Source organism: Mauremys mutica, unplaced genomic scaffold (assembly GCF_020497125.1).
Source record: "Mauremys mutica isolate MM-2020 ecotype Southern unplaced genomic scaffold, ASM2049712v1 Super-Scaffold_100095, whole genome shotgun sequence".
Classification (NCBI taxonomy): Eukaryota; Metazoa; Chordata; order Testudines; family Geoemydidae; genus Mauremys; species Mauremys mutica.
The window spans coordinates 638,663-699,894 of record NW_025423264.1 but is presented as its reverse complement, the minus strand read 5'-3'; the positions used below and the strand labels follow the sequence as shown (position 1 = coordinate 699,894).

The 61,232-nt window shown below is 52.9% G+C and overlaps 12 non-coding genes across 12 annotated transcripts; 8 read left to right on the top strand and 4 right to left on the bottom strand.

The window, feature by feature from the left end:
• The first annotated feature begins 689 nt into the window (after nucleotides 1-689).
• TRNAC-GCA lies at nucleotides 690-761 on the top strand. Its single transcript has one exon. It is a non-coding gene; the product is annotated as a tRNA-Cys (tRNA).
• A 4,464-nt stretch (nucleotides 762-5,225) lies between these two features.
• TRNAV-AAC lies at nucleotides 5,226-5,298 on the bottom strand. Its single transcript has one exon. It is a non-coding gene; the product is annotated as a tRNA-Val (tRNA).
• A 2,712-nt stretch (nucleotides 5,299-8,010) lies between these two features.
• TRNAS-UGA lies at nucleotides 8,011-8,092 on the top strand. Its single transcript has one exon. It is a non-coding gene; the product is annotated as a tRNA-Ser (tRNA).
• A 3,576-nt stretch (nucleotides 8,093-11,668) lies between these two features.
• TRNAR-UCU lies at nucleotides 11,669-11,741 on the top strand. The gene has a single exon. It is a non-coding gene; the product is annotated as a tRNA-Arg (tRNA).
• A 4,712-nt stretch (nucleotides 11,742-16,453) lies between these two features.
• TRNAK-CUU lies at nucleotides 16,454-16,526 on the top strand. The gene has a single exon. It is a non-coding gene; the product is annotated as a tRNA-Lys (tRNA).
• A 6,963-nt stretch (nucleotides 16,527-23,489) lies between these two features.
• On the top strand, nucleotides 23,490-23,678 carry LOC123358694. The gene has a single exon (XR_006575766.1). It is a non-coding gene; the product is annotated as a U2 spliceosomal RNA (small nuclear RNA).
• A 2,572-nt stretch (nucleotides 23,679-26,250) lies between these two features.
• Nucleotides 26,251-26,414, bottom strand: LOC123358692. The gene has a single exon (XR_006575765.1). It is a non-coding gene; the product is annotated as a U1 spliceosomal RNA (small nuclear RNA).
• A 12,116-nt stretch (nucleotides 26,415-38,530) lies between these two features.
• On the bottom strand, nucleotides 38,531-38,604 carry TRNAI-AAU. The gene has a single exon. It is a non-coding gene; the product is annotated as a tRNA-Ile (tRNA).
• Nucleotides 38,605-38,716: 112 nt separating this feature from the next.
• On the top strand, nucleotides 38,717-38,789 carry TRNAA-CGC. The gene has a single exon. It is a non-coding gene; the product is annotated as a tRNA-Ala (tRNA).
• Nucleotides 38,790-44,878: 6,089 nt separating this feature from the next.
• Nucleotides 44,879-44,960, bottom strand: TRNAS-GCU. Its single transcript has one exon. It is a non-coding gene; the product is annotated as a tRNA-Ser (tRNA).
• A 2,279-nt stretch (nucleotides 44,961-47,239) lies between these two features.
• TRNAS-UGA lies at nucleotides 47,240-47,321 on the top strand. The gene has a single exon. It is a non-coding gene; the product is annotated as a tRNA-Ser (tRNA).
• A 7,978-nt stretch (nucleotides 47,322-55,299) lies between these two features.
• On the top strand, nucleotides 55,300-55,439 carry LOC123358701. Its single transcript, XR_006575770.1, has one exon. It is a non-coding gene; the product is annotated as a U4 spliceosomal RNA (small nuclear RNA).
• The last annotated feature ends 5,793 nt before the right edge of the window (nucleotides 55,440-61,232 follow it).

The following is a 61,232-nucleotide window of genomic DNA, read 5'->3' as shown; positions in this document are numbered from 1 at the left end:
AGGCTGGGGCAAAACAATTTCAGGGGCCCCTTCCATAAAAAAAAGTTGCAATACTATAGAATCCTGTATTCTCCTGGGGGCCCTGCAGGGCCTGGGGCAAATTGCCCCACCTGCCCCCCTCTGGGCGGCCCTGCCCTCAGCCTGTCCTCGTAAGTCCCCTGCCCCCTGATCATTTTTGTTGCCCTCCCCTAGACTCTCTCCAATTTGTTTCTGTAGTCGGGGGGGGGTAGGGGGGGGAACTGGACGCAATGCTCCAGATGTGGCCTCACCAGTGCCGACTAGAGGGGAATAATCACTTCCCTCGATCTGCTGGCAACGCTCCTACTAATCCAGCCCAATATGACCAGTTACCCATATTGAATGCAGACACAGCAATATCTGATACATTGGTTCCTGTCCATTCAGGAGGTTATTTCCTACCTATTCATAAATAATGAAGCTGCTCTAAGCGGAGGGGAGAGAGCTGTCCCATCCGTGTAGTTAACCCATCTCCCCGAGAGGTGGTAGCTATGTCAGTGGGGGAAGCTATGTTGGTGGGTGTGCAAGCTGTGGTGTCTACATGTGTATATAAAGTTTAATCAAACCCCATTTTTTAAACCCCTGTGGTCTGGGAATAGAAAAGGAGCTCTCTGAGGCAGAGCCCGTCCTTCAAAATCCTTAAGATCATGGACTTCCATATGCAAATGTCAGGGGGTATAGCTCAGTGGTAGAGTGTTTGACTGCAGATCAAGTGGTCCTTGGTTCAAATCCAAGTGCTCCCTTACAAGCCTGTTTCTTTAATAAAAATAATTTAATTTCCAGTATGCTCAGGAGCTCCACTAAATAGGGATCCCTGAAATGAATGGACACACTCAATGTTTTCCTGTGCAAATGCATAAAAACCTAGCAAACATGTCCCCCCGCTGAAATCAGTTCCAATCCTCTAAGGGCTTGGCTACGCTTGAGAGTTGCAGCGCTGGTGGAGGCTTTCCAGCGCTGCAACTTAGTAACTGTCCACACCTGCAAGGCACATCCAGTTCTGCAACCCCCTGGCTGCAGCACTGGCTGTACACTAGGGGCTTGGCTACACTTACAAATTTGCAGCGCTGCAGCAGGGTGTGAAAACACACCCTCTCCAGCGCTGCAAATTGCGGCGCTGCAAAGCGCCAGTGTGGTCAAAGCCCCAGCGCTGGGAGCGCGGCTCCCAGCTCTGTCCGTTATTCCCCACAGGGAGGTGGAGTACGGACAGCACTGGGAGAGTTTTCTCCCAGCGCTGGCGCTTTGACTACACTTAGCGCTTCAAAGCGCTGCTGCGGCAGTGCTGCCGCGGCAGCGCTTTGAAGTGCAAGTGTAGCCAAAGCCTTGGGGTGTAGCGAGTGCAGCACTGGTGATGCAGTGCTGCTCGTCAGGTGTGGCCACACACCAGCGCTGTTATTGGCCTCCAGGGTATTAGGAGATATCCCAGAATTCCTGTTCAGCCACTCTGCTCATCAGTTTGCACTCTACTGCCCTGGCCTCACGTGACCCGCCCTTTAAATGCCCCGGGAATTTTAAAAATCCCCTTCCTGTTTGCTCAGCCAGGTGTGGAGTGCAATCAGTGAATCTTTCCAGGTGACCGTGCCTCCACGCGGCAAACAAGCCCCAGCATGGGGCAATGGCGAGTTGCTGGACCTCATTAGTGTTTGGGGGGAGGAAGCTGTGCAGTCCCAGTTGCGCTCCAGCCGTAGGAATTACGATACCTTTGGGCAGGTATCAAAGGCCATCCTGGAAAGTGGCCATGACTGGGATGCGCTGCAGTGCAGGGTTAAAGTAAAGGAGCTGCAGAGTGCCTATTACAAAGCCCGCGAGGGAAACCGCTGCTCCGGTGCTGCCCCCACGACCTGCCGTTTTTACAGGGAGATGGATGCGATACTTCGGGGTGACCCCACTGCCAATCCGACAACCACGATGGACACTTCTGAGCGGGATGGGGGACAGGAGGAGGAGGGGGGGAGGAAACCGAGAGTGAGGGTTTCTCCTTTCACTTCTGCTGGGGAGTGCCGGGGTCCCAGGGGCGTTTCTAGCAGAGCATTCGGAACTGAACTGGGGGAACCAGCTTCTCATTACAGGACGCTCACGTTCAGACCACATCTTTATTTACAGTTTTTTATAATACGATATCATCCTTCAATCCTAGTGTCACCATCGATAGCATGGCATGTTCAGCCTGGTGGGATACCCAGGGGAAAACTAACCAGCTCTTCAAATCCAAGAGAGTGGAGATAAATCACCTCTCAGAGTCAATGTGGGGTAATCAATAGGCAGACAGTGGGCCAAATCGCTCTTGAATGGACCCCAAAATATTTTTATTATTGTTATTTTTTATTATTATTTACACTGCAGTCTGGACCTTGAGTAGACCCTGAGCAAAAATTTTGGCTCTTTACAAAAAATAACGGATTACCCCTAAGAACGGGGTTGTGTTACATTCCTTATGTCCTCACTCCATCTTGTGGCCATTTCCTTTCCCTCCTTTCAGTGAAAGGCTTTGGGATTGTGTGTAGAAACTTTATTTCCTCGGGAGAGACCCCGGAGCGGGGGCTGCCTGCATGTACCAAGCACCCACTAGATTAGAAGGTGACAGACCAACACTCATAAGACGAGGCAGCCGTCCCTGTCAAAAAAATCATCTCCCTTCTTCACTTGAGTGACAGCCTGAATGGTTCCTTCTCTGGGCAGAGCCCCAAGGATTGGCACCATCCGCAACAAAGCCATGTGTCCGTAGCAGGAACCAACCCAAAATGTGCTTTCAAAGGAGCTGTCTCCTTCCTTCTGGGGTAAAATCTGCCATTATGGTCATTGATTTTAATTTCCCTTCTCTGAGGGCAGAGATGGGGTTGGAGCTACCTCAGGCTGGGATGTAGAGTCCATGTCCCCGTCTGTCAGTCACTCTGGGGACCTGCCTTTGCTCCCAGCTGACAGGCTGCCTCCAGCTTCTCCGGTCAGCTCCTTAGTGTGGGGTGGGGTGGGTGAGTCACTTGACAAGCATAAGTGGCACATAAGAGAGCTACTCTCACCAGCTGCATTGGTGGTATAGTGGTGAGCATAGCTGCTTTCCAAGCCATTGACCTGCGTTCGATTCCCAGCCAATGCAGGGATGTGATGTTTTCCCCCCTGGGAATTGGTTTAATTTCACTCACAATGTATCACTTTAGCAATGGAATGAGAGAATCAATGTCCCAAATCCCAGCAGGTCATTAAACACCCAGTGGAGGAAGAAAGGGGCAGGACTATACAGTGAGCTGTTGGGGAGTCATCCTGGTATTACAATGTCTTATTGATTTTTAATTTTTTTCCCTTTACTTCCCTTTTAGACTCAGAGCCTTTAAGGTCAGAAGGGACCAGTGTGATCATCTAGTCCGACCTGCTGCACCTTGCAGGCTAAAACACCCCACCCACCCACTCCTGTAATAGACCCGGGAGGGGATCCTGGCTGCGGGCAGAGGCTGCCCTGCTGCAGCAGGAGGCGGCAGCATCAAGCTTCTGCCCCCACAGAAGAGAGCAGGGGGCGGAGAAGAGCAGGCTGGGCACCCTCTGGACCGTGGGCCCAGCGCCATAGCACCACTTGCGCCATGGTAAATCCAGTACTGGTTGGAGGGGAGGCAGCTCTGTGCACTGCCCCTAACCCAGGCAGCACATGGAGGCCCTCTGCTCCCCTCCCCCCATGGGTGTGCAGAGTTGTGCCAGCAGCACTGATGTGACTCCATGTCCACTCTGCCTCCATCCGTCCATGCCGCTCCCAGAAATGGCCGGCATGTCCCAGCATCCCCTGGGGTGGGGGAGAGGTGTCTCCATGCACTGCCCCTGCCCCATGTACCAACTCCGCGGCTCCCATTGGCCAGGAACTGCAGCCAATGGGAGCTCTGGGGGCAGCGCCTGCAGGCAGCGGCACACAGAGACCCCTTGGCCCTGCTCACCTAGGAGCTGCTGCCAGAGGGTTGTGTGTACCGGTCACTTTGGGAGCTGCAGTGCCTGGGGTAAGCGCCACCCCTCCTGCACCTCAACCCCCTCCCCCAGCACAGAGCCAGCACCGCGCACCTAAATTTCCTCCCAGAGCTTTGCTTGTCTTCCTTTCACCTAGAACCGTCCTTCTTCTCCTGGGCTGCAAGTAGCCATCCCTGGGAAGCCAAGAGGCAGGCACAGGATTCTACCTCCCAGCAGCCAATTGCACCTCCCCAGGCTTTGCAGAACGACTGGTGGTGCTCTACTAACCCCACTTAGCCGCACTGAGGCGCTGAGCTTCTGCCCTGCCTTCCTCAGCTCAACTTTCCTCTTTTGCCCCATTCCCGCCTCACTCCCTCCATTGGCAAGTCACACAGAGGAGGCAGCAGGAAGAGCCGGCCTCCATAGGCCAACCTCCCAGGGCAGAGGAGACCAAACCACAAGGCTTCAAAAGGTGACTGGCCAAGGTCCTCTAGCTTTCCCCTGTTGATGCCAAGGCTTTTTCCCAGCTCATTTCACCACCCTCTATCCTGCAGGGGTTGGGGTTATCACAGGTGTTACCCAAAATTGGGCCAGCTAGTCAGCGTAGGGAGAACTAATGACCCAACAGAGTTTGGCAGAAAGCAGCACATTTATTATACTGACAGCTAAGCTCAAAAGAAGAAGCTTTGGGGGGGGGGGGTCACACTCACACTTGCATACTCACGCTCCCAGGACAGGCACAGCACTGGAGATGTCTGGATTCTGCAAGGTAAGTGTCCCACAGCACAGCTATGGACGGTGCGATGAAGGTAAGTCTCCCTGAGGCACAATGAAATACAACGCAGAGAACCACTGGCCAGGCGGTCCGGGCAAAGGGCATTCACTGGAGGTACAAGCTTGTGAGTGCTCTCCTGAGCACAGGGCCCCTTCCCCTTTTAAGGGCCTGCACCTCATGCCCTGCGACTAGAGATGACTTGGCTGCATCTGGTTGGTCACACTCCACCTTGGGCAGTGTCCATGCTCTGGGTGTGTGATCGCTGCCTAATTAGAGTCCCAGACACCTTGTCTACCTGGGAGCTCTTCTGCTCTTCAACCAGCCCATTCATCCCACCAGCATTCCAGGGGGGCGCAGGAGGGGATAACCACTTCACAGGCATTCAGAGAGGGAGAGGAGACAAAAGTGGGAGCGGGGGAAGTATAACAGACCTTTTGAGCATAGAAATCACTGCTGCTCCTACAACAGCAGGGACAGGCCAGTAGGAGCTGGGAAAAGTAAGCCATTGTGTTTCTGCCTGGTTTCGAACCAGGGACCTTTTGTGTGTTAGGCAAACGTGATAACCACTACACTACAGAAACTCTGCCACAGGACTGTGCCCCTCCCTTCATAAGACCATAAGAATGGCCATACTGGGTCAGACCAAAGGTCCATCCAACCCCACATCCTATCTGCCAACAGTGGCCAATGCCAGGTGCCCCAGAGGGACTGAACCTAACAGATAATGCTCAAGTGATCTCTCTCCTGCCGTCCATCTCCACCCTCTGACAAACAGAGGTTAGGGACACCATTCCTTACCCAGCCTGCCTAATAGCCATTCATGGACTTAACCACCATTAATTTATCTGCAAAAAGAAAGAGGAGTACTTGTGGCACCTTAGAAACTAACAAATTTATTTGAGCATAAGCTTTCGTGGGCTAAAATCCACTTTATCGAATGCATGCAGTGGAAAATACAGTAGGAAGATATATAGATATACACAGAGAACATGAAAAAATGGGTGTTGCCATACACACTATAACGAGAGTGAGCAGTTAAGGTGAGTTATTATCAGCAGGAGAAAAAAACCTTTTGCAGGCATAATCGGGATGGCCCATTTCCAACAGTTGACAGGAAGGTGTGAGTAACAGTAGGGGGACAAATAAACATGGGGAAATAGCTTTAATTGTGTAATGACCCATCCACTCCCAGTCTTTATTCAAGCCTAATTTAATGGTGTCCAGTTTGCAAAATAATTCCAATTCAGCAGTCTCTCTTCCCCAGGAGCGGAGCGGCCCCTCCATCCCCGCTGGCGGGGAAGGAGCTCCCGGCCGGGCCAGGAGGTGGAGGTGCCCAGCCTTCTGGAAGAGGAAACCTGCTCCCGGTGCAGGCGCCGAGGTGGGAGAGGCACCGGCCAGGCCAAAATGGAGCTGGGCCAGGATGCGGCTGGGCAGGCAGGACCCAGCCCAGGAGCAGAACCGGGTAGGGTGGCTCCGGGGCTTGTGTGGGCAGCAGCGGCCCCAGGAGTCCAGCCCCGATTTCCAGCAGGAGGCATCGCCCTGCCCAGTCAGTGGGGACCTTCCAGCCTTCCCAGGGCAGGAGGTGGAGGATCCCTCTCCCATCCCCAGAAGCTCGGCCCGCTCCCCATGGGACAGCAGCAGCGCCTGGGACTCAGACAGCAGCGAGGCCGACAGACGCTTCTGCTTTGTTCCAGGTGAGGAGCCAGGCTCGGCTCGGAGGGGCGAGGAGGGGGCTGTGAACACCCCAGGCCCAGGCCCTCGAGCAGTGCTATGGGGGCAGGTCCCCAGCTCAGGTGTCTGGCCTGAGCCACTGAACCCCACTGACACTAGATGCTGCCACTTTAATCCTTGGTGCTCCATTGGGCGGGGGGTGGGAGGCACCCCCCAGGGAGTCCAGGACAGTGGAGGGGGGGTCTCTTTGCTATGGACTCCTGAAGGAGTTGGGGGCTGACGACACTGAGGCTACTTGGAATCAAATACATTTGAGATACAAGTACATTGCCCATATTCATAACTTCAACTACAAAAATGGTGCACACATACAGCCAGCATCATTATAACCAGCAAATCACAACCTTGTCCTAGACACCTCACACGCCAACCTTTGCACAATATTTGCTGCACATATATAACAGTGGTGACAGCAATGATCTCTGCGGTCCCAGTTCATATTAATAACGTCACAGCAGGCTATAGAGAAGTGGGAGGGAGGCGTCTTCCAGCCGGCGTGTCTCATCCGTTTCTCCCTTGCCACTTGGGCCGAGGAGGGAAGGGAGCGAAACGTGCCCGGCTGAAGGTTTTGAGCTCGGCCTTGAAGATTAAGCCCGACCCCCCGGCATGGCTAGGTCGGGGTTGTCCTGGGCTCTGTGGGGGGAGGGCTCAGCTGGGAGAAGGGGCAGACGAGGGGATTTTGTCTCTGATAGATAAGGGATTTGTCAGTGGGAAGCTGTAGGTCACAGGCTGGGGGTGACAGTGGGGTTTGAACTGGGGCAGCAGCAGCAGCAGGGGAGCAACGTGTGTGTGTGTATGGGGGGGGTCACTTGGTAAAAATGAACCTGCCAAGCCGCTCCTTCTGCTGGAGCAAAAGCCTCTCATTTATCTCCTCAACTCCCCTCCATGAAAATCTCCACCCCTCCCCCGGCGCTGAGAGACCCCCTCACGCCCATGGAGATTTGTAATTGTTCTAACTCTTCCTTGGCCTTGTCCAAATAGTTTTTCCAGAAAAATGATCAAGGACATTTCAAATGAGAAAAAAACCAAACCAGAGAAACCCCCACCACACCCAGTTTGGGTCTGAATTTTTCTACTGAAATTTGGAGACAATAAAACTCATCCCTCTGTTGGCCAGAAACCAAAGCCAGACCTCCCCCGCCGTAGCTGTGACTTCTGCGACCGAACCACCAATGCGCTGACTCCTCTTGTGAGACATTTCTCTGCACAATACTGCTGCTAATCCAGTTACTGACTCCAGAAAACATTTTCCTTAGCCTGGTTCCGTGTGTCACTGGTTTCTCTAGCAAAGATCAGTCCCTGACCCTGTGGCCCAGACATCCTCATTCACATCAAGCTTCCAGTTCAGAATAATTTCCCCTTCCCGCTCTGTGGGAGGGGAGACTTTTAAACGCGCTCTCTGTGCGACTGCACATGGCTAAGCAAAGAGAACAAACCCCCAATCCCCCCTGTGCTTTGGGAGCCAGGTTTGCGATGGGAATTCTGTAGTTCAGATGACTTCACACCTGGGCATTGGGATTCTTTACCAGTTTCTCTGGCATTGGGAAAGTTTTGCACTCGCAGCTGTGATGGCCGAGTGGTTAAGGCATTGGAGTTGAAATCTAATAGGGTTCCCCTGCGCAGGTTCAAATCCTAATCACAGCGAAGCCTGTGTTTTAGCCAGTCTCTCACCTGGGCAATACCTCTGTACAACCCCCTGAGACACTCTCAATTCTCTCCCCACCCCAAGTAAATCCTGTTCTGCTCCTTTCATAGAGATCCCTTGGACACCACCTCACACTGTATCCCTGAGGGGTCAGGCAAACTCTCAGCACTTGTATCCTCTGCCACTCACCTGGAGCCCCATAGATCAGCCATAGCCCTGGTTCTGCGCCTCTCTCTAGAGTATAAAAGGAGCCAAGTCAGTGACTCCATGGGAGCTATGGGGCTGCAGAACCAACAGAGAAAAAATAGGTGCTCAGCGCCCACTGGCAGCCAGCTCCCCCACCACCCCCCCACCCCACTACAGGCCTTGCTGACAAGCTCCTCCTCTTCCCCTTCAGCACCTCCCACCTGCCAGTGATCAGCTGTTCAGTGGGGTGCAGGAGGCACTGGGTGGGGAGGGGGAGGAGCAGAGACAGGAAGAGGTGGGGGAGGGAGAGGAATGGGCAGGAAGGTGCAGGGTGGGAAGAGATGGGACAGGGGTGGGGGCTTGGGGGAAAGGGTGGAGTGGGGGCAGGGCCTGGGCAGGAAAGGGGGGATTTGTCCCAGACCCTGGATCCCTCTAGGGCCGGTCCTGAAGGGAAGCACCGACTATCACAGTGACAATAAAACTGACCAGCCTTGCGGGGGAGGCTGAGGGAGATCCGCACTCACCAGCTCTCTTCTCTCCCCCACGGTGAGCCAGACACTGCTCTCTCCTGGCTCTCACTCTAGCAGCTGGACGCCAAGGAGCCATTTCCCCACAGGAAGTGCATTGAGTGCCCCTGTGGTGCTGGGGGGCTGGCGCTGCTGCTGCCTGTGGGGCTGGCAGGGGGGCTGATGTTTGCACAGACTCTCAGCTGCCAGGCCGGAGGGGGCACTTGGGACCTTACCTGACTGGCTCAGTGAATACGGGGGGTTGACAGAGCAATACAGACGCTCTCCAGAGCACGGAGCAGCATCCGCCCATGCAGCCAGGCAATGAGCATTTCCCACAGCCTGGAGCCGAGGGGGAGGTGGCAGCTGCTGTTCCAGCTGCTCGGGGACAGGCCCTGTCAGCCAACAGCCACTTCTTACTCCCCACAGCTAAGGGCGCCGGGTTCCTCCGGTGGGGGTGTGGAGCAGCCGTTCGTTTTCCTGTTCGCACTCCTCTGCGGTATGAAAATCGGGGAGGGGAGGCAGAAGCCCCACTTCCCTCCCGAAATGACGCCCAGTGGGGGAAGCCAGGACAGCAGGGTGGGGGGGGCGGCAAGTGGTGGCCAGACTCTCACCGGCAGGGTCTAGTCTAGCTCAGGGTCCAGGTCAACTTCCTCCCCGTGCCACTGGCCCCCAGTCCCCTTCCACCACCAGGTCAACCCAGGCACTAGGGCAGGAACGGGGTGAGGCAACAAGTCAAGCTGAGCAAGGCAGGCAAAAGCGAGTCTTGTCTTCATGGGCTGTTCACAATGACGTCCTTTTTGTGTGCAACTGCTGCAAAAACATCCCAGACAGAGAAGCAACAGGCCAAAATACTCCTACATAGCTCCTGAAGTAGCTCAGTAGGGAGAGCATCAGACTGAAGACCTAAAGGTCTCTGTTTCAATCCCAGGCTTTGGCAGGTCCTTTCATCTCTCTTTGTGCAGTGGTGGCTTGTTCTCTGGGAGCACAGTGGTGTCTGCACCCAAGATGAGCAGGGCTGCCCTAGAGGATTTAGGGGTCTGAAACAAAGCAATTTTGGGGGCCCCTTCTATTAAAAAAAAAGTTGCAATACTGTAGTCTCATGGGGCCCCTGTGCGGCCTGGGGCAAATTGCCCTGCTTGCCTCCCCTCTGGGTGGCACTGACGGTGAGTCTCTGATCTTGGGCTCTGCAGTAGGAAAACATAGAATGGGCTTCTGCCCCTAGTTGGCCCACCTGACCTTTACCAAGGAGAGATGGGAGCTGCCTTTCCCAACATGGCAGGAAGAGAGCAAGGCAGGGTGACCCTCAGGAATGGTGCCAGAGGGCTGCTGGGCAGTGAGAGGCAGAGATTGGGGGCGAAAACTCCTCTGTGCAGCTGAGCAAGGGCAGTACCAGGGAAGGGGCATCTGTAAAAGTGGCTGTGTGGAAGGTGGAAGGGATTTGGGGGCCCAAGAGGAGGCGCTTGATGTTCAGTGCCTTGGAGCAGCTGGACTTGGCCATGGTGAGTGTTCAGGAAATGCACATTCATGACTTTAGGATAGATCAATGGGCAGAGGGTGATTGGAGGAAGGGTCTCCTGGCCAGAGAAGAATGATGGGGCTGGAGTCTTGTTCTTCACATTGGCGGTGCGAGTACAGAAGGGGCTGGAGCTCCGACCAGGGAGGGCATTACTGGTGGGCTTTGTGCTCTGTGGCACTGGTTACTGCTATATTAGTGTGTATGGTCCCCAGTTAAGGCATGAGAGGAAAGATCAAAGGTTCCCTTCCTCTGGACTGCATGATGTTTGTTGTTGGGGGTGGGGGGTTTAATTGTGTCAGCCGGCCTGAGCACCGCTGGTCCCGTTTTCCCAACTGTCAGAGGAAACATTTTTACAATGAGCACTACCTGGCGCAGGTCTGTAGTGAGGTCAGCTTAGAGGAGCTCACTCCAGCCACAGAGGGGGTTCACCTTTCTGCGGGGACAGACCAGGACTCGCATTGACCGGATTTATACTTAGCTTTTGTGTCTTTAGCATGTTGCTTCTCAGATTCTTTCTTGGCCTGACTTGTTACACTTTGCCACTTAACAGGCCAGAGTTTGTGCACCTTCCTATTATCCTCACTGGGATCTGATTTCCAAATTTTGAGGAATGACTTTTTGCCTCTAACAGCCTCCATTACTCTGCCATGTACCTAGAGTGGCTTTCTGCTGGTCGTCCTGTTGTCGTTTCTGATTTAGGGCAAACGTTTCCGCTGAGCCTCTAATTGCAGCGGTTTTAAACGGTCTGCATGCTGCTTGCAGGCACCTAACAGTTGTGACAGCAGCTCCTTTTAATTCCCATCTAACCATCTGTACTTATGCCGATAGGTCGACTTTAGGTCTTTAAATTTGAGCGGTAGCTGAGAAGATGGTAAATCGGGCAGAAACCCATTCGACAAATCTCTTCATTTCCTTGTTATTTCCTGACTTCTTCATTCATCCCCTTTTCCTTATTTCCTGGCTGAGGCGGTGGCCTGCCAGGGAGCTTCCTGGCACCTCTGGCTGCCTGGGCTGAAGGCAAGAGGCAGGCCTGGGCGTGGCGAGGGCCTCCTGTCCTGGCCTGAGGCCGCACTGCTTCCTCATCCCCTTTTCCCATCCACACCGGCAGGCGGCTGCTGCAGGAGAACACGAGGGAGGCTCTCGGGACGCCAGGCAGCGCTGTGTGTGTGGCTGTCAGGGGAAAAGCCTTCTTCTCTAAAGATGGCTGGCAGAAAGGTGGGGCTCAGCTCTGTCAGCGACCTCCCCAGTAGCCTCGCTGCCAGGGGGTGCAGACATTTCTGTAAGGTGCAGAAAGAGGGTATTTGGCTTCCAAGTTAATATGAGAAATATGCATTTAGCAGATGGAATTTCCATTCTTTCACAGGGCCCCAGTGGCCTAATGGACAAGGCAATGGCTTTCTAAGTCAGAGATTGTGGGTTCAAGTCCCATCTGGGGTGAAAAACTGCCTTTTTCCTGTATACTGCAAGGAAACCTTGGCCTTATTTTCACCAAGGAAGCTGGGAGATGTTTGAACACAAAATACTGGATCTTAGGAAAAATCCCCCAGAAATGGCATCTTGACAAATGCTTTCTAAACCCATCAGTAGCAAACAGTTAATACTAGTGTTTGTCTGAGACTAGAGAGAAGGGGAGTGTTTACTCCAACACCTCAGTGAGTGAAACAGAGGGAAAGAGCAAGGCTGTTCTGAAAGAGAATGGATCTGTCTGGAGACAAAGCAGCCCCTGAGAATGAGCAACGGTGTGAGAAGAAGAGGTTCAAATGTGTGTTAGATGTTAGTTAGTGTTAGAGATCCCTTCACCCTCCCATTACCAGGTCCTTCTTGCATACACACAGAGCAGCAATACCCAAAGTCCGAAGGTACAAACAATGAGATGTTTATTGGGTTGAACTTCCAGCAAGCAATGATTCCAGTTTCCTTCCTCGGTGTCCCCATCCCAGCCCTGCTGCCACAGAGCCTTGCCTGTGTCCCTGTTCCCATTCTCCCCCTTAGCAAGACATAGGACATATGGTGACACATTTCCTGATCGGGCCAGGCATCAAGGTGGAAGGTGCTGATATTCCATTTGTCCCACTGCCCCTTGCGTAGTGCAGTGCCCTGCACCTTCTCTCGTACGGGCCTGCCACACCTGTTCCAATTAGTGTTTCAGACTTCCCACTATAGTGGGCCCGGGAAGGTTGGGTCCAGGTTGTCTAGTACACAGGGGAGGGGCTTACTCCATTACTTCTAGGTTATTTCCATAGGCTACGTATCACAAGTATACTTAGCAATCATAGGCGGCAGGTTTGTATAATTTTTGGTGGGGCCCAAAATGGTGGTGCCCCCCGCTCCCGCCCTGTAAGCCGATATAAAATGAAGCTACAACGCGTCAGTGCCACAAGATTACAAGGGTCAATTAAAAGTGGAAAGTCAGAAGCAGCACTTGCCTACTTCAATATACAGTATTATATTTTGTTGCACCTGTTGTGATGAAGTGGGAATGTTCTTAATATTTTCTCTGAATACTGTGTGGGTGCCTCAGTTTCCCCTGCAAGATGCCAACTGAAGGTGTTGGGGACAAAGAGATCAGGTGGCCTCCTTGTCCGGAAGAGACACAGAGGCCAGAGGAGGGAGTGTCATTTTGGAGCTGGCTGGGGAAATGGGGAGAGACCCAGAACTTGGTTCTGGGCTCCCCACCCCCCAAGATGGACCTGACAGAGGGGTTCTGTTTTCTGTACCAACAAGCTCTGTTTAAACTCTGTTCCCATCATCTAATAAACCTTCTGTTTTACTGTCTGGCTGAGAGTCACATCTGACTGCAGAGTTGGGGTGCAGGGACCTCTGGTTGCCCCAGGACCTGCCTGGGCAGACTCACTGCGGAAAGCGCACGGTGTGGAAGGGCTGAATGCTCTGAGGTCAGACCCAGGAAGGTGTAAGCTTCTTGCCCTGGAGACAGTACGCTCCAAGAGAGGAGGCTCCCCCAGAGTCCTGACTGGCTTTGTATGGAGTTGTTCGAAAGCATCCCAGCATCCCCTTCCACCCCATGCACTTCCCAGAAGTCCACACAGGCACTGACACTCCCTCCTCTGGCCTTTGTCTCTTTTCCAGGCATTAGGAGGCCACCTGATCTCTTTGTTCTCCAACACCTTCAGTTGGCACCTTGCAGGAGAGTGGCCCAGGCCATCAGTTACCAGGAGTCAGGGTTGCAGCCATTCTCTGTGCAGACAGCTCACACTGTCCCTCTAGGGCTCTGCAACAATCACACCCCCTTATTCCACCATCTAGATCCTTGAGAAATGCACAGGGGAAACTGAGGCACCCACACAGTATTCAGAGAAGAACATTCCCACTTTGTAACACCTGTATACGACTAGTTATATACTTTAAAGGGGTGTAAAATAGTCAAGTATCATGTTAAACAAAATGATACTCTAAACTGACCACCAAATTTAAGTTGCATGTTTTTCCCCTAAGGTGAGGGCTCTGGGGTTGGGCTGTGGATGAGGGGTTCACAGTGCAGGAGGGTGCTCAGGGCTGGGGTGCTGGGGGTGCAGGGACTGGGGTGGGGCAGGGCTGGGGATAAGGAACTTGGGATGCAGACAGGCTGCCCCAGGGCTATGGCCAGAGAGGACTCCCGCCCCGCCCCCGTTACCGGCAGCCACAAGCTCCAGGGGAGGGACCCCTCCTCCCCCCGCTCCCCGCAGCACACTCACTCTGCACCACAGTCACTGCACATGCTCCTAGGGACTCTCTCAGGTCCAGAAAGCCCACTCGCCTCCCCTGTGGTGGGTACCGGGTGTCACGGAGTCCCTGGGCGCTGCTCTGGAACTGCTCCCCACCAAGCCAGGCAGGACTTTGGGGAGCCTCCTCTCCCTCGGAGCAGACTGTCTGCAGGGCAAACACTCACAGAAGCCCCAGCAGCTGCTAAGGTGAGTGATGTCCATCTCCTGGCCGGAAGTCCCCTTCGTGTCTCCTCCAGGTAGCGGGAGGGGAGGGCTGCCAAAAACGGCAGGGTCCCCTCCCCTCCTGAGGTGCTACAGCAGCTAGCACTGCTCTTATGCTGTAGCCCTTAGGCGGCGGCGGCAGCAGCAGCAGCAAGGGAGAGAGACGCGCGCTGCGCACTCTTTATGTTCAAGCAGGGAAGCTCCGGGATGGAGGGGGGGAAGCTCCAGCCCTGGCGGCGGCAGTGGGGGGGGGGGTGAGAGGCGGGGGCGGGGCGCTCCAAGCAGGGGAGAAACCTAGCTCCAAATATTGGTGGAGCAGAGCCCCTGACTGTGAATATTCCTGGGGCTAAAGATCCCAGGAGCCCATATAAGTTGGCGCCCATGTGGAGGTCCTCACCTAACCATCTCTCTCTCTCTCTCCCCCACTCCTAGTTGGTGGAGGACAGGGCCCAACAGCTCGGCTTCCTCCATGCTGTCCCACGTCTGTGCTTCTTGGCACAGCAGCAGGGGCTGGACACTCTGGAGCCCCAGGTCTCCAAAGCAGCCCTCGTGGAGAGCATTGTGGTGAGTAGGACCCCGTGTCTGGCCCCTGGGGCGAGGGACCCAGAAATGGGAGGAAAAGTTGGTGGGGCCAGAGGGGGAAGCAGAGGACAGTGGTTCCTGGGGCTGAGGGCTGGGGAGCAGGGAAGGGAGAGCTTCTGACACCGATGGGGAGCTGGCAGTGGGGGAGTTGTCAGGCTGTGTCTGCATCAGTCTATGAGCATTGGTATTTTCTTGAAATTTGTCAGACCAACCTAACTAACACCTAACCCCCATTTGAATCTCTTCACACTCTTGCTCATTCTCAAGGTCTGTTTGCCTCCAGACAGATCCGTTGTCTTTCAGAACAGCCTTGCTCTTTCTGTCTGTTTCACTCACTGAGGTGTCGGAGTAAACACTCCCCTTCCCTCTATTCTCAGACAAACACTAATATTAACTGTTTGCTACTGATTTGTGGAGTGGAAGATGCCATTTCTGGGGGATTGTTCCCAAGCTGCAATACTTTGTGTTCAAACATCTCCCAGCTTCCTTGGTGAAAAATAACACCAGGTTTCTTTGCAATATACAAGAAAGAAGGAGTTCTTCTTCGAGTGATTGCTCATATGCATTCCAGTTAGGTGTGCGCACGCCGTGTGCACGTTCGTCGGAAAATTTTTACCCTAGCAACACTTGGTGGGTCGGCTGGGCGCCCCCTGGAGTGGCGCCGCTATAGCGCCAGATATATACCCCTGCTGACCCACCCGCCCCTCAGTTCCTTCTTACTGCCCGTGTCGGTCGTTGGAACAGTGGAGCGCGGCTTAGCTGACCTCCACTTCCCTAGCTACTCGTAGTTTCTCTCGTTCATTCTTGTATATATAGTTCAGATTTATATAGTTGTAGTAAACTTTATTCGTTTGTAGTATAGTTAGTGTATATAGTTCATACTATATATATGAATGGGTCACAACCTTAACCCAACCGAAGGCACTGAAACAAACTCAAATGATGCTTCAGCTTCCTCCCTCAGCATCACAAGACCAACACAAAGAAAACTCCCGAGGAACGGGGCTCTGAGCATTGCCAAGTTGTGAGTTCCGTGCCCTCAGGAAGCAGCCAAAATACTCAAACCCCCACCCGCTTCTCTTGGACCGCTGGCAACATGGTGTTTGCACAGGAGCTGCAAGCCCCTCTTTCCTGTTTTTGTCTATCCTGGCCCCTTCCCCCCAAATGCTTTCATCGGACGCTGGAGGGACCTAAGGACCTGCAGGTTCCCGCACCCACCTCCTAAAGCAAACAGTCCTTCCCTTCTCTGACATTCCTGGAGCCGCACATCCTTGGAGGAGTTTTACCACAGGGGGTTCTGATTCCCTGTGAAAAGATGTGTCTGGCGGCCGGCGGGGAACTGTCTTCTCTGCCCCCTCTTTGGGCGCTGAGAAGCATTTTCTGAGAAACAGCACCTCCTCCTGGTGGGAGAATCCTAAATTCCACCCTTCCACCCAGGTTTCTCTGAGCAGCTGCTAGATGAACCCCACTTCTCTGGTCTAGACACCAGCATCTAACAAGCCTTGGAACGGGCCCTGTTTGCTAGCTGGAGAGCGAAGGAACCTGGAAAGAAGGCAAATGTCAGGAAACGAATCTCAGCACGAAAAGAAACTTCGTTCGCTCTTCTTTTGCACTGTCTGTGCCTTTGCAACCCCTTGAGGCCTAGCCCGACTAGCTCAGTCGGTAGAGCATGAGACTCTTAATCTCAGGGTCGTGGGTTCGAGCCCCATGTTGGGCGTTTGATCTTGCACTCTTCGACATCACTCTCTCCCTTAGAGTCTCAGAGCATAATAGAATCCACTCTTTGTCCTCTCAACCAGCTGAGGTGGTCTCGGACCTTTAGTACATCATGAAGACAAGACACATTGACAATTCCATGGTCCTAAGAGAGTTGAGTCTCTTCTAGCCCAGGCAAGAGAGGGAAAAAATAACCTTTCAGAAGCTGATTGCCCCCCACCCCCTGAGCAGCCATCTAGAGCTTCTCTACTTATTTCTATATCTTCGCCAGCGCTCAGTAGTTGAGATAACTGCTTCTTTCTCAAATCCTCCACCAGCCCTTTTCATTGGGATGGAGATTGCTTAAGACTGACGATTCCACCACATCTTATTCATCCCTCGTACATTTCTGTAAGCCCATGGAGAGTAAAACAAGATAGCAATAAAACTGTTTTAAAAAAAAAAAAAGACGTGGCCTCAATGTATAACAATACTGGAAATTGTTTTAATATGTTTTCTGTTTCTTTTTCATATCAGTGCTAAAAATAGGAAGGGAACCATAAGGAAACGAAGAGCTCAGAGCTTGTGTTAACCTCCTTTGAAGACGAACGAATGGCCTCAGTTGGACAGAAAGTAGGCCTAGAAAGTTATGCCCAACCCCCCAAATGTCATCTCCTTGGTGGTCTCGTGGTTAGGATTTGGCGCTTTCACCGGGTTCGATTCCCGGTCAGGGAGTTATCCTCTTCAACAAAAGTCTACCTTGCCTTTCTCCCTTGGAGTTCAAGCAGAAGAATGCAACTTCCTGGCCTCCTTCAGAATGTTTGGAAACTCTTTGGAGGCCATGGGGAAAGCAAAGCTTCCAACTACTACAATATGGCTATCTGCCCCTTAAAGCCCAGCCTCTGCACCCTTTTACACAAATACACTTACTTGTGCAAACAATTTAGTTTTTCCTTCTTACCGAGCCTAACCTAAATTAGAACAACATTGCACTTTGACCCAAGATCTTTTTCTTTTCTTTTCACTTTTCTTGGTGAAACCAAACCAAACCAAACAATCATTTTGGGTCCACCAAAATATTTCACTAAATATAATATTCATCCAAAAACCTTTCACCCAGCGCTATATACAAGTCTTTGGAAGTAACACCCCGGAGAAAGATCATTAAGCTTTTCCATTCCTAAGATCTAGCCGCTGAAGGCTTCTGAGCATGGGCTATGGGCCTTTCACCTCTAGGCCAGTGGTTACCCTCTTGCTCAGGTGGTTACTGATGAAAGGCAACGTGGTTTAGTGGCAGATCCATTTCAGCCTCCCTCTTCCAATGTCTACAGGAGGATGTTTGTTTCGCATTGCATCTAAGAATCAAATCAATTCTCTTGAAACCTCAACCTGGAATCAAGGTGATTGTAGGTCAAGGAAGGAAAGTTTTGTTCATCCTGTTCTAGTAAATGCTCAAAGTTGCGATGCTTCTTGGAGCTTCCAGACACATTGGCCAGAATTTTCAGAAGGTCTCACACCCACCGCTAGGGCCAGATTTGCAGAAGAACTAGGCTCCCAGTTAGGCACTAAAATCTTTAGCCAGATTGTCAAAAAGGCTCAACCTATTTTTCCAAAAGATGAGTTATTTTGGAAAAAAGCTTGTAAAGATTGTAGGTGCTGGTTACTTGTCTATGTGGCCCACACTGCTGGAGTTGGAGGTTCACCAGTGTTTTCTCAGAATGCGGTGTCCGTAGTCTGCCTCAGTTCTGGTGTCCATCTTTTATTCTCCTAATAAATCAGCAGGGAGACTAAAACAACATCGGACTCACAGGGCTCCCGGAAATCTGCCAATTTGGCTCATGGTGAAGGTGTATACAAATCATCTGTGCTGTAGAAGGGCTCTGGGAGTTGAAAGAGTTGTGAATTTAACCCTCTAGGTTTCGGGCCTAATCTGAAACTGTTTCAAAACCAATTCCTTAAATAGACCATAGTTCGACGCATCAGCAATAGGCATCTTACTGAATATATCCAGAGCTTTCCCAGCCAATTTGGCAACCAAAGTTGTCATCTTCCCTTTCCCGAATAAGCACTTTGTCTGTCCTCCGGGCAACACGCTTAAAAATCACTACCAGTGTCTCAAAGCAATCAGCTGTGCACATATCCTGCTCGACTACGCCACTGTGATGGGTTCGGTCACAGAGATCCCCTTGGGACTGAAATTACTTCCGAGCCCGTTTTCCCTGCCAGCTTGGGACTCCAGAACCCTGCCTTGTTGAGCCAGACACCCTAGCCTGCTGCAACACAGACCCAGGCTCTGGGCCACACCCCCAAAGCTGCAGACTTTAACTCAAAACAGCTAAGCGCCTGTCTCCAGCACCCAGCTCCAAGTGGGATCCAAAACCCCAAATAAATCCCTTGTACTCTCTATAAAGCTTATACAGGGTAAATTCCTAAATTCTTCACCCTCTAGATCACTGATAGAGAGAGATGCACAGCTGTTTGCTCCCCCAGGGATTAATCACTTCCTCTGGGTTTATTAATAAACAAAAGTCATTTTTATTAAGGTTAAAAAGTAGGAGTTAAGTGATTTCAAGTAATAACAGACAGAACAAAGGAAGTCACCAAGCAAACTAAAACAAAACACGCAAGCCTAAGCCTAATACATTAAGAAACTGATTCCAGGGAATAGCTCACCCTCAGAGGTGTTCCAATCAGCTTCTTTCACAGACTAGACTCCTGCCTAGTCTGGGCCCAATCCTTTCCCCTGCTTCGGTCTTTGTTACTTCCAGCAGACAGCTTAGGTTTTCTCATGACTGGCAGGGGTTTTCTCATGACTGGCAGCCCCTTTGTCCTGCTTCACCCCCTTTTATAGCTTTGGCATAAGGCGGGAATCTTTTGTCTCTCCGGGTCCTCACCCTTCCTTCTAAACGGAAAAATACCAGATTTAAGATGGATTCCACTATCGTGGTCTCTGTAAGACCCCTAGTTTCCATTCTTCCTGGGTTGGCCCACACGTACACAGGAAGGTTTGCAGGTCAATAAACCATTTACAACCAATTGTCAATGGGAGCCGTCAAGGTTTTAAACCGCCATTAGTGGCCCACGCTTTGCACAACTACAATAGGACCTCAGAGTTAGACTTCATATTTCCAGCTTCAGAGACAAGAATGAGACATGCATACAAATAGGAGGCATATATTCAGTAGGTTAGAACCTTTGTTATGATACCTTACAAGAGACTTTTGCATCAAGCATATTCCACTTACATCATACTCACACTTATAAGCATCTTTTCATAAAACGTATGGAGTGCAACGTCACCGGGTGCCCTACCTACCCTGCTTTCGCTGCTTCCTGATGGCACAGAATTGACAACAAAAGAGCCAGGCTAGGAGGCTTCTAAAACCGAGAGAGCTGTTCTATCACGTCCACATCCTCTCAGGAGGTGTCAAACCCCCTCTCTCCGTTTCCATCCCCCAAATCCTATCAGCTCAATGAGTTTTGTCCCTGGAAGAGCCTCGAGGGAGGCAGAAGAAGCGGAGAGGATTGCGTTGGGGGTAAATAAAACAGAGACGAGTTGTTCCTCTTGGGATTTTGGTGTGTTTCCCTGGTGATCCTGACGGAGGAACGGGAAGCATAATTCCATTTTTTTCAATGCCTCGGATTGGGTTCAGCTGGTGAACTCTCTGCTCTTGTACTCACAGGGGAATGGAGACTGGACCGGTTTCCCAATTTGGACAGAAAGTGGCTTGCCAAAGCCGAGGAGAGCCTGCTTCCTGCCTGCACCGAGTTGACAAACTGGGGAAGCCAAAGCTGAGAGACCCCGTAGACGAAGTCAGAGTGCTATCCGCTCACATGGAGGGGGAGCACAAGCCCTCCCTGGGTTTCTCTGCCCAAATTATAATCAGTTGAGTGATTTTCCTGGACGAGCCTCTAGGTAGGCAGAAGAAGAAGTGAAGAGGGTTGCGATGGGGTAAATGAAAGCCGAGGACTCTTCCTCTTGAGATGTCTTTGTCTTGCTCTTGTGATTCTGATGGATGAACCTAAAGCGTCATTTGAGCGTGTTTCAGTGCTTTTCCTCGGGCTCAGGTTGTGATGCTGAGCACAGGGGTTCCTTCACTCTCTCTGCTTGGACCCTCTGTAATGGGGAACGGACCAGCTTTCGAAACAGCCTAGTGGAGCTGAACGAAAACAGCAATAAACATCCAGGTTCACCCTAGATTAATCTTTTGTCCCCAATTTTCTTGGGGAAACAAAACAAAAACATGGTTTTCTTAAGAACTCAACACCCATTCAGGCTCCAAACTCTTTTGTAAGATTTCCAGAAGGGCTCAACACCCTGAGTGCTGAGCTAGTTTGGGGAAAAAAACCCAAACAAGGCCGGTACCGATTGTGAGTGCTGTCTGCTTGACTCTGTGGCCCACCGTGCGGGAGTTTGAGGTTCTCATTAAGCTAAGTGTCTCTATTCTGCCTCTGTCCTAGTGTCCATCTAATAAGTGAGGGGGGAGATTAGAACACCTCAGAAGGCACAGGGTTGTAGGAAACCAGAAACTTTAGATGAGGGTGATGGTGTCTAAAAACCAGATGTGATGTAGGTGTTGAAAGCGAGATGTCCTTCTTCTGCTTCCCAAAGGCTTTGGCTGCAGCAACAGCCCTGGGAAAAGCTCTGGCCCTCCTCACCTGCCCTTGCCCAGCAGGACGCCTTTTCGGGCCTACATAGCTCCTCACACAACACCCGCCTGGGACCTTGCCCTCACCTACCAGCTCAGCAGCACCTTTTTTCCTCTCAAAACCTCCTCTTGCCACCCTCCCCCTTCCACACTTCACACTCATTTCATCACAAACTCACCCATGGCCCCTTTGGCTTCTCAAGCGCCTCTGGAGGGACGCAGCTTCCCAGGCACGCCGATCCTTCCCTTCAACGCGCACTGGACGGACATTCGAAACACAGCCCTTTCCAGGAGGTAATGCGCTGCTTTTGGACCCTGGCACCCAGCAAGAAGTCCTGGGACTCTTTTTCTGACCGATGGACCCCACTGACTTGCCTTTACCAAGCTGAAACTAAGGACCGGCCGATGGCTCTCTTTGCAAACAGACGCCATCAGACTGAGCCACGAGGCGTGCTGCAGGATAGCCCCTCCCCACCAAAAAGCAATGCCGTGACCCGGCTTCAAACCGAGGCTGCTGCAGCCAGAGCGCAGAGTACTTACCACTATACGATCATGGCCAGGTGCTGGGGGCGTAGGCAGCAACCCAGTGGAAAATGCTCAGCTCTGCGCTCTCGGGGCGGCCACCTACCTCGCCGGCATCACAGGTATTTCTCAAGTCTCCCCATTACAGTCACAGGTAAAATGCTGAACAAAGGAAAAAATAGAGGAAGCCAATCCCATGCCTGTCCCTTTTTCTGTCTTCCTCCACCCCTGCACCAAGTCCCTCCCCGTTTGTCTGGGCCATTGTCCTCATGCCCCTGGCCAGCCTATTTCCCTTTGCATTTTTCCGTGGAGATGAATGTTTATGAGTTTGTACCCAATTTTTTAAGGCTTTGCTTTGGCAAGGCTGTTGCCTGCTGTGAGCAAAATAGAAGGGGGCTACCTGAACTAGTGTCACTGGCTGAAGCTTTTCTATTTACATGAAAAAAGCTCAGAGCTCTGAAAATGGTTTTTTTTCTTTAAGATTCTCATGTTAGTGAGATGGTTTCTTAGCTAGCAGGGGACTGTTTTGTGATGTGCATTCTACTGGCTCTTTGGTTTTGTATGTTTTTCCGAGGAACGGTGGAGGAGAGTATCACAGTTGAAGAGCAGCAAAGAAATACGTTGTTGTTTGTGTTAACGTTTGGTTTTTCCTAAAAGTGTATGGTTTGGAGTCATTTGTAACTCTTCAGTTAGTTATTGGTAACGGCTTCTTATTGGGCCCCTGAGTTGAAAAGCTGCTCTTGCAGATTTTAGTTTGTCATTGTTGGAAGGTCAGTTCAAGAGCTGCTTTCTTAGTCTAGTCCGTGAGGGTTCTTCCGCCGTCCTCCTTAATATACCTTCCAGAAGGTGATTGCATGGTTTCCCTCGTCTTCCCACAGAAGAGAAATTGTCCATCCCTTTCCTGTTGGGAAAACACCAGTGTTTTAACTTAAGAAACGGTCAACGTTTTGCCCAGATGAGGGCTAGTTCATAGGAGCAGAAGAAGAGGAAGGTTGTGGCCCTTTGAGTCAGATTTCTAGCGTTTCAGGCCAGAAGGAACCAGCCGATCACCTCAGAGGGACTAAGGGGCACCAATGCCCCAAATGGCAAGGAATTGCTTTGATGCAATTGACTGTCTGTTTGAGCTAGTTCTGTGGGAAGGAGCAGAAAAGAGTCTCGGGGCTGCGGAATAGCGCCTGCATAGGCTTTCTTTGCCCTGTTTTGCTGTAAGAGTTAACCGTGAGAGATTGGTAGTCCAGGTCAGTGGGTGGGTTTATGGAAATTAGGAGTATAGAGGGGAAACTAGGGAGAGGAAGGCATCTGCAAGACTTGTCTGTCTTTGAACAGAATTGTGTGTTAAGGGTTCTTGCTTCGAAGTCTTCCACTGGAGTCATTTCGGGGAAGTGATTCTCAGGTAGAGTTCCCGAATTGTGGTGTTTGTTGCGTGTCTGGGAGCTTGTCCTGGTGAGGTCGAAATGGGTGGGCGCAGGGGTGTGCGTGCGTGGCAGAGTGTGAGCATTGTTTCTTGGCTCCTTGGCTCCCAGATCAAAGTGTAGAGGAGGATCACTTTATTGCCGTTATCCAGTCCGCTCATTTATTCGTGCCCACGATTACCTATAACCTGTTTGTATGAATGATGTACCCTCACTGTTTGCTGCCTGTACCTTGAACTCACCCACGGTATAGCCCGCATTGGGGACATGACAGACTGTTTATATGTATATGCCATCCAATACCCAAACGCTAATATTCCCCTACAACCTGTATGTTACCCCCAATGACACAATAACTGACGCTTCAAACACTATGTATTGTTTATTTTTAAATATTCTCTAATAAATTTTCAAATATTCTCTAATAAACTTTAAATCTGTTCTTATCAGTTTAATCTCTGATATGTCCTTGATGTGAGGGCTGTATATTAGCTTAATTTTTGAAGCAGGGGGGGTTAGAACAGAAGCTTGCTTTGTCTGCCCCATGCATCGACCTGGTATTGCAGTGCTTCCAGGAACGGTGTATCTCCTTTAGGAGCGAACCTTCTGGTTAGAAAAGCAGAAAGAGATCTGGGAGTCGTCGTGGATAGTTCTTTGAAAACATCCACTCAATGTGCAGCGGAGCGTTGGGACTCATTAAGAAAGGGACAGGTAATAAGACAGAAACTATCATATCGCCTCAATATCAATCCATGGTACGCCCACATCTTGAATACTGCGTGCTGATGCGGTCGCCCCAATCTCAAAAAAAATATATGGGAATGGAAAAGATTCAGAAACGGACAACAAAGATGATGAGGGGATATGGACCAGCTTCCATCTAAGAAGAGATTCATAAGATTGGGACTTTTCATTTGGAAAAGAGATGACTAAAGGGGGATACGAGGGAGATCTATAAAACCATGACCGGCGTGGAGAAAGTAAATAAGGAAGAGTTATTTACTCCTTGTCATAACACACGAACTAGGGGTCACCAAATCAAATTAATAGGCAGCAGCTTTAAAACAAACAAAAGGAAGTCTTTCTTCACGCACCACACAGTCAACCTGTGGAACTCTTTGCCAGAGGATGTCGTGAAGGCCAAGACTATAACAGGGTTCAAAAAAGCACTAGATAAATTCATGGAGGATAGGTCCATCTATGGCGCTTTGCCAGCGGTATCCCTAGCTAGGTATCCCTGTTTGCCAGAAGCGGGGCATGGACAACAGGGGATGGAGCACTTGATGATTCCCTCTTCTGTTCATTCCCTCTGGGGCACCTAGCATTGGCCGCTGTCAGAAGACAGGATACTGGGCTAGGTCTTTAACTTGGACGGGTAGCTGGGAAGACGGTCAATCAGACAGAACCCGTTCAACAAACCTTTTCATTTCCTTGTTATTGCCTGACTCCTTTAATTCTTTTCCTTTTCCTTATTTCCCAGCAGACCGACTAGCCACCAGATTTGGGTGCTAGCAGAGGGACCTGACGAGCTCCTTCTTTTCGGCAGCGTTGAACATGCCAGGGCACAGTCAGATTCTGGATGCTCATCTGAATGTAACGCCTAGCTCTCACCTTTATTTCTGTTTCTTAGCTCTTTTGGGCCATCCAACTTTGGTCTGACCCGTAGGATCCCTGCATTAGGAGAGATGGCTAATTAATGAGCCCATAAACCTTGGAAATCAAATGAAACCTGAAGTCCGTAGAAGACCTCGAAAGGCCCTTGGGGGGTGGAGTGCGAGCTGAGGAAGAGTTCCCTGCACAGCTTACCTCTCCATTCTCGTTTTCCTGTCCTGAGCGGAAAAGCCAGGAAGCAGCTCCGGGTAGGGAGGGGATACCATATGTGTGCAGTGGTTAGACAGGAAACAGCAAGGAACTGGACTCGTATGGAGTGAAACTGTAAGCATCTTCTGTATGCCTGATGACTGCAGGTTTGAGAGAGTTATGTGGGAAGTGGAGGCTTTCGGTGGGCTTTCAGAGGAAATGTAATGGAAAGGCAGCCGAAAGTGGAATCCCAGGTTTTTAAACAATCCTCCACTAACACACCAAACAGCTCAGGTCTAGTTACTCATTGAAAATTAGAATAAAGTTACAGCAAGATTTCATCATAAATGAAGTCAAACCCTAAAGATTTCAGAACACAACTGCTATAAGGAGCCACGAGGGAAGCAATACAAAGTCAACCTTGCCTCAGAGAAAGGCAGTTAAACAATTTCTCTTTTTTTAAAGCAGCATAATCTCCCCAAACGGAAGGGCACTGTTCCCGGAGAAGGGTCCTGGAGAGGGTTTTCCTCGTTGGTGCCGGCCATCCACCTGCCCGAAAGGCGGGAGCTAGGTCGACGGAAGAATTCTTCCGACCAAGGCGCGGACTGATGTAGCCGCGCCGATTTACGTTCCCCGTGCAGATCAGGCCCGAGGGTCGGTTCATGCTGAACAGTTAAGTCAAAACAGCTCGGTCCGTCAGAGGTGTGCAAAAGGGAAAACCCGCTCCTGGGCGACACGGCCACGCCGCCCTAACCCGCAGCATAGCTAAAGGGCATTCGGGGAGGCGGTGGGTGGGCCTCAAGCGACGGAAAGCCCTCCTCCAGCATGGGGTTGTGACAGCCTAGTCTCCGTAGCACAGACAGGGTGGCCACCAAGAGACAGGAACAGACAGCGAAAGCCAAAGCGGCCCCAGGGCAGGGGGCGAGGCTGCCTGTTGGACGAGGAGACCTGGTGGGACAGGCGTTTTGGACAAGCCGTCCTCCCGTCAAAGGAGGAAGAGCCTGAGAAGAAGGGCCGGGCAAGAAGCTACAAGCAGGGAAAGAAGCAGAGCAGGCAGGCAGGCAGGCAGGTCCCCTTAGAGCCAAGGAAGGCACCCGTCCAAGCCCCCAAAAAGCAGACTAGAGAGCAGATCAGCTGCAAAAGACCAGGGAAAGCCAAGAACACAGAGAGACCCAAGTAAAGTTTCAGAGCTGAGCTTTGCTTACAAGGAGGAACTTGTGACAAAGATACCTAGAAGTACAGGGCCTGTGGAAAAGAGCACTCCCAAAGGGCCAGAATAACAACTGCTTTCCTGAGAATCTGCTTTGCAGTGCACTAAGCCTAAACAGGCCACTGTCAGTTGTCTGTTGTTCAAACCAATCACCAGGGGAGAGCGCAAACGCAGTCCCCCACTACCACAAATTATGCAGTTGAGTTTCCCGCATTTGGGGAAATCGCAGGGGTCAGCACGCCCGCAGTGCAATGGATGAGCCTCACCCTGGGAAAACCACCTTCGTGATCATGGTATCTCCCCTGCCAGGTAAGTATGAGTTCCTGCTGCCCAGCCGCCGCCCGCCCTCGCTCGCCCCGCACTTATAACACACGGGGCGGACCACCGCGCCCCCCACCGCCGGCCTCGCCCACACCGGCCCCCACTGCCGACAGCTGCCCCGACGCGGCCCCCGGAGACCGTCCCTTCCCCACCCCGAGCTCCCGGTGCCAAAGTCGGGCCCTGCCTGGCAGCCTGCGTCCGCTCCCACGATGCTCTGCTCGCACACAGATCTGCATACCTGCTCACGCGGCTCCGCCCCTCCGCTCGGGCCCCTCCCCCTGCCCGCCCGGGCCGCCGCTCTTGCGTGCTCAGCTCTTTGAGCTCAGATGGGGTGTAGTGCTCAGATCGAGTGCGACAGACCTTAACTTTGCCATGTGAGGGTCATTCTATCCCCATTACCTGGCTTGCTTATTTATACCTATGAATGTCTTTAACTGTTGTATGGGTGATGTACCCTCACTGCTTGCTGACTGTATCTTGAACTCACCCACAGTATACCCCACATTGGGGACATTGCACACTTCTGGCTAAGATCATGTGCTGTCCAATACCGAAGTACTAGCATCCCCCTATACTCTGTATGTCACCCCTGATGACTCTGGCTGGGAAAGCATTATCTAAATTGTATCTATTCTTAAACATTTTCTAATAAACATTTAAACCTAAAATCGCCCTATACTCTGTATGTCACCCCCGATGACCAATATCTGACGTTTCAACTCTCTGTATCGTTCATTTTCAAATATTTTCTAATAAACTTTTAAATCTTGGCCTATCCAAGGCCGTGATCAAGTGTCTTGATGTTTTTGGTCTTTTGGCCTCAAGATGAAAACCTTGTCTGTGTCTTGGGAACCTCGAGGTAAAAAATTATCTAAGTTGTAGCGGGTCCCGTCCCGGGCAACCAGGCCATCAGAGAGACGACGTGGCCCACCTGCTGCTGGGGAAAGAGTGCAGCTTGCATTTCGCTTCTCTCTCGCTCTCTCTCTCTCTCTCCCCACCGGAAGTTGGTCCCATACAAGAATGACCTCCCCTGCCTTGTCTCACGTCAGTTTCTCCTCAGGGCAGAAGGTCAGGTGTTGTCAGCCACTCTCCAGAAACTGGATGGCCACTCGATCCCTTTTGTGACCTGCCAAGTGAGGCTGAGTGCACTGTCAAGCAGGGCTGTCCAGAGGTGGGGGCAAGAGGGGCAATTTGCCCCAGGCCCTGAGCCCCACAGAGGCCCCCACCAGAGTTTTTCGGGGCCCCTGGAGCAGGGTCCTTCACTCGCTCTCGGGGGCCTGGAAAACTCTTGCGGGGCTGGGTGCAGCAGCTTCTTCCGCTCCCGGTCTTCGCTGGCGGCTGGGGTCCTTCCGCCCCCCACTGGCGAAATACCGCCGAAGACGGAGCGGGACCAGCCGCTGAAGTTCAGCTCGGTCTTCGACAGTAATTCGGCGGTGGAGGGCCCTTCCGTTCCAGGACCCGCCGCCGAAGTGCCCTGCAGAATTACCGCCGAAGACCGGGCTGCACTTCGGCGGCGGGTCCCACTTCGGGGGAAATTCGGCAGCGGGGGGGCCCCCACCGCGGGTCTTCGGGGCACTTCGGCGGCAGGTCCCGGAACGGAAGGGCCCCCCGCTGCCGAAGACCCCGGGCGCCTGGAATCCTCTGGGCGGCCCTGCTGGCAGGCAGCTCCACATGGAGCTTCCCACCTAGACATCCCTGGATGAGGTGAGGTGGTGCATTGGCAAAGGGGGCGGTTTGAGCAGGGTTGTGTGTGTGTGTGTGTGTATATCTAATTTTGGAAGTGAAGTCACAAACTGCTGGGGCTGGTTTCCTATTGGTGTGACCGATTTTTGCAAAGCTTCCCCCCACCCATCTTCTTTTGGCACTAGGGCTTTCTGCGCTGCCATTGACAGGGGCAGTGGCACAAGGGGCTCAGGGTGGAGAATCAGGGAGCCGGTGGGGGCGGGGGGAGAAAGGGTGCACAGGGGTGTGTGTGTCACAAGGATAAGAATCACATTTAGCCCTTGCACGGCAATGGTGGTGCACTCACGCACTGCCACAGCTTCTAGTACCATGATTATTTATCTGTACAACAGCAGCACCTACAGAGACCGGGGCAGAATCAAGGCCCCCATTGGGCCAGGCGCTGCCCAGACACAGCAAGATACATGCCATGCCCCAGAGAGTTTACAGGCTCCATACCCAAAAAGTGGGAGAAGAAACAGAGGCCCAGTGTCACACAGCAGCAGTGAGAGTAAAACCCAGGACTCCTGGCTCCTCCTGCTCTAACCACTAGACCCCACTCTGCTCCCAGAGTTGGGGACAGAACCCAGGAATCCTGGATCCCCAAAAGGGCAGGAGTGGGGTCTAGTGGTTAGAGGAAAGGAAAATGGGTGTCAGGACTCCTAGGTTCCAGTCCCACCGCTGGGGTTAGAGTGGAGTCTCGTACCTTAGCATAGGGCGGGCTGGGAGCCAGGACTCCTGGGTTCTTCCCATCCCCCCCTGAGCCACCTTGCACAGCAGGAGGGGGCTGGGCAGGAAGCGATGATGGGGTGAAAACTACCAAGAAATGCAAATCATGGAAGGAGCCTGTGCCAGGAACTGGTTGGTGCAGAAACCAGGGTCCCATCCCCACCTCTGATCCCCCCTTGGCTGAGACTGGATCGTGCCCCCTATGTCCCCAATCTGCCCCCTGCGAGCCCTGGGGGGCAGGGAACAGCCATGGTGCTGGGCCCCCCATCCAATTGAAGTATTCAGTGTCGCAGTGACCCAAGGTGTGTGCACAGAATTGGGGTGGAGTGTGTGTGTGTGGGTGGATGGATGGATGGATTTCTGCATGTGTTTGTGTGGTTTTCTGTGAGGGGGGGGCTGTTATTACAGCTGTGGGGGTTGTGTTTGTGGCTGTGCAAGTGTGTGTGTTCATGTGGCTGGATTTGTGCATGTGTTTGCATCTGTTAGCAGTTGTGTTGATGTTGGCTGGATTTGTGTGGGTGTTTGTGTATATTAGCGAGTGTGTGTGGCTGCATTCATGCATGTGTTTGTGTATGTTTGCAATTGTGTGTGTGTGTGTGTGTGTGTGTGTGTGCATGCTCTGCTGCCCTCTTTCAGCAGAACAACTGTTTCTCTGTATGTCACAGCCCCCATACCGTTAACCCCGGTGGTGATTTCCCATCTTACAAGGGCTGGCTGGCCTGACCCTTCTCCCCTCTGCGGAGTGTGGCGGGGGCTGCAGCTCACCCCCTGTGGGGCAGGAGTGCCCAGGTGCAGGCACTGGGCTCTGATGTACCTGGAGAGCAGCTCAGGTGCGGTGGGGCAGGGCATGTGGTGTCCGTTCTGCGTTGCCTGGTGCTGGGCCATTGCACAATCCCCAGCCACACCGCACAGCGCATCCCGAGAGGGGGCAGGGGGCCAAGCCGATGATCCAGCACGAGGGGGGAGAGGATGTGTGGTTGGGGGGAGGAAAAGCCTTGGGCTGCACTGGGGGAGTGCAGAGCAGGGGTGACACCCCAGAAACCTGCAGCAAAGGGATGGACAGGTGGGGTGGGTGGATAGAAGAGGCAGCGAGACTAAAATCTAAAAGGGGAGTGTGGAGTCTAGTGGTCAGAATGGGGGAGGGGGGTTGGTGGTCAGAATTCCTGGGTTCTATCTCCAGCCCTGGGAGGGGAGTGGGGTCCAGTGGTTAGCGTGTGTGTCGGGGGGGAGGAGCCAGGACTCCTGGGTTCTCTCCCTGGCTCTGACTCTCTCTTGTGCAATCCCTCGGCAGTTACCCAACTCACCAGCGTGTGGGAGCGAGGGGCTGGGGCTGGGTTGCGACATGGCCCAGAGTCCTGTGCTGCCCCTTTGTTACCCAACCCGGGGCAGGGTGGGGGATGGCCTGGGAGACCTGCTAAGAAAGGCGCTTCTGGTGGGTTTGTGTGTGGGTCACGCTGCCCCTGGCTGGATAGACCCCTCTAGGTCAGAACCAGTCTCAGCCCGGGTCAGACCCTGGGAGCCCAGCCCCCTCTGTCCCCATGGCCATGTCTATTGGTCTCCTGGAAAGGTCCATTCTCATGGGTAGCTGTCCAGTGGCAGTGAGTTCCACAGGCCTCAGCACACACTGTGTGGGGCAGGAGGTCCTTGTGTTGGGAGCAGTGGGAGTGAACTGTGTGCGGTTGTGTCTCTGAGCACAATTGTGAATATTCTGGTGTGTGGGTGATTGTGAGTGTGGCTGGGGGTGTGATTGTTTCTCTCTTTGGGGGTTGGGCTAGCATGCCCCTCTGGGTGTGTTGTGTGTGAGTGTTCTTGGGATTGTGTGAGTCCCTTTGTGCATCAATGTGTGTGTGTGTGTGTGTGTGTGTGTGTGTGTGTCACTTGCTGCAGGATACAAAATCCTGCAAAGCCACCACACACACACACACACACACACACGCACACACACACACACAAACACTCACACACAGAGTGGGGCTCAGCCCCACCAGCAGGGGGCAGCAGGGACACACACGTCTCTCCTGGGCCAGCTTGGACAATTTCCCATCACGACCCGGCACAGTGCTGGTGCCCCCACATGGGGGTGGGCAGTGACTGGGCAGGGGGGGGCAGATGTGCTGGATTCAGAAGGAAGCACTTTGAGAAAATCAGTCACGGCCCTTAGCAGAGCTGGGACACAGACCCAGTGACCCCTGCACCACCCTGGGAGGGGAGTGGGGTCGAGTGGTCAGAGCAGGGGGCTGGGCACCAGGACCCCTGGGTTCTATCCCTGGCTCTGAGAGTGGAGAGGGTCTAGAGCAGGGGGACTGGGAGCCAGGACTCCTGGGTTCCATAGGGGAGACTTTTTTCCTGTGCTCCTCTCCCTAGAGATCCCAGCCCAGCCCCCTAGTGGAGAGTGAGTGGGAGCAGGGGAAGTTGCTCTCCCACTTCAGAAACATGATTCAAACCCCTCCCCCCTGGGCTGTGACATCATGGAACCTTCCCGTCCCCCCAGGCAGACAGTAGAAGCCCCGCCCACCAGAGAAGGGGGATTGGCAGAGACCCAGCCTGGGGTGCAGGGGAAATGGGGTGGGGTGGAGGGAGACATGGGGGGTGGGGGTGGGGGTGTGTGAAATGTTGGTCCAGGGAAACTGAGTCACTCCCAGGACATGCTGTGCAGGGGGGAGCACAGGGGCAGGGAGAGAAACCCAGCCCCACAGAGCCCCAGAGGGATATTGGGGGCAGGGGAGGGGATGGAGGGGGGAGAGACCCAGCCTCATACACCCCTAGAGGCAGCAGGATATGGGGGGGCAGGAGAGGGGATGGCAGAGAAGACACCCATCTCCATAGACCCCCAGAGGCAGGACATGAGGGGAGGGAGGGAGGGATCCAGCCCTATAGACCTGTAGGGGCAGGGAGATATTGGGGGCAGGAGGGGAGAAGGGGGGTTGGCAGAGACCCAGCCCGGGGTGCAGGGAAATGGGGGGGTTTGGAAGGAACTGGGGAGGAGAAGAGACACAGGGCAGGACACATGTTGGGACAGGGAAACTGACTCACTCCGAATACATGTGGAGCAGGGCAGGGCGGAGGCAGATCATGCTGGTCCCAGGGTAATTTCGGGGGGTTCTGATTCCCCACTCAGCCGGGGGGCTCCCCTCTGGGCTGAGGAGCCCTGGGGTGGGCGGGTGCAGGGGCTGGGTGTGTGTGTCAGGCTGGGGGAGCTGCCTGGGCAGAGGGGCTGGAACTGGGGGGGCTGCAGCAGCCCCTGGCTTGACGTGGTTTCCATCACACCCAGGGGTTACAGTTGGTTCAGTGGCTCAGCCCCGCCCCCCACTATACAGATTGTTCTGGCACCACTGGCCTAGGGTCACCGTCTAGTGCTCAGGGCCTGCCTGGCTCTCCTAGAGCAGGGCGAGCGCCCAGCTCTCCTGGGGCAGGGCTGGCGAGAGCTCTGGACAGATACTAACAGCGCCGGGGAGCCTGGACGAATATTAGTTGGACAGAGGAGCCTGGGGCAGTTTTGTCAGAGAGCAGAAATGAATCCTGAACACAGCGCTGGAGCTGCAGTGCTTGGGGTGTGGGCCTGGGTCTCCTGCACAGTCTCCCTGCACCCCCTCGTGGCATAACAAGTTCCCTGCAGAGAAGCAGAGGTGCGGGACCGAGGGCTGCGGCGGGGGCTGCAGCACCCCCATGTCTCACTGTGCAAAGCTCCAGGTGCTGTGGGAACAAATCCAGCATTATTGTGTGATTCCAGAGAACCCCTGAGCTATGCTGCCCCTGTGCAGTGTGAGCGGGAATTGCACGTTTTCACATTGCTTGTGAACACACCTGGGTACAGTTCACAGGCTTTCAGCACCCCTGACAGGCTGATTACAACACCTGCAGCCAATCAAGGCAGAGCTAATCAGGATAAAAAGGAGCTCATTCCAGTTTGTAGTGTGCGTGTGAGGAGCTGGGAGCAAGAGGTGCAAGGAGCTGAGAGTGAGAGGGTGTAGCTGCTGGAGGACTGAGGAGTACAAGCGTTATCAGACACCAGGAGGAAGGTCCTGTGGTGAGGATAAAGAAGGTGTTTGGAGGAGGCCATGGGGAAGTAGCCCAGGGAGTTGTAGCTGTCATGCAGCTGTTACAGGAGGCACTATAGACAGCTGGCCCTGGCCCTGCTTCCTTTAAATGCCATGTGGGCAAGAGGAAGAGCTGCAGCTACAGGGACCAAAGTTGAGGACATCAGGTGAAGCAGCGAGAAACAACCATCAGGTCAACCCTCAGGAATCTCTAGCCAGACTGTTAAGTTCTAGGACCCCACCCTATGGCGGCCAGCTGGACCAGAGACCCATCTCCAATGGGCACCAGTGACCCAGGAGGAGGAGAAAGAAAACATCACTCTAGCTCAGCCAGGAAGAGGGTAACCAAGCACATTGAGCTCCAAGGCTTTGCAGCAAATCACCCTACCTGGCAGAGGCCCCACTAAGATTTGAACTCAGATTCCAGGACTCAAAGTCCTGAGTGCTGCCCATTACACCATGGGACCTGCTTTTGTTCTGTGTTTATTGCTTCCCACCATCAGCTTCCTCTCGCGGGACTCTCTCTCCTCCTCCAGCGACTGTGGTCCTGCATTATCAGATCTGTGGGTCCTGCCCTGAGTCCCCGCATGCCCCTGCTTTGTCTCCATTCCCTGCAGGCTGCAAAAATGTCAGGGGAGGCTGCCCCTCCCTTCCCTCAGTGCTCCCACTCATATCGGCCAGATGCAGCCTCATCTCCTGGAACTCGGACAGTTGTCGCTTGATCCGGTCGTACAGTCACACACTGACTGGCTCCCCTGCCTGGATGCTCTTGTTGAAATCCCACAGACAACGCTGCAGGACTTGGCACTGTTGGTTTCTTTAATGTTGTGGTGTTTCCCCAGCCACCGGAACAAAGCAGCCAACTCCTCCCTCACCGACTCCCACCAATCCCCCTGGTTGCCATAGAACCCTCTGATGCTTTCCTGTTCTGCCAACACCGCCAGGCCTCGCCCCCCTGCTCCTTTATCTTGCAAGCTCTGGCTGTTCAGCTTCCAATATCCTCTGCCCTGGGTCAGGGACAGGGGTGGCTCCAGGCACCAGCGCAGCAAGCTGCGGGGGGCGGCCTGCCGGTCGCTGTGAGGGTGGCAGGCTGCCTTCGGCAGCCTGCCTGCAGGAGGTCCCCTGGTAATGCGGATTAGGTGGCATGCCTGCGGGAGCTCTGCCAGTCCCGCGGCTGCAGCAGCAATTCGGTGGTGGTTACGCCGAAGGCGCGGGACCGGCAGACCTCCCGCAGGCATGCCGCCGAATCCACCTTACCAGAGGACCTCCAGCAGGTGTTGGGATAGATCTGTATTACATTATACACTAATGTTAGATGTGTAGAAAGTGTGACTAGAAAGGAGCAGTGTGACTGTATTGCCCGTGGGAGCCAGCTGAGGTCACTCAATCAGGGTGAACTGTAAACAAAACAGGGCAGACAAACCCCAAACACTGGTGGTTATTCTAATACTTAGATTTACCAACCAGCACAAAACAGCTTCTGTAGCACCTCACTGGTTACTCAGAAGTCCAAACCACGCAGTTCCCTTAAAGTGCCCAGCCTCAGGCCTCCGTCCAGACACACACGTCAGATATGATGATGATTCCTGAAAATCTCATCTCATCATATAAAAGAAAAGGTTCTTCCAATCCCAAAGGATCAGCCACATACCCAGGTCCAATTATAACTTAGATCTTACCCAAAATACACGCCATAGCCAATTGTTATTAACTCAGCTAGAATTTATTAAAAAAGAAAAGAGAGAGAGTGTTGGTTAAAAGATCAATATACAGACAGACTTGAATTCAATTCTTGAGGTTCAAATGCATAGATGAGGTGAGCTTGTAGTTGCCAAAAGTCCTTTTAGAAATGGTCGAGAGGTTATAGTCCAATGTCCATATTCAGGGTGACCCCAGTCACTGACTCGGGATCTCAATCCTTATGGCTTAAGGTTTCCCCCTCTTGAAACCCAAAGCAGATCTGAGATGAAGCAGGATCATGTCCCAGGGTTCTTATACATTTCCAGCAGCCTTTCAGCCAGAGAAAACAATAGGCTTAACTCTTTCTCTCAAACATCCTGACAATTAGCACAGGGTAATTTACCCATTAAACAGTTCAGATCCAGGTTAGCACAACCTACACAGAGACAATAATACTATTTCACTCAAGTATCATCATAAATGTTAATATTCCTTTTTTGATCTTTGAATTAAAACTACAGCAATAAACAAGACTTGTTTGCTGACATCACAAGCCCTGAGCAAACATCTCCCCTTCTACCTCTAACAATGCCGACTTGCATTTCAAAGCTCTGTTCATTTACAGATCTTCCTAACCAGTCCTTAAGGTTCACCCATGGGTCAGGTCAGTGGGTGAGGTGAGTTAATTAACTCTTTCTGGCCCTGTCACCTTTCAATGAAATATTATATTACACTCATAATGTCACAGGAGGTCAGGAATGGGATAGCAGGGGATGCGGGTCAGGAGTGAGGGGCACCAGCAGAACTGTGAGTCTGGAGGTCAGGGCTGGGATAGCAGGGGCTGCAGGTCAGGAGTGAGGGGCACCAGCAGAGCTGTGAGTCTGGAGGTCAGGACTGGAATGGCAGGGGCTGCGGGTCGGGAGTGAGGGGCACCATCAGAGCTGGAGGGAGCGCACCAACACCTTCAGCTGGCACCTTTGCAGGGGAGGTCCCAGGCCATCTGTTGCCTGGAGACAGGGTGTCGGCCATTCTCTGTGCAGACGGCATCACACTGTCCCTCTCGGGCTCTACAACAATCACACCCCCTTATCCCATCATCTAGAGCCTTGAGAAATGCATAGGGGAAACTGAGGCACACAGACAGTATTCAGAGAAAACATTAAGCACATTCCCACTTCGTAACACCTGTATACGACCAGTTACATACTTTGAAGGGTGTAAAATAATCAAATATTGTGCTAAATACAATGATTCTCCAAACTGACCACCAAATTTAAGTTGCACGTTTTTCCCCTCAGGTGAGGGTTCTGGGGTGGGGCTGGGGATGAGGGGTTCACAGTGCAGGAGCGTGCTCGGTGCTGGGGGGTGCAGGCTTTGGGGTGGGGCAGGGCTGAGGATGAGGAACTTGGGGTGCAGACAGGCTGCCCCAGGGCTAGGGCCAGAGAGGACTCCCCATCACCACCACTGGCAGCAGCAAGCTCCAGGGGAGGGACCCCTCCTCTGCCCCCCTGCCCCCCGCAGCACACTCACTCTGCACCACAGTCACTGCACATGCTCCTAGGGCCTCTCTCAGGTCCAGAAAGCTCACTCACCTCCCCTGTGATGGGTACTGAGGGGGGGGGGGGTTGCCATCACAGGTGGCCTTCTGTGTTGCTGCCCCTCACCATAACTTCACTGTGGATGGGGGATGGGGCTGCCCCTTGCCCAGCATGGGGCAGAAGTGGGGTCTGCAGGGTGGTGGCTATGGTGGGGGGTGGGGGAGCAGGGTGTCACAAAATTCACCCAAGCCCCAGCTGCTCAGGTCTAGGAAGCCTCCCTCTCCCATCCCTCCTGTGGCGGGTGGGTTGGTGGGTGCTGGGGAAGGGGGCATTGCCTTCACATGTGGCTTCCTGCCTCCCCTGTGCAGCCTGCTGTGCCTCACTGGGGGTAGGGGATGGAGCTTTCCTGTCCCCAGCGTGGGGCAGGAGTGGGGGGGGGGGGGCTGCAGGGTGGTGGCTGGGCTGGGGGAACAGGGAGGGCAAGTTGGCACAAAATACACCCAAGCCCCAGCTGCTCAGGTAGGCCTATGAACCCCCTCCCCCATCTGCCCTGTGGTGGGGAGGGGCACTGCCTTCACATGTGGCTTCCTGCCTCCCTGACCCCTGCTGCAGCCTGCTGCCCCTCACCACAGCCTCACTGGGGGACGGTGGGAGGGGATGGGGCTGCCCCCCCTTCCCCAGCGTTGGGCAGGAGTGGGGGCTGGGGCTGGGGTGGGGGCAGGGGGGGAATCATAGGGTCAAACACTCACGGAAGCCCCAGCAGCTGCTAAGGTGAGTGATGTCTGTCTCCTGGCCGGAAGTCCCCTTCGCGTCTCCTCCAGGTAGGGGCAGGGGAGGGGAGGGCTGCCAAGCATGGCACGGCCCCCTCCACTCCCCTCCCGCTCCTGAGGTGCTACAGCACCAGCAGCTTGCACTGCTGTTATGCTGTAGCCCTTAGGCGGCGGCAGCAGCAGCAGCAAGGGAGAGAGACGCGCGCTGCGCACTCTTTACATTCAGGCAGGGAAGCTCCAGGGCGGGGAGTGGGGGGAAGCTCCAGCCCTGGCGGCGGCGGCGGCGGGGGGGGGAATGAGAGGCGGGGGGGGGGGCGCTCCAAGCAGGGGAGAAACCTAGCTTCAAATATTGGTGGAGCAGAGCCCCTGACTGTGAATATTCCTGGGGCTTTAGCTCCAGGAGCCCATATAAGTTGGTGCCCCTGGCTTCCACGAGTGCCGCACTCTGACCAGCTGAACCAGGCAAGCCACGGGAAGCTTCTCAAGGTCTTCCCCTGGTGTGGGCTTGGATGCGAAAAGCACCTGGCCGTTCATCAGCTGTTGCAAGAAGTGTGCAGAGTAGGAGTAGCGATGGGGCTGTAGCTTTCCACAGCATCTCAATTTGGGCAGCTTTCCATTCCCCTTTTCTGTGTAATGTCCCTCCCACGGGTTTCACTTGCGGAGCTGTACGACTCTGGCAGGGTGGCCATTTAGAAATCTTTTCCTTGCTTTTCTTTTTCGCCTGGCCCCAGCGTTAGGACCGTTTGGGTGTTTCAGTGGGTGTGTTTTCCCATTGGGAGGCATTTGGAAGTTTGGAAGGGGAGCCGAAAGAGGAGTCTTTTTCACAAGCAAGTTGGCTTTCTGCACAGGTAGGGCCCTTGGCCGTAAAGCTTAGCTCCGTCAGTGCGTCTGCATGGGGTTCCTCCAGTGCCTCCAGAGCCCGTGCTAAACTCTCGGTGTGGGCGTTTGGCTTGCGCCAGTCAGAGTGCGGAGCCTGCATCTTCCCAGGGCCGGCTCCCGTGAGGCGCGCATAACTTGGGAGGAAAGGGGTAGAAGAGGAAGCAAGTGAAGCTGACTTCGAGTGGTGGTGCCCCTGGGCGGAGTGGTTCTCCTGCTCCTTCCTGTCGGAGGGGTGGGCTTGGGGGGTCTGGCTGTGGGCGGTGGGAGGATGGTGTCCAGGGAAGTCCCAAAGGTCACCCTGCACCGGCGGAGTGTGAAACCTCTCCCCTAGGTTGGGGTGCCGAGGATTAAGCCTTCCTCTGTGGCTTGGGCTGGGGAGCGTGATCCGGCGTCGGGTACATTTGGGTGGAGCTGGCGGCCGGCAAGAATTCGGGCCATCAGGTCAACCCTCTGTGGACAATGGGGGCGAGCCGGCAGGCCTGCAATTTTGGCTTCACGGGCGGGCAGCTCAAGCCTGGCCTCCTATGAGCCTGGAAGGCAGCCAGCCGGGCTCACCTGTCTCCTCCCCGGGCCCAAGTTCCTTTCAGGCAGCAGGTGGAGCGAGGAGCCCAGGGAGGGGAGACCAAGGAGGTGTCCGGAGCCTCGTCCTGCCCGGCACCCTGCAGTGCTCTTGCCCGCTCCCGGCCCACCTGGTTTTGGCCTCTGCCACCCCTAGCAGTCAGCCAAAAGAGCAGAAGTCACCCTCTCCCTCCCGCAGTGGCCAGCATGGGGCTTGAACCCATGACCTTGGCATTATTAGCACCATGCTCTAACCAGCTGAGCTAGCTGGCCTACGGGAAACCCTCCCTTACCTGACCCTTTTGGAAGGAGTCACCGGCTGGCGCGGGGAATGATGTGGCCTCAGTTATCGAATGGATGGATCAAGACACCCCCTGCCAAGGTAGGGGAATTAGCTCAAGTGGTAGAGCGCTCGCTTCGCATGCGAGAGGCAGCGGGATCGATGCCCGCATTCTCCAGCGGCAAGGCAGCTGCGGGACTGTCTCTTGCCCTTCTTTTAGAAGCCATGGACAGTCAGCCGGCTCAGCTCCTCCAGTGGCCTCCATCCATCTCCCCGCTTGGCCTCCCAAAAAGCCAGCCCTTGCAGAGCACAAAGCTCTTCCTCCCCGGCCCTTCTCCCCCTTGCGCTGACTGGGAGGCTGGAGACAGCTGGGGGAAGTTAGCTCAAATGGAAGAGCATGGGAGAAGTAGTCAGACCCATACACACATTCTCCAGCCTGCTGTGCTCTGCTGGGCTGGGCTCTAGTGGGGGACCTGCACCTTTCTTTCTGAGCTCTCACTGGAGCACAATCCCTTTCCTCCTCCCTCCCTGCTAGTCTACGCCAAGCTCAATGGCCGGGAGGGAGAGCCACTCAAATACAGAATTACTCACATCCCAGGGGTCCATGAAGGGAATGAGGAGATGGGCGGGGTGGCACGCGATACCAGCTCAGCTGAGACCGTGAGACCTCGCAGCCTCCTGATCTCAGGCAGCATGGCAGCCCTGGAGCAGAGCAGAGCACGCAGACAGCTTGGAGACAGCCAAAGCGGGGAAGGGCTGCGTTGGTCTGGAAGAGGGAGTCGGTGGCTGTCTATCCTGGCGGAGGCAGGGTTGTTTTGCTGTATGCTGGGCCAGGGCCCAGGGAGTCTGCTAGAGTTGCTGAGCTGGGCCTGCTCCTGGCTTTCCTTGGCTTAGAGGAAAGTGGTGAAGATAAGAACGGCCCTCCTGGGTGAGACCGATGGTCCATCTAGGCCACTATCACTTCTTCTGACAGTAACCGATGCCAGGCACTTCAGAGGCAATGGCCAGAGCAGGCAATCGTCAAGTGATCTATCCCTGCGTTGTCTTCTGAAGTTTGGTGCTTGTTTCAGGGACTAACTCTCAGCCCAGACACACTCCAGGGAGGGAGCGTTGGTGTTTGTGCCGAGGAGCGTGGCTGGGACTCGGACCCCCTTCCCCAGCTCTGGGTAGCGCCCCCCCTCCCCATTTCAGGCTGTGTTCTGCTTAAGGCCACAGAGCCCTTGCCTTTTTTTGCCCGGTGCCTGAGAGTCAGGCCAGCTGCGGGGAATTAGCTCAAGCGGCAGAGCGCTCGCTTTGCATGCGAGAGGTAGTGGGGGACGCTGCCTGCATTCTCCGAGCCTGTCGACTAAGGGCTCCTGATGAGCGTGGTGGACGGGAGAGTCGGCCATCTGACTTTTGGCCTTGCTGCCCGTAGCGGTCAAGCCGAAAAATCAAAAGCCATCCTCCCCAGGCCCACAGCCACCCAGGGGCTCCTCTGCACCATCTTGCCTGAGCCGGTGGAAGTGGAGCCTGGAACTGAGCTGATGCGCTGAGGGTTATTTGCACTGTGCCCTTCACATGGAGGTTAAAACACGGGGCACAGATCTTTGAGCACAACCCTTGTCCTGAGGAATGGGGAGGGGGCTGCATAAAGAGAGACCGGCTCCCCCTGGTGGGGCTGCAGCGCTCTTCACAGGGGCAGTCCCACTGGCAAATCGTACCAGAGTTTTGAAAGCCTCCTTTTCTGGCCGCACTGCCCTCTCTCTAGGGGGAACTGGGGGCCCCAAACTTCCCAGATACCATCATAGGGAGGCCAACCTGAGCACACACACCTGCTCAGCACCCCGGGGTGCAGCCCTGAACTCCGGCAATCAGCTACAGTCAGCTGCCCACCCAACAAGCGTTATACGCAGGAGCCTTCGTGCCCCATGTGTTTAGGTCCTTCCCAGCGCCATTTTTAAACTCCACTGCTCAGGTCTAAGCTTTGGCCACACGGGGGCAGCCTGGACCTCAGCCAACGCCTCCCATTGCTGGTTGCGTTTCCCGCTCCTCGTGGCAGGTTCACACCCCGCAGGCAGATCTCTGAATCGGAGCCGAACAGTTCCCCAAATCCAGCGCTTTAGCAGCAGCTTTGCTAGGAAAGCGCTGACGTCCCCAAGTAACGTAAGAGCCAGAGCGCTGTGTCCAGGACCTTCTATTGGGCCCCTCACCGTGGTGTCTGTGTAGGCGCTAGGAGAAACCAGGAAAATGTTTTCATGGCGTTTAAGGGCAGAAGGGGCCATTAACTCAGCTAGTCTGACCCCCGAATAACACAGAATTACACCATGACACATATTGATCCCACAGACCTTAGATAGATCAAAGCGTTTCAGCCCTCAGGAAGGAGGCTAAACTGGGTGCCAGAGACAGCGAACAAGGGGCCCCCAAGGCAATGGCAGGGAGCTGACAAGGTGAAAAATGCCCAGATGAGCCCAGCAGGCGATCCACCCCCATGCTACAGAGGTGGGAGTCCCTGTTCCTCCTGCCCTTAAGAATCTCTGGTGGTAAGTGGGTCCCCCCAGTTCCCCAGATAAGAATCCTCCATGTGGTTTCCCTGGCTTCACCTCCAGATAAGAACATTGTGTGGAGGGGGTGGGAGGAAGGTTGTCTGGCAGATCTGTCAAGGGGGACTGTGTCTCCCTGTCTGGCCCAGGCTCCTTGGAGGAAGTGATCTCAGTGTGTCTGGCTGTCTCCATTCCTCCCACCCATAAGAATCCCTGGTGTGTGGGTGCACCCTAGACCATTAAGGATCTCTGGTGGGTGGGTGTCTCTCTCCCCCTAGTCAGGATCTCTGGGGTGTGGCTGTATAAAAAGAGGCTTTGACTCACCCAGGCTGGGCTGCCATCACGGAAGAGACCAGGTCCTTCTGTAGAGGGTTTGCGTTCCTCCAAGGCCGTGATCTCAGTGTGTGTGGGTGTCCCTGTCCCTTCAACCCTTAACAATCCCTGGTGCGTGGGTGCGCTGGGCCCCATTACAATCCCCTCTGTCTTACCCCCATGAGGGATCCGGTGGATGTGGGTGTTCTCCACGCTACTGGGGTTGTCTGGTGCTCCTGACCCTCCTGGTTAATAGTGGAGTGTGTGGGTGTCCCCCTGCCCATTAAGGATTCGTGTTGTGCGGATGCCCCCGTTCTTCTCATTAAAAATGGTGCAATGGAGCATATGGGTGTGTCCCCCACCCCATGAACTAGCTCCCGTGTTCCCCTGCCCCCATCCAGGCTCTGTGGTGTGTGGGTGTCACTGTTCCTCTTTTCAAGATCCGTGTGGCAGGGGGGCATCCCTCCCCCCAAGTCACAATCCCCAGCGTGTGGGTGCTCCCATCCCCCAAGCCAGGCTCTGCGGGGTGGGGGTGGGGTGTATAAAAAGAGACCGTGTCTCACTGTCTTGCCCAGGCTACGCTGCAGGGGCTATTCACAGGCGCGACCCCACTACTGATCGGCACGGGAGTTTTGGCCTGCTCCGTTTCCGACCTGGTCTGGTTCACCCCTCCTTAGGCAACCTGGGGACCCCAAGCTTCCCCGGGATCCCCATATTGATGCCGAACTTTGTGCGGACACCCGATCGGCACAACCCCCTCGGAGGCAGGGCTCAAGCCCAAGTGTCTACTCTGTAATTTGTACAGAGGCACCTCTGGGCTTGCACTGACTAAGGACAACAGCTGTGAGTGGGGTGCAGAGTGGGGATGGCTCATGTTAAAGGACTTTTGGTTGCCGGACTTACGAACCGTAGGGAGAAGGACACTGCCCAGCTTATTTGGGGGGTGGGTCTTTCCCTCATTGTTTATGTTTATGTGTTGGGGCTGCTGACATGACTTCTGCTAACCCTGGGCTTACATTGCAGTGTAGACATACCCTGAGAGGGCATCTATACTGTGACAAAATCCCGCTGGCCGGCTGGCCTGGATGATCTATTTTGGGCTCCTGAGGCTCAGACTGGAGCCCAAGCTTGGAGACCCTCACTCCTCATGGGGTCTTGGAGGCTGGGCTGAAGCCCAAGTGTCTACACTGTAATTTTATACCCCTGCAGCACAAGCCCCACAAGCCTGAATCAACTGACCCAGGGTTTGAGAATAGTGACTTGGGTGTGTTAATGGCAGTGTAGACATAATGCTAGGCTATGTCCACACTGCAATGGAACACCCAGCGCTGTCCTATGCCAGCTCAGGCTCCCAGGGCTTGGGGCATGGGGTGGTAAATTTGCAGTATAGACATCTTGGTTCAGGTTCAATACCAGGCTCTGGACCCCACAAGGTTGGTAGGGAGTTTAGCAAGCGAAAAAGTTAAAATGGCAGCGGAATATTACCATGGACTCAATGGCATTTCTCCATTGGTCTGTCTGCTTTGGGGCAGGGACAATAACACGGCCTGCTGCATTTGTTGTTTCAAAGGGTGGTTTAGGATTTTTATTCTCGTGCACGAAGCAGGACTCAACCCTCCGTGCAAACTAAATGAGCTGCCTACAGGTTCTGGCAGCCACAATGAGCCATTTGGTGTGAGAGCCCAGTCCTGCCCGTGTCCCAGAGGGAGGGTGTCATGTGTGACAGGTTGGACCACTGACCTATCAGCTCTTAACTCCCAAACTTTCAGTAATTCTGTTATCAGTGTAATTTAAACAGCCAGACTGGGCTGGACCAAAGGCCCATCTAGCTCTGTGTTTTGTCCTCCAACAGTAGCCAATACCAGGTGCCCCAAAAGTCAATCAACAAGGCACCACTAGGAGGTGAACCCAGGATCTCCTCTTTACAGGACAGGCGCTTTAGCCAGCTAAGCCATGGTACCTGCCTATGGCTAAAACACTCTGTCTCCCCACACCTGACTCCCTGCCATCCCCACTGTGGCCTGCAAAGCTTTGCTTGTGTTTGGATTCTGCAAAGCAGAGGATCAGGTGACGTTTTCCTTGCAAGCTGTGTGTGTGTGTGAATCTTTGGCCAGGTCTGCACTACAAAGTTATTTCAGTATCATTATATTGCTCAGGTGTGTGAAAAATACACAATTGTCCCTCGGTCATCAGCTTTTGGCTGGTGCACACACTGCAATACCACGTCTGGCGACAAAATTGCCCTGTTTTGGTGACAAAATAAAACCACCTCGACGAGAGGCCTAGAGCTTTGTGCAGCAAACTTAAAGTGACAAATTGTCAGTGTAGACGCTGCTGTTCATTATATCACCATAACTGGCCTCCACCAGTATCCCACCATGCCTGCCATAAACTCACCTGCCCTGCATTCCTGCTACAGAGGCTGGGCCCCTCCCCTTTCATAACTCCAGAAAGTTCTGACAGCTGAGCCACTATCTACACCGGGATTAGGTTGATAGAACTGCGTTGCCAGCCTAAGTAATGTAATTACACCAACCTAATTTCATAGTGTAGACGTGTCCAAAGAATCACACCCACACCTTGGGAGCAAAACTTCACCTGCTCCTCTGCTTTACAGAAGCCAAACACAAGCAATACTTGTCAGGGCCCAGTGGGGACTGGCAGAGAGTCAGGTGTGGGCAGACACACTGCTTTAAATAACAGCAGGTACTGTGGTTTGGCTGGTTAAAGCACCTGCTTTGTAAGCAAGAAATCCTGGATTCAACTCCCAGTGGTACCTTGGTGAGTGGCTTTTGGGGCACCTGGTATTGGCTACTGTCAGAAAACAAGAGTCAGAGCTAGATGGACCTATGGTTTAAATTACACTCGCAGGCACTGATAATAGAGTTACTGAAAGTTTGGGTGTTAAGAGCTGATAGGTCAGTGGTCCAGTCCCCTCAATGTGGTTTTAGCTGGAAACACACCTGGAGAACAAAGACTAAACTGAACTGATTCAGAAATGAGAAGAGAATAATAACAATAATACTTTCAAACTCTCCCCAAACAGATTAGTATTGGTTTTTCAGTTTGGGGAATTTTGTTTTCTCAGTCAGACCTTGCCAAGGGAAGCAGGGAGAAAATGTTTGAGTTGCCTCCTTCAGAACAGCTTGGCCTAGACACTAGCTCTGGTTCACTGCTCTGGCCTTGCTCGGGTTGAGGGTATTTTAATAATTTGGGCAGGTCCCAGGGTGTTTGGAGGAGATGACGAGGATGTTCCCTTTTGAGATAAAAATTAAGAAATACAGGACTAGAAAATTTTTCTTTTTTTAAGAAATCTGGAATTTAGACATTTTATTTAAAGCAAGAGAGTTCTGAGTTGCTGTTTGCAAGAAGCAACATTGTACCAAAGGGGGACATGGTTGTCTAGAAAGGAGGAGTAATGACTAAATGCATCCGATGAGGATGGGATTTGAACCCATGCGTGCAGAGCACAATGGATTAGCAGTCCATCACCTTAACCACTCGGCCACCTCATCTAAGTTGTCAAGAAAAAGACAGGAGGCAAAATCTAAGGCCAGCAGAGATAGGGACGAAAATGAGTTTCTAAACACTAAGCGGAAGCAGAGGCTGAATGAGCTCCCCCCTCACATCTAGTGAGGAGCTCGGGGAAAGACTTCAGGAACAGACCGTGTTTGCACAGACACACCTACTTTGCCTAGCTATGCAGCATGATGGGGCCGCTTTCCCAAAATGACCAGAAGAACAAGAGCCACATCCAGCTGCAGTTCAGGAATCTGATGACCAAAGAGCCAATAAATGTTCTGAGGGCTGGTATAAAATGCCTTCTAGTGAGCTATTGAACAAGCTCAACCTGTTTAGCTTATCAAAAGAAGATTGAAAGGTGACTTCACTGAAGTGTTGAAGTGCCATATTGGAGAGAAAAGATTGGATATTAAAGGGCTCTTTAATCCAGCAGAGAAAGGCATAACAAGACCCAGTGGCTGGAAGGTGAAAAGAGACAAATTCATATTACAACTAAGGCACAAATAGTCAACACCGAGGATGATTCACCACAGGAACAATCTCCCAAGGAAAGTGGTGGATTCGCCATGTCCTGATGTGATTTCATGAAGACTAGCTGCCTTTCTGGAATGTGTTTGCCCCAAAAGTAGATATTGTGTCATACAGGAGACCTGTGTTATGCAGGGGGTCAGATTAGATGCTCTAATGGTCTCTCCTGGCAATAAAGTCGACTAATTTCTGAAAAACTGAGTGTAGCATTGGGAGCAGCGTCTGATGTTTTCCTGTCTAGCCGGCTTGCTGCCTAGAACGAACGCTCCTTGAGTGGGGTGATCCAAGGGAGTAGCTCAAACCTCCAAAGTGTCTGGGCAGGGGCAGGACATTAGCACAGCAAGGGAGGGGTGTGGCAGTGACATCACAAAGGCTTTTTGCAGGACCTCAGACTATTGGTCAAAGGTGGTGGGGAGGTGGTGACCTCACAGAGAGATGCTGACATCAGCGAGGCAGGACAGGGGTGAGCGGCCAGGGAAACCTCAGAGACCCCTGTGGCTTTGCTTCAGCAAGTGTCCTTCTCGAGGTCTCTCTTTCAGGACTGAGAGAGTATTCGGGTTCACGTACGTGAGCTCCAGGAGGAACCTCTTTCGAGTTTTCTCCTTCCCTTTTCCTGATTTTACTAGAAAACAGCCATCCCTGTTTAGAAGGTAAGAGCCTCCTCGAGATTTGACACCTGTTCAGTCTGATCCATCTGGTGACAGTTGAATTCTAGGCATGGAAAACATGAACTTAAGGAGGCAGAATTTTATTCCGCACCTGGGATTTTGTCCCTTAGAATCACTGGGGTCATTAGGGTTTGTCCTTTTTGTTTCACCTTTTCCTCCATCCATCCCTTCCTCCTTTCTCTTTGTCTCTTGCTTGTTTTGTTCTTTCACCAGTTCCCCTCCGAACACCAGGAGCAGTGAGTGTGTGTGTGTGTGTGTGTGCGTGTGTTGCGGGGGAGTGCTTGGCAGCTCCCACTGTGGGAGGTCCACCCAAAAATGTGGGGCTGAAATAGTGCTCGGGCAGTGATCCCCACCGATGACCTGGGCCTCCCTTTGGGCTCTCTGGTGAGAACCCTCAGCCTACCGTCCTGTCTCTACCCTGATTGGCTGTGCAGGGGGTTATTGACAGGGAGGAGAGTCAGGTCCTTGTTGTTCTCTTTTAAGACCAAGGAAATAAGTCATAACCTGTTATATGTCGACAAATTTTGCTGCATTAATTGTCCCTGAGCAGTTCATGATTCTCTCTAACATTGCAGTTCTCCTCAAATACTTGCTGAATAATTACTGTGCACTGTTGTTGGTCTGGAGCTCATCTGAGAGCACTTTACTCAAGTCATTCAATGTCTGAAATTCAAGATCTGATGGTTAGTTTGAAAATCAGGGCTCTTGGGTCCTATTCCCAACTCTGCCACTGACTGGCTGTGTGACCTAAGACAAGTCAATTCTCCTTTCTCAGCCTTGGCTTCTCCCTCTTTCAAGTAGGGATAATAATGATCTGCTGCTACCTACCTCACGGTGGGTGGGGATCCATTGGAGAGTGTCACTAGGAGTATCAGAGGGGTAGCCGTGTTAGTCTGGATTTGTAAAAGCAGCAAAGACTCCTGTGGCACCTGGCTAAGCAAACAGAACAAACCCCAAATCCCCCCTGTGCTTTGGGGCCAGGTTTGCGGTGGGAATTCTGTAGTTCAGATGACTTCACACCTGGCCATTGTGATTCTTTACCAGTTTCTCTGGCATTGGGGCAATTTTGTGCTGCAGCTGTGATGGCCGAGTGGTTAAGGCGTTGGAGTTGAAATCCAATAGGGTTCCCCTGCGCAGGTTCGAATCCTGTTCACAGCGAGGCCTGTGTTTTAGCCAGTCCCTCACCCGGGCAACACCTCTGTACAACCCCCTGAGACGCTCTCAATTCTCTCCCCACCCCAAGTAAATCCTGTTCTGCTCCTTTCATAGAGATCCCTGGGACACCCCCTCACACTGTGTCCCTGAGGGGTCAGGCAAACTCTCAGCACCTGAAGCCTCTGCCACTCACCTGGTGCCCCATAGATCAGCCATAGCCCTGGTGCTGCTCCTCTCTCTAGAGTGCGAAAGGAGCCAAGTCAGTGACTCCATGGGAGCTATGGGGCTGCAGAACCAACAGAGGAAAAATAAGTGCTCAGCGCCCACTGGCAGCCAGCTCCCCCCCCGCCCCCCCGCACTACAGGCCTTGCTGACAAGCTCCTCCTCTTCCCCTTCAGCACCTCCCACCTGCCAGTGATCAGCTGTTCAGTGGGGTGCAGGAGGGGCTGGGCGGGGAGGGGGAGGAGCAGGGAGAGGAATGGGGCAGGAAGGTGCAGGGTGGGAAGAGATGGGACAGGGGAGGGGGATTGGAGGAAGGGGTGGGGTGGGGTGGGGTGGGGGCAGGGCCTGGGCAGGAAAGGGGGGGCTTTGTCACAGACCCTGGATCCCTCTAGGGCCGGCCCTGAAGGGAAGCACCGACTCTCACAGTGACAATAGAAGTGACCAGCCTTGCGGGGGAGGCTGAGGGAGATCCGCACTCACCAGGTCTCTTCTCTCCCCCATGGTGAGCCAGACACTGCTCTCTCCTGGTTCTCACTCTAGCAGCTGGACACCAAGGAGCCATTTCCCCACAGGAAGTGCATTGAGTGCCCCTGTGGTGCTGGGGGGCTGGCGCTGCTGCTGCCTGTGGGGCTGGCAGGGGGGCCGATGTCTGCACAGACTCTCAGCTGCCAGGCCGGAGGGGGCACTTGGGACCTTACCAGACTGGCTCAGTGAAGACGGGGGGTTGACAGAGCAATACAGACGCTCTCCAGAGCACGGAGCAGCAGCCGCCCATGCAGCCAGGCAATGAGCATTTCCCACAGCCTGGAGCCCAGGGGGAGGCGGCAGCTGCTGTTCCAGCTCCTCGGGGACAGGCCCTGTCAGCCAACAACCACTTCTTACTCCCCACAGCTAAGGGCGTCGGGTTCCTCCGGTGGGGGTGTGGAGCAGCCGTTCATTTTCCTGTCCTTTTTGTGTGCAACTGCTGACAAAAACATCCCAGACAAAGAAGCAACAGGCCAAAACACTACACTGCATCTGCCAAAGTAGCTCAGTTGGGAGAGCATTATACTGAAGATCTAAAGGTTCCTGGTTCAATCCTGGGCTTTGGCAGGTCCTGTCATCCTTTTTGTACAGGGATGGCTTGTTTTCTGGGAGCACAGCAGTGCCTGCACCCAAGGTGAGTCCCTGAGCTTGGGCTCTGCAGTAGGAAAACATATAATGGGCTTCTGCCCTTAGTTGGCCCACCTGACCTTTAAGAAGGAGAGATGGGAGCTGTCTTTCCCAACATGGCAGGAAGACAGTAAGGCAGAGCAGTCCTCAGAAATTGTGCCAGAGGGCTGCTGGGCAGTGACAGGCAGGGATTGGGGATGGAAGCTCCTCTGTGCAGCTGAGCAATGGCAGTACCAGGGAAGGGGCATCTGTAAAAGTGACCCAGCAACACCTCTCCTCCTCTGGGCACCTAGAGCAGAGGCAGCTGGTGCTGACAGCTCCAAGGGAAGGCTTAAAAGCCACAGAGCAACTGAGGTCAGGGCCAGAGAAGGGCAGGACCATGCCTATGTGTGGCTTTCAGACAGGCACAAAAACACCCAGCCAGGCTGCTCCCTGCCATGCCAAACACCCACTGAAGATCACCAGCATGCAGGGCGGCTGCTGATGCTCTGTGGCCAAGGTAACAAGATGGTAGCAAAGCAGGTCCAGCCCCTGTGGTGGGGCCTCTGACTGGTCCCACTCTCCATGCTCACTTTTGCAATGGGGCAGGAGATTTTACCCCAAGAGGCTTTTCCCCAGCTGGTGAGAAGCAGAGAAACACCCAGGCTCCGAAGACGCTGTGTAGCAAGTACCCTCCAGCACAGGGACAGGCGCACACTTGGAAGAGGGAAACTGCTCCACACTCTAGCCCGGGCAGCCGCCCATTTTCTTTGGCAAGTCAGGAAGGGCAAAGGCGAGACTGGAAGCACCTGGGGCTCATGCCCCAGCCCTTGTGACACCCAACCCCCAACTCCTTCCCGGGGCTCTAGCTGAAGCCAGAGCATTGACCTGAGCGGCCAAAAAGAGGTTCCAGCCCTGAAGGGAGCAGGACTTTCAGCCCAAAGGTAAAATTGCAGAAACACAACCACCAAGGGACTTGAACCCTCAGTCCTCTGATCCATACTCAGACACCTTATCCATTAGGCCACATGGTAACATGAGAAAAACCCCTCCAAGCACTTCTTTGGAAAAGGCGACATTGTATGTCTCAGGTCATCTGCTGAGGGGAGCCGAGACTCTCTGGGCACAAGAAGTCGAGTTCCCAGCAACACGTGAGACTTAATTATCTGGAGCCAGGTGCAGGGCTTTGGCAGGGAGGCTCAGGCATGGAGGATTGGGGTGCAGCGGATGGACCGGCTGTCTAGGTGCGGAGATTTAGTCGCACGGAGGCACAGGAGGGAGGAGGAGGAGGAATCCTGCTGACAGGCAGTGGCTGTGCAGAAAAAGAGGAGGGGTTCCTGGGACTTTTTTTGCCTCTCTTTTGCCTGCCTGCTCGCTCTTGTGCTGAATGGTGAAGCTGTTCTCAACGAACACAGGTAGTTCAGTGGGTAGAACATCAGGCTCTTAATCTGAGAGTCCAGGGTTCCAGCCCCTGTTTGGCTATCAGCTTTTAAGTTGCCTTGTGTGCCAGAAGCCAAATGATTCCTGGTGCTGTTCACAGCCACATGCGGATTCCCAGAAGCTGTGGCCATTTCCTGGAAAGGTTCCTTTCCTCAGGAATCAGGAGAGAGGCCACAGCCACAGGAGCAGGCCTGGAACACGCAGTCTCTGGCTGCCAGGAAGGGCTGTGGGGCCAGGTGCTGAGAAAGCTCAGAGGGGGAGCAGCAAAGATGAGGGGAAGAGAGACAGAGAAGCAATGAGGACAGAGCACAAGTGTACAGGGGGTTCAGGTCTGGCTATTGTGGAGAACTTCCCTGGTTTATACACGACCCTGGTACAATTGGCTGGAGAAAGGATCTGAGTCCCCACCCCCTTACGCTGAGGCTGCCTAACCCCAAGGACGCTCTTTCTACTCTCCTGTGTGGCAGAGACCTCGTAACCCCGACAAGGCTGGGCCCAGGAATCCTGGGGGGCTTTGATGACCCCCAATCTTGTCATGATCACTTGAACAGGGGCTACAGTGTCCCCACTCTGGGAACTTCCCTGACCCACTCCTCACTGCATGTGCTTCAAGCAAACACCATCTATTACCCAGCAATCAATGTAAAACACAAGGAAAGATGGGAAAGGAAAACACGTCACCCTGTTCTGTGGTGCAGGGAGATCACAACCAGCGTCTCTGGAGGGTCAGGGCAGGTCACAGTCTCTCCCTCACATGTCCCAGGCCTCCTCCCCAGGCCCTGGCTGTGCTGCAGGGACACCACGGGCTGGACACTTGCTCTGGCAGTGGCCACATGCTGTAGGTGACAGGCCCTTGTTCCCAGTGTCAGCCCCCATGTAGGGGATATGATCCCCCCACCCCCAAAAGTCTGGCCTGCAAGATCTCTTGACGGGTGGCATCTCCTTGCTCTGGGCCTTCTGCCCAGGGTCCCCCTCGCTCTCCCACGCTGCTCACTGCACCCACCTCCAGCCCCAGTGCTGCTGCGGCTCTGCCTCCAGCTCCCTGGGCTGCTCCTCTGGCTCCGCTTGCTGCAGCTCTTCTCCCAGCACAGATCTGCTCCCTGGGCAGCTTCTACGGCTCGTGCTGCTGCGGCTCGGCTCCCAGCACAGATCTGCTCTGGTTCTCCCCGGCTGGTGCAGCTCTGCTCCCCGGCTCTTCTCGGGCTCCTGCTTTCTCCTTAGCTCCGCCCCACTCTGGCCCGGGCAGTTCCAGCTCCCACGGAGGATGGGACCCCCTGGCCTGGTGACTCCCTCATTACACTGCCTGGCCTGTCAGTGCGGCTAACTTGGAGCTTTGGCCTCTCCCCATTGCCCCTGGGGACTGTCAGTCTCAGGGTCCTGATTTCCCATTGGTCCTTCCCCCTTCTACTGGGACTGGGAAGTAGCCAACCAAAAACCCCACTAAGTTTTAAGGGGCCAACAGTCCCTTACACAAGCCAGCCCCGTGAGGGTCACCAATGTGCAGAGAAGACAGCATGAGCTGGTCCCATGGTGTAACAGGCAGCACTCAGGACTCTGAGTTCAAATCTCAGTGGGACCTTGTGTTGGCTTGTGGTAAAGCCCTGGAGCTCCCAGTGCTCAACTTCCCTGTCTCCAGCTGTGCAAGAGCAAATCTTTCCCCTCCTGCTGGGTGACTCACACCTCCTAGAGCCAGGGCTTTGGCTGGGGTGGCCACAATGGGTTAGGGCTCTAGAACTTGCTAACCTGATGGTTGGGATTCTCGCTGCTTCACCTGATGCCCACAAGTTTGGCCCTGGTGCTTCCTGCCACACTTTTCCTGGGGCCCACATGGCGCTTGAAGAAAGGAGGGTCAGGGCTGGGATTGATAGTCGGGGCTGGGCAGGAGGGAGGAAGAGCCCCAGGCTGGAGCCCCACACACCTTCCCTCCTCCTCTGGGCACCTAGAGCAGAGGAGGCCCAGCTCTGTCTGCTGGACACCTCGGCAGAGTAGGTGAGTTCATGTGAATACAGTCTGGTCCCAAAGCCTCCCCCAACCCTGGCTCGTCACTAGCTGTCAGGGCAGAGCTCATTCACACCTTGCTTCCAAATTATCACTTGAAATTCTGAGGTTGGCCAACATTGCCGAAGCCAATGCACCGACATTGTCAGCAAACACAACAGCTGGGTGAGGAAACCCGGCTTTGTCCAGACTTTTCAAACCTATTTTACTTTCTCAGGTACAAGTATTTTTCATACGTTGGATCTGCTTTTAAAGTGTGTGTTAACGTTTCAATTTCCATTCAGATTTGCAACCAGTGACAACACTGGCAGCGCTGCATGTAACTACCTGACCACTGGGGGGTGTTGGGGAAATTCGGGGGAGGGGTGCACAGCCCCCTTGCTGGGGGGCGTATAGGGAATGCCGGTTTCACTGAACTGAGTCTCCTACTGCAGCACCTCAGTAGGTCACATCAGAGAGGAGCTGCAGTGTCTAGGCAGTGGGATGCCTGTGCCTTTAAGAGCCCAGCTCTGGGAAGCCCATGCTGAGAGGTGCTGCCTGTGGGAGGGGAAATAGAAAAGCCCCTCTGCTCCCCCCACCCTGTTTTTGCAAACACTGGAGTCTCAGCCCCCCCCCGGGGTAACTGTTACCCCTCTGCCCCTGCCTGTGCCGGGGTTTAACCCTCTGGCAGCGCCTCCCCCTGGGCTGAACTCCGGCTCCTTCCCCCCTCCCTGACTTTGCCCTTCAGCCCCTCTCCTAACTCTGCCTCCAGCTGCTTGACCCCCCCAACCAGTCAATTTCCACCCCCTGCTCAGACCCTGGCCACCCCCTCCTCTGATTTGCCCCCCTTTGCCCCTCTTTAATCCCTGTAAAAAGTAGGGGGGGGGCTGGGTCCCATTCTCTAGGGGGGGGCTGGGCACCTGGCCCCTGCCTGCCCAATGCTCAAAGCGCCCCACGATCTTGCGGATGTTTGCCGAGTGCTGCAGGGTCACCTGCAGGGGGAGAGAGACACGGTTAGGAGGTGATGCAGCCAAGGGTGCCTCACCCAACACTGAGATGCAGCCACCTCTGGGGTGGGTTGCACAAGTCAGCAAATGAATTTGGAACAGGAAACGCACTGAAAGGACCAAGGCAGCTGCAGGAGGTGGAGGATCCCAGCCCTGCCCCTCCCCCACTCTACCCCCTAACCCCCACTCCCCTCCCACATTTGAGGGGAGAACCCAGGAGTCCTGGTCCCCAGCCTTGCCCACCCCCATATTCCATCCAACAGCTGCCCCCCCAATTGCAGGGCAGTGCCGCGAGGCACACCAGGGCCTGCCTGTTTGCACAGGATGGGCGACGCCAGTGCCCCAGGGTGGGGAGAGACGATGCTAAGGGAGAAGCAGGCAGCAGACACCCCCAAGACAGAGGAAGAACTGTTAGGGGGCGCCGTGCTGCAAGGAGTGAGGGGGGTTGGCAGGGAATGGGAGGATCTCCCCTCACAGCGGGTGCATCTGTCTCCCCCGCAATTCCTCCCCAGCCCTACCCCGGCCCAGGCTAACCCCGGCCCAGCTACCAGGGTTACATTTGGCCTGGATTCCCCAGCTGCTGGGGGAGGGGCGTGGGGCTGGGACCATGAGCCTCTACTCCCCCTTCCCCCGACTCAGCTGCATGGGAACTGACCAAAGGAGCCTGCAGCACTGCTGCCTAGAGGAAACTGAGGCACCAGCCAGTGACAGACACATCATGGCTCTCCTCATCCTCATCTTCTTTTCCATATACAACCCGGGGTGGGTGGGGGGAAACTCAGGGCAGTTGCATAATTAACCTGTGGAACTCCTTGCCAGAGGATGTTGTGAAGGCCAAGAGTATAACAGGGTTCAAAAAGAGAACTAGATAAATGAACAGAGGACAGGTCCATCAGTGGCTATTAGCCAGGGTGGGCAGGGATGGTGCCTGTAGCCTCTGTTTGCCAGAAGCTGGGAATGGGCGGCAGGGGATGGATCACTGGATGATTCCCTGCTCTGTTCATTCCCCCGGGGCCCCTGGCACTGGCCGCTGTCAGAAGACAGGAGGATACTGGGCTAGATGGACTTTGCGTCTGACCCAGTCTGGCCGTTCTTATGTCTCCCTTGGCGCAGCAGTGACACCCAGTGGGCAGTCAGAGTAATGCACAGAAGGTGTCTCCATTGGCGCAGCAATGACACCTCGTGGTCATTCAGGGTAATGCACAGAAGGTGTTTCCCTTGATACAGCAGTGACACTCAGTGGCCAGGTGGCGTAATGCACAGCGTGTGTCTGCCTTCTAGAAGCAGTGACACCCAGGGACCGGTCACGGTAATGCACAGATTGTGTTTCCCATGGAGCAGCAGTGACACCCAGTGACCAGCAGGGGTGGCATCAGACTCTTCTCGTTTGGTGGGGGACTGAGATGGGCTAGACAAAAAAAATTGGGAGGCAGGCTCCATCCTTTATGGGAGCAATACAACCATTATTAAAATAAAATAGTAAACAGGGTTTACTTTAATAATCTAAATCTGTCCAAATTTTAATACTATGAGCTCAGATCAAGTGAGAGTAGTCTCTTGGTCTATCCAAGGACATGATCAAGTGTCTTGATGTTTTTGGTCTTTTGGCCTCGAGATGAAAACCTTGTCTGAGTCTTTGGAATCTTGAGATAAAAATATTATTTAAATCCAAAGTTCTTAAAGATCCCATCAACAACAAAAACCTAAATGAAAAATTGAAACAAAAAACAATGCTTAATTTAAAACCCAAACATTAAGAAAAACTTTGTTTTTAAAAATAAAAACTAACAAATGCCATAAATTAATAATTTCAACATTTTATCAAAAAGGTGTGCTACAGCAGGATGAGAAAATAACATAAAATAAATAAGCCTGACCACTAAAACCTCCCATAAAGGAATCACATCCTTGAATACTGGCCAAAACTGTATAAAATATGCAGAACTATGTCAAAACTGGTGTTGCAGGTCAGCCATTCGAATCCAGAAAATGTCAATTAAAAGCTCCATTCCAATTAAAAAAAACAAAACAACCCAATAACCCAAAACAGTCACAGCCTGAAACAAACCTACACAGAAGCAAAATTAAACCTGTGCCAACATTGGAACAAACTATGTAAATTTCTAATTCTAACTTCTTGTTTCTCCCAGGAGGAAAGTGTCTTGCATCTCAGTAACCAGGCTGTCACTGCAGCTTTCCTTTCACTAAATAAGAAGTGGCAGTATCATAGCCAGTGAGGTTAATCCGAGGCGTGATTATTGCTAGTTGAAAACTTTTCCCAGTGCCCTCAGTTTTCTCTATGAGAAATTGAAATTGTATCTTTGCACTAATATCCCAAATGTGCAAGTCCATCCTCTCAGAGCAGCCCCACACCCTGAGCCCAGGGGAGACTCCCAACTGGTTTGTGCATTTGTAACCCTGGGGCCTGAAGCTGATGAGAGAAAGGGAAGTGAGTGATCTTGGAGGTTTCCGATACCACCTGCTGGGAGCAGAGGGAATTGACTGAACAACGTCCTGGCTAATTTTCATCTTGTTCTCTGCCAGCAGGCTCCACTGGAGAGCTCGGGAGTGACTTGACCATGGCAGCACCCTATGTACATTTTGGAGCCATTGGGGTGAAATGTGAGTACTTTTGGGGTTGGGACCCACATGAGAAGGGATGTGCACAAACTGGAGAGAGTCCAGCAGAGGGCAATAAAAATGATTAGGGGACTGGGGCACATGACTTAAGAGGACCTACAGGCCATATCCTGTATGTTAAGCTAAGGCAAAGTTAGCATCTCTATAGTGTGACCTTTTACTCAGAAAGGGAAATTGACCTTTATCTTGTTACTCAAATAGAGAAGTACCCATGCCTGTCTAAGACCTTTACCTAGACCAATCGACAATGGAGAATGGCATAAGGGGTTTTTCAGTGTTGTACCCACAGAATTAACATGTACACCACAAGGGAACTTATGTGCATATGTACATGTCATCAACACGCACAAACATACTAGCCTATGAAGTAAGCGTACCCTAACGTTTTGTGGGTAAGGAATGAAATTTGGGCATAGGAGGAAGGATTTCCGGCACTTGTGCCCTATAAAAGAGGTAACCCACCTCGCTAGAGCACGTCGCTCTATCATTCTGACTTACTTCCTCCACTCTCTCTCTATCTACTATCAGTAGGCTGTACTTGTTCTTAAACTTTAAGTTTCAAAGTAACTCGGCTAAGCTCGGTTTCCCTAAGTTTTTATTCTTTGTTTATTAGGATTTGATTTTAAGTTTAACTTATTCAAGTAAACCCAAAGTAACATTAGCTTTTTCTAAGCACTGCATCTTTCACTCAAGAATTGAGAAACCTGAACTGCAAGGCTGGTTCTGTGTCTCTTACCACCAGGTTATCAAGGAAGGGTGTGAGTATATTAACCAAAACTTTGTTGCATACAATGCCATATGTATCTTTTGAATAGCAGTAATGCAACTGTAACTTTATAACTCAATTAAATTAAATAAAATGTAAGCTAATAAATTAAATTTTCATCATATTTTCCAAATTAATATTATTAGTACACCCTAAATCAGGCTACATGGGACAGAGAGTTGGAGTGCAGGGGGATGAGAGCACTGGCTCTGGGGGTGCAGGCTTTGGGGTGGGGTTGGAATGAGAGGTTCAGGGTGCAGTAGAGGGCTCAACGTTAGGGCAGAGAATTGGGCTGTGAGGGCTCTGGAACAAGGCCAGGAAAAAGAGAATTGAGGCATGCAGGGCCGTCCTTAGGATTTATGGTGCCCTAGGCAAGATTATGAAACTGGTGCCCCTGTGCCTGATCTGCTTTTAGCAACACAAATATAAGCATACAGTATTGGAAAACTTGCCACATTCACGTTATTAAAACCATTTTAACTTAATGAAGCACAATGTAATGCTGATGCACTGGCACTAAAGAAGTAGCACTATAGAAAAAAATCTGATTTGACAGAATGATGCAAATAGTATAATTTTTTTAATTTTGTCAAAATTTTATTGGAAATTTATATGAAGAGGTATTGAAACAAAGATTTGTTTTTAATTAAAAGCAATCTTTCTGGCTTTTTTGGCTGCAAAATCAGTTTAATAAGCTGGGTCTCCAAACAGTGGGAAAATATAACCCTAGTTTTACTGCTAGGTAAAGGACAAAGTGACCAAAATGAAGTCAGCACACAATCATCTCATCTAGATTAAGGTAGCACAGAAATTTTACAGAAGTCCTATTGTACCTTATTTTTGTTTGGAAAGACATTAGCAATAGCAGCACATTCATATGATAAAATACATGATAAATCACTGCCTCTAAAGTTCCATAAAAAACTGACATTTTCACAGCTCTAGCATGATCTGCTGTACAGATTCTTCACAAGGAAGTGTCCCTGGCCTTTTTAACTCATATTAACTATGTATTTACTTTATGACAGTTGGAGAAAACATTGTGAAAATGTAAAACATTGGCTGCCCAACTTCTGGGCTGGCAAAAGCTATACTGACTCACAGGAAAAAAAAAAGCAGGAGAATCTTAGTACAACATATGGTCAGTCTATACCAGGGGTCGGCAACCTTTCAGAAGTGGTGTGCCAAGTTCACTGTAATTTAAGGTTTCTCGTGCCAGTAATACACTTTAACGTTTGTAGAAGGTCTCTCTCTATCTCTATATTATATAAATAAACTATTGTTATTATCTGAGGTCCTGGCCACCGGTCCTGCTCAGGCCGCTGCCAGCTGAGTAAATGAAACCCCAGACAAGCAGTGGGCTGAGCGGGACTGGTGGCTGGAACCCTAGACAAGGATCCCAGGCCCTGCTCAGCCCCCTGCTGGTCTGGGGTTCTGACCACCAACTCCTGCCAGCCAGGATCCCGGCCGCCAACCCCCCTCAGCCCGCTACCAGCCTGGGATTCTGCTCACCCAGGCTGGCAGGAGGCAGAGTGGGGCCGGCGGCTGGGCTCCTGACTGGCAAGGGGCCGGCAGCCGGAACCCCGGAGTAGCAGTAGGCTGAGTGCTGCCAGCACCCCAGACTAGCAGCAGACTGAGCCACTCAACCCTCCACCAGCCCTGCTCAGCCCGCCACCAGCCCACTCAGCCCGCTGCCGGCTGAGTGAATGGAACCCCAGGCTGACAGCAGGTTGAGTGGTTCAGCCGGCCTGCTCAGCCCGCTGCCAGCCTGGGGTTCCTTGGGGGTCCCCAGGCCAGCAGCAGGTGCTGAGTGGGGCCGGTGGCCGGTATCCCAGCTGGCAATAGGGCAGCAGCCGGAACCCCAGAGCAGTGATGGGCTGAGCCGCTCAGCCTGCCGCTGCGTACCATCAAAAATCAGCTCACCTGCCACCTTTGGCACGTGTGCCGTAGGTTGCCGACCCCTGCTCTATACACTAGTAAGGAGATGAGCATATTACAGTTGCTGGAGGGCTCTTATCAGGAGTAACAGGCTATGAGGAAGTCAGTCAACATTTTTGGTTTCGCTGATGAAAACTGGCCCACTCCCTGCCTCAAACCAAACCTGTCACTAATAATTGTCAACAACTTAATTTTCTGTTTTTGGCTAAGATATTGATTTTTTTTTTAAAAAATATTGAAATTGGATTCAGGATTGTTAGCAAGAATTTTTGGCAAACAAAGTTATTAAATGACAACCTAAATGACAACACAGTACTGCTTTCATGCTTGGCTCACCCCCCAGCCTGCTGGTCCAACAGCTGCAGTAGACCCCAAATTCCACCTCTTGGGGTGCAGAGTGGCAACAGCAGCAGCAAACCCTCAGGTCCAATCACACGCCAATGGGCACCACCACCAGCCTTACGGACCATGGTGAAGTTAGCACAGCATCTGATCTCAGGGACAGGTCACCCATGAAGCCACAGCAGCTCATCCTGCCCTGTGCAGCTCCCCCCGATGAGATGGATCACTGGCAGCTGCCAGCCCGGGGGAGACGCGCTCCCCAGCTAGGCTGACCAGATCCAGATGTCCTGATTTTAAAGGGCCAGTCCTGATATTTGGGGCTTTGTCTTATATAGGCACCAATTACCCCCATCCAGAGTGACCAGACAGCAAGTGTGAAAAATCAGGACAGGGGGTGGGGGGTAAAAGGAGAGTATATAAGAAAAAGACCCCAAAATTGGGCCTGGCCCTATAAAATAGGGATATCTGCTCACCCTACCCCAACCCCCTGTCTTGATTTTTCACACATCTGGCTAACCCCAGCCCAGCCCTGTGTGACATTCCAATCCTGGCTCACTGCCAGGAAGTGAGTTACTTTCACTTTCATTCCTCAGCAGGCAGCCAGCCTCCCCACACCTTCCCCCCCAGCACCTCACCCAACCCAGCCCTGACGGAGGGGAGGGAGGAGAGAGAGAGGGATGCTCCTGGGGAGGAGGGAGAAAGGAGGGGGTGCTCCATGGGGCAGGGCGGGAGAAGAATGGATGTTATGGGGGACAACAGAGGATACTGGTTCCAGAGCCGCAGAGCCTGCCTCACCTCACCTCAGCCGGGGGGAGAGTCACACTCACAGGTGAGCTCCCTCCTCAACCCCTCCCCCTCCCCCTCCCAGAGACCCCAGCAGCCAATCCCCTCCCTCAGACTGTGCTGCATTCGGCTCTCTCTAGGACCCAGCAGCCCTGCTCTTACATGCTCCACTGCTTCCCATCTGTCCAGACTCCCAGCAGAGCAGTGCCCCCATACCTAGCGGTGCCCTAGGTGGCTGCCTATGGCAAAGGACGGCCCTGGAGACATGAGAGAGAGATCAGGCTAGAGTAGAAAGTGGTTGGGGGGGTGAAGAGTTTGAAATGGAAGGAGAAGAAAAATCTTCCTCCTGCTCCCTCTCATCAGAGCATCTAAGAACCAAGTGAGAGATACCTCTCCCCCACTGCAACATCAGTGGTGGGCTTGAGCTGAGGAAAGAACTTCTCTCCCCAGCAGCTCCAGCACACCTGGGCTGGGCCATGGACAGCTCCCCCCAAAGATCTGGTGTGCCTGGCCTGGGACAGGGGAGGGGCTCCTCTCCTCTCCATTGGGGACATGGCGGGATGAGAGATGTGACAGGGCTTTATGGGAAATCATTATTTGCCTGATTCATGTGCCAGTCCTAGTCCCTGCTGACCCAACAAACTGTTTATCCTGCATGCTGATGCCAGTTTGGAGGGTCTAGGAGCAGTCTCCTACCAGGAAGTGGAAGGCAAATGTAAATCTGTGGCCTTTGCCAGCTGAGGACTGTCCGATAGCGAAACTCGCTATCCCATCCACCAGCTGCAGTTCTTGGCCTTGAAATGGGCCATCACTGAGAAATTTCCAGACTACTTGTCCTGTGCTCAGTTTCAGGTATGGACAGAGAACAATCAACTGACATGTGTATTAACAAGGGCTAAGCTGGATGCTACAGGGCAGAGATGGGTGGCTACTTTTGCTAGCCATAACTTCAGCATTCAATACCAGTGAGCTGGTATAAGGAGTGTGATTTATCAGGATCACCAATTCTTGGCTGGAGGAGGATGTAAGCAGGGTCAGAATGAACTCTACCCTGCCATCTGTTGGTGATGTGTTGTAAAGGCCTTTTGTTGCTGATGTGCATGGTCACACCCACCCCGCATTGCATGATGGGGGTGCTTGTCCAAATGGTGATTTTGGCTGCTGTGGGATGCCCAAACTCTCTTAATAGGGCAAGAGTAATAAAGTGTAGTAATCCTGGTCATATGAATAAAAAACAGTAGAATGGTACTTAGCAGTTCATGATTTCAGGACTCACCCGAACCTACATAAAAATCGTTAGACAAGGGACATGGGTTCCAAAGAATAGCAATTTAAGAGAGATTGTGTTTAACATCCTGAGATTTTTCTGAATTCTCTAAATGCACAATTTATGGTTTTCTTCTCTCTTTAGTTGAAAAATAGAATTAATTATTATCCTATTACAAATAATATGATATAGCATACACCTAAAATCATATACAGATAAGTAAAAATTTTAGTTATACTGAAGCAGGTGGTATCTGATGCTACTTAAAAGCTTAAGTTTGCAGGAATATAGTACGGAATGAGAACCTGGCAGAACAGTTTTGCTGGAAGAGTTAGCAGAGCGAGATTGTTAGTCACAGGTCAGTGGGTGGGTTTATGCAAATACTGGACTTTTGGACAGGG